This window comes from Bos indicus, chromosome 3 (assembly GCF_029378745.1).
Source record: "Bos indicus isolate NIAB-ARS_2022 breed Sahiwal x Tharparkar chromosome 3, NIAB-ARS_B.indTharparkar_mat_pri_1.0, whole genome shotgun sequence".
NCBI classification, from domain to species: Eukaryota; Metazoa; Chordata; class Mammalia; order Artiodactyla; family Bovidae; genus Bos; species Bos indicus.
This window is the reverse complement of record NC_091762.1, coordinates 32,526,094-32,587,041: the sequence shown is the minus strand read 5'-3', so window position 1 is coordinate 32,587,041 and position 60,948 is coordinate 32,526,094. Positions and strand designations below refer to the sequence as shown.

Below are 60,948 nucleotides of genomic sequence, written 5' to 3'. Positions count from 1 at the left end.
GGGTGTTAGAATATTTGCATTATACATGAAGAAACAAGTTCAGAGATGTTAAGAAACTTGCCCAAGGTCACACAGTGAGGTAGAGTGAAATTTTCATTCACTCTGAGATGGGATGGGATGATGGGAACATTACCTCCAGGTTCTTGAGACATTGTGGGTGAGTACACCAGCAGTTTCTGTGGAGGCTTCTATGGAACTGACAAGTAAGTGGTCTGGTCCTCAAAGCCTTCCCTCACGTCCTCAGATAGATATCCTGTATGATTACAGTCAGGCCAGTCTGACAGGTGCTCCTAAAATGCCCTACCTTCCACATGAAGGAATTCCTCAAAGTCTATGTGGGTTTTGTTGTTGTTGCTTTTCTCCATATGGGACAGAGGCTTCCCATGATCAGTGTCCCAGCTACTAAAAGTCCTCAGAGATACAAATGACCCCCTAGATCAGTTCTACTGAAATGGTAAAAAAAAAAAAAAAAAAACTCCACCATTCACCATTGTAGAGGTAAAGAAGGTGCTCTGAAGATCATGTGAAAGTGAAAGTGAAGCTGCTCAGTCGTGTCCGACTCTTTGGGATTTTCCAGGCAAGAGTACTGGAGTGGGGTGCCATGTATGGCCCTGTAATTCCTCAAAGATCCTTAGACATTTTTACATTAAAAAATTTTTAATGACCAGTTGTCCAACACTTCAGACTTCTGGCAGGGAAGATACATTAATCTAACAAGCGAATCTTCTAAACATGTAAACGAGTCTTGCAAATCAGACAAATCCACCTGCTAAATTTGGCAACAGATATAACAAAACCAGAGCAGTGTGTGTGCGCTCAGTCGTGTCTGACTCTTTGTGACTCCATGGACTGTAGCCCACCATGCTCCTCTGCCCATGGGATTTTCCAGGCAAGAATACTGGACTGTGTCTCCTGCATTTCAGGAGGATTCTTTACTGCTGAGCCACTGGGGAAGTCCAACCAGAGCAGCACCATGAAGATAAATCACTTTACCTCAATGAACACAATTTACCAAAAGTACTGACCCCACCATTATCTGTTTATTGTCTCCTTGTTTATTTGTACATTTTCTTAGAACTACATATTTTTCTCATCCAACCAAGGAAAAAAAAACCAAAAAACCCTTAGTCCCATGACTGGAGTAACTAACATTTCAGAATCAGAGTTTGGTCTGAGACTCTGGATGACTAAACAAAGCTTACCTAATAATTCTAAGATCATTCTAGATGAGCCACAAATGAATAAACTGAACTATTCTTATGAAGTCTTCTCAATTCTATAGCTTTTCTTACAACATAGTACATCTTCTATCACCTTTTTGCTATTTTGGACAGTAATCTTTTGTAACACTTTTACTGAGATGTTTTCATCTCAGTCAACTTTCTTTCAGGCACACTATGTGGCATGCACAATCTTAGCTCCATGACGAGGGGTGGGAATCTGGGGCCCCTACCTGGAAACACAGAGTCTTAACCACTGGACCACCAGGGAAGCCCTTTCATCTCAGTACATTTTAATTCACTGATTTTAACTTCTCTTCTCCTTGTCAAAATTGCAATGAAATACCTTTATTGCCTGCAGTAAAATCTCTTTGTTTCTCTTTCTCATTTGTCTCATTCACCATATTCTGGCCATTTATTGATAGAAAGAACCCAGGCTTGTAGAATGTTCAGTCAGAAGGAACAGGTTCAGAGGCATTCCTATGGCCTCTCAAGGGCTGCCACCTCTGCAAGTACAGTCTCAGCAGTAGGAAAATCCCTGCTAGTCTGTGGCCTCCCAGACTGTGTGTGTGTGTGTGTGTGTGTGTGTGTGTGTGTGTGTGTGTGCACAGCCTTTTCATCACACAGCTAGTTAGTGGTTTTCAGGAGCCCTTGTCTTTAACCCAATGAAGGGGTCTGATAGATAACTGTCTTCAATTTTTTCCCTTTTTTCCCTTAATGAGCAGATACTACAGAAAGCAGTGAGCACTCAGCACAGCCCTAGAACACAGAGATCAATAAATACTTGTTCACTGATTAATGACATTGACCTCCAGTTGTCCACGTTCACCCTAACATCAGAGCCCCCAGCACACACCCACGAGTCTCTTCTTCTCCCCTCACCCCAGCCCAGCTCAGAAAGGAGCTGTGCTGAACAACCTTGACCATGGCCGCTGTGTAGGGGAAGCTAAGGAAATGATGAAAGACTTTGAAAGACAAGTAAGCGAAAAAAGGCAGAAGGTCACAAGGGGCAGGGAAGAGAGAAAGGAGGCTGGGTAGAGAGGCTGGGGGCAGGACAGCATCTCCTCACAGTTGAGGCTGCCCACTTGGTTCTCCGAGACTGCTCTCCTGCCCCACCCTTGGACTCCTGCAGATAATATTATTTTGTCTTATGTCTTGGTCATATTTAAAGAGATGGATACACAAAGGTGTGTGTATGTACGCATATACAGGCTCACATAGGTGCCTCATGGCTATTTAGCTATACATACCAAAAGGGGAGATCCAACCAGTCCATTCTGGAGGAGATCAGTCCTGGGTGTTCTTTGGAAGCAATGATGCTAAAACTGAAACTCCAGTACTTTGGCCACCTCATGCGAAGAGTTGACTCATTGGAAAAGACTCTGATGCTGGGACGGATTGGGGGCAGGAGGAGAAGGGGACGACAGAGGATGAGATGGCTGGATGGCATCACTGACTCGATGGATGTGAGTCTTAGTGAACTCCGGGAGTTGGTGATGGACAGGGAGGCCTGGCGTGCTGCGATTCATCGGGTCGCGAAGAGTCGGACACGGCTGAGCAACTGAACTGACTGAACTGAACTGAACCAAACTAACATGTGTCCCAAACTGCACTCTGCTGAATGGAGCCACACACATCCTGTGCCCTCAGGGAGCTGGCACTCTTGGGATGACATACAGATGCAAGGATAGGGACGGGCCTCCTATCCTCCTAGTGGATGCCTATATCACACTTTTCTAAGAGTTGAAAAAAGTTGCAGCCTACGTCCTCATTTCTCCCCTTCTCTCCTCACTTCATATCTCACTCTAACACTTTGTCATGCAGCTGTCATTTCCTGAGCATCTCCTGTGTCCCAGGCGCGCTGCTGAGTGTTGTGGATTGAACCCCACAAAACTGAACCTGGCTCCGAGGAGATCCCCTCTCAAGTGTTCAGAGGAGTTCCCACCGATGTAAATTGCAGGCTTCTTGCGAGGACCAATGGAAATTTTAGTTATGAACACGCTTTGAGTAACTGGATTATCCAAGCTGATATTACTGCCATATACAGAGTTCATGAGTGTCCTTGTAGCTGAGAGGAAGCAGAAGGTAACAGTACTGAGCACCGTCATGGACCGCACGAAGGCTGTGAGGTCTGAGCAGCAATCAAGTTTCGAGTAGGTGAGAAACCGTGAGCAGAGTCCCATAGTGAATGCTCTTTTTGTTATTGCTTTCTGCCCCCTCCCCACGTCTTGTGTAATATACAAAGGAAACCAAATGCAAATTGTTACTTATTCTATAGGGGCCCAGAGTCCCTGGCTGATCAGGAAATGGAAAGTATCGGTTGCCCTAACAACAGAGTCCAGGTTGCAAGAGACCTGTGTGTGGGGGGGGAGCAGGGGGGGCGGTAAGGAGGGGGGATGGTTGTTTACCAGCTTGTTCTGGGGAAGTAGGTGGAACCCTCACCCACAACACTAACCAGAGGAAACTGTTCCCCAAGGTTGTTATGCGCTTCCTGCCAGAGCACCTGACATTTTAGTTCAGGGCTGAGGTGTGCCTTCACCTCAAAATCTTTCCATAGATGGAGATGGGAGGGTTTGTGAATGACCAACCAACTGCCTCCCAGCTCAGACTTGAACTCTTCTTTCCTGCTGGCTGGAGGTAGAAGGAGCACCAGGCTTTTGGATTCCTGACTCTGCCATTTGAAAGCTGTGTTGAGGAGAGGGTGTAAAGCCCACTGGCTAGGAGGGTTACATAACCGTCTCCCATTCATTTTAATTTTCCCCCTTTCCTTCCCAGTTCCCAGGTTCCCTTTATCTCTTTTCCTGTTCAGCCAGCCAGAACTTAACATGTTTCGTACTTTATTTTGCAAAGAAGTTCTGTTTTCTTTGTTTCATGTTTTGCTCTCTAAACCAGATTCTGAGACCTAACTTTGCAAAATTGAGTGACTCTGCAAGTGTTTTGCTAGCAACAATAAAAGTCTTCTCCAGAAGGAATTCTGCCTCCAGTTTTAATATAAAATCCATTTTCCCCCCTCACGGCTACTATATTGGCTCTTCACTCTACACTTCCCTACCTCCCCTATTCCTCAAGGTAACCTAAAATGAATGAGAGGGCCAGCCTATCCTGCCGTCTCTACAGACTCTGCTCTGAGGATCACGTATAGTTTTGAAATTCACTGAAGCTCTTTAGACATCTCTACATTTAGAAATTTAAAATGACAAATCTTCAATGCTTCAAACATCTGGCAGGGGAGATATATTTATCCAAGTCCCCAGAGCATTGCTCCCATCACACGTCATTTTTTTTTTTGAACAAACTGAAACCAATCATGCCAACCCTTCTCCCCTCCATCTCCCTCCTCTGTCTTTCAGTCAGCTTGTTTATGAAGTCTTCCAAAATCACCACCGTCATGCCAGCGTCACAGCAGTACATGTTTATTATGTACCTCTGCCGAACACTGGGCAGGGTTTGTAACCAAATTGCAAAAAGCAATCTATGATAGAAATTGTCTATCACCAACCTAACACTCTTCCTACAGCTTGCCCCTTCTACTCTGCTAAAAAACCTCCATGTGTTTAGCTATCAGAAGTCTTCTGAATTTGGGGAGAGAAGATGTCTTACTCCGACCACAAGGACTGAATTTTCCTAGACCGTACATAGCGATCTATTCTCCTAAGTTTGGCTACTTGACCCAATGAGATACTAGGGGAAGTTTGCTGGATGGGGGTTCCAAGAAAGTTTTTGCTTTCGTGAGTTAAAAGGGACAGATTCAACTGCCAGAGCCCCTTTTGCCTTCTGCCATTGCTTCTTTCCTGAAATACCAACATCATGCCTGGAAGTACAATAGCTATCTTGGGACCATGGGACACAAGAAAAAGGACAAAGATACAGTCTGTTAAGTATGGTTTAAGGGAAAGACAGCAAAAGGCTGGTATACTAATGGTTACCTTGAGTAGTTGAACATCCTTGGTCTAACCAGTTATGTGAAACAAATAAGCCTCTATTTGTTTAGGTACTTAGGTTTCCTGTCATATATATCATACTGATGTATAGTTCTTGTTCTCCAGAAGAAATTAATGGCTCAGTGTATATTATACACCTTGACATCAATCTTGATTCCAAATTCAGTGCATGAAAAAAATGCCATCTGTGATGGACATGGGTTTGGGTGGACTCCGGGAGTTGGTGATGGACAGGGAGGCCTGGCGTGCTGAGGTTCATGGGGTCACAAAGAGTTGGACACAACTGAGTGACTGAACTTAACTGAACTGATTGTCCCTGCTGCTACTAACCTGGTTTAAGCCACCATTCTCTCTCACTCAGAATAATGTTGTGTTCCCTTGACAGACCACCTGCATCTACCCTTTTGCCTCTAGTCTATTTTTAACACAGCAACCAAAATGATCCCATAAATGTAAGTTAGATGGTATCACTCCCCTCATCAAAACTATCCAATGGTGTCCACGTTGCTCAGTGTAGAAGTCAATGTCCTTAGAGTGACCTGCAGGGCACCTGTCTGATTTCACTCCTGGTTTTAGACAGTTTCTGTCATGTCACCTTCAAATTTACTTTTTCTTTTAATTTTACTTTAATTTGAAACATAATTGACTTACAAATGTGTATCAATCTCTGCTATACAGTAAAGTATCAAGTTTACTTTCTACTTTAGGATCTAATCTACTTTTATGCCCATCCAGTTCATCATTTTGAATATTATATTTTTTAGCTCTTGAGGTTCCTTTTTTTTTTTATGGTTTCTATTTCTCTCTTCATTATTTCAACTGGTATACAAACACAGTGTGAAAGATATGGGTTACAGTTTTTTCTGGGGACTTACTGAGGACTCTAACCATAGAGACAGTCTCTCAGAGAGCTCTGAGGGCCTGCTTGGAAGAAGAAGGGGGAGACAGCATACATGTGATTTTGCAGAAGGGGGTACATTCAGTCAAGCATGCTGTTAGTCACACGGCAGGAATATCTTAGCTAATGATTTTAGTGCTTTCTAAGTATGGGAAGATGCAATAAATTGGGTTCATAAAATTATCTCCTGAAAATATCTGTCTGAAGGCCTGTTCTGCCAATTTTCACAGAGCACAAAGTGCCTCATTCCTGATTTCTGCCCTAAACTGCTTTCAGGGCATGTTGAAGGTCAGTGACTTTAGTGGCTAATGACTCAATCATTGTAAGGCCAGATGGTGAACAGCATTCTTTAGTTGCCAGTTGTATTTCTGTTTTTCTTTAAGTTCCTGGACGTGCTAATTATAGCTGCTTTAAGGACTTTGTGTGTCAATCTCCATTTTCTATGTCTATATACATATAACATTCTCATCCTGGTTGTTAGTCATATTTCCTGTATTTTGGCATATCTAGTAATTTTTTTATTGGATGCTGAACACGGGAACTGTTATGTCATTGAGTGTGTAGATTTTGTTGGCAGGCAGTCAATTTACTGGCAGATTGGCTTCAGTGTTTTGAAGCTTGTGTTCAGGCTTTGTTAGAGAAGGTCTCCAGCGTCTTTGGGCCAGCATGTCCTTTACTAAGGATTGAACCTTCTGAGGTCCCAGTTTAATTTACCAACTGCTCAACCAAGACTTTCTGCTCTGGTCAGTCTTACTTAATGTCTCCCAGCCCTGTGCAGGCTCTAGTGGGTGTTTAGTTTTCGGCTCTCTAGCGGTTTTTTTTTTTTTTTTCCCCTCTGTGATACATCTTCACCCATTCTTCTAGAGTTTAACACTTTGTGCATACACTTTGCGTTCAGTGAGGATCCAGAGGAAACACAGATTCCTGAAGCTCTTTTTCTGTACTGCTCCCTTGTCTCTGGGACTCTGTTGCACAATTTCTGTATCTCCCAGCCTCTTCCAACTCTAATCTTTGTCCTCTCAGCTCAGCGAGATCACGATTCTCTTAACAGGTTACCCTTCCTTGTGCTGCAGTCAGGAAATGGTCCCAAGGCGGAAATCCAGGAGAGCAGCTGGGCTCACCTCACTTGTTTTCCTTCTCTCTGATGTCATAGTCCTGCACTGCCTGCCGCCTACTGTTTGCCTGCATTTAAATATGTGAAATAATGGTTTCACAGTTTGATCTAGTTCTCTAGTTTATGGCATGAGGGTTACTCAGTCATCACTGGAAGTGGTGACAAACCCTTTTTAAACGTACAGTGCATTTCAGCCTCTGCACTAGCTACTAGGATATGGAGCTGAGTGTAAACATACTGGCACGTGGTGGAGGAACTGAAACTCAGAGTGGGGAAATAATTTGCCTAAGATAAAGCTGTTGCTGGTAACAGAAGGTGTGTCCAGGTGTTTTTCATTCTCAGGCTGGTCTTTATGTTCAGCCATATCATTTTTTCCCCCAACTTAGCGCCTCTGAGCACTTTTCCCTACTTGGTCCCTGTCTTCTAATGCTTGGAATACTGACTCTTCTTCAGCCAGCTCCCTTCCAATGCTTCCCCAACCCTGCTTTCAGACTATCTGGGAAAGGTCTTTCAGGTCCACATGTAACAGACCATTTATTTATTTATTTTGGTTTGAAACATAAGAAATCTGTTCTCCAGAAAGTTCTGGAGGCCAGAAGTCCAAAATCCAGATATTGGCTGGGCCACACTTCCTCCAGAGCCCCTGAGGAAGGACCCTTCCTTGTCTCCTCCAGCTCTGGCAGCCCCAGGTAATCCCTAACTTGGGGCAGTGTGACTTAATCTCTGCTTCTGTCTTCATATGGTCATCTACCCCCTGTGTCTGTGTCTAAGTCGTAACAGACAATTTAGAAGCACTGAGACACTCCAGCGGCAGCCAGTGGGATGAGCTTTGTGATTCTCCCCACTTGGACATCTGCTTCAAGTCTGTCCCAAAGGCCCTTCACGCCAACATGCAACAAGATGAGCCCAGGTCTAGGAAACTGTAAACAGTAACATGTTAGCAAACAGCATGCATCAAAAAACGAGTAATAAAGACCTGCCTCTGTGTGTCAGGCCTGGAGGGGCTGAGAGTCACAAATAAAAGGCCTCTTTTCTCCAGGAGCACGGAGTTCGAGGGACTTGTGTTTGGAAGCACATCTTGCTGCTGGTGCTTCAGGGCCTGCATCAGGTATAGATGTCTCCCTTTGCCAAGGTCATGCCCTTACCAGGGCAGCCCATATATGGGGGCTAATTTAGGTGGGAGGAGAAAGGCCTAGGCATTTCAGTCTGAAGGAGGACAACTCAGCTGGACACCACTTGTTCTAGAGCTCCTGGCCAGGTTGGCCAAAGCTTTGTCAGGGCTGCATCATGAGGCAGCTTCTCCCTCTGCCCCGTCCTGCCCCCATCCCTTCCTTTCACAGGTGATGACTCCTGATAAATGACTTGTGCTGTGATTCCACACCTGTTACTGGAGAACCTAACCTGTGTCATAGGGAACCACAGCTGGGCTTGGGCAGCTATGTGGAGTCCAGGTTCTCTGCAGCCAGGGTCTCGAGGTCAGGCAGTGGGTGATGACCTCACAGGAAGGTCACCCTACTACACAGGTTCTGTCTCCTCACGGCTCTCTACCTCCCTTCTTCATCAGTGTGACAGAAAATGGAAATAAACATCCAGAAGGTGTTGGAAAATAACAGATTTATTGAGTGTACATTCTCATACAGGTACTATACTAAATGCTTCACGTGTATGATCAGATTTAATCCCTCAGACAACCCCACAGGGGAGGTCATCTTATTATACCTATTGTGTAAAGAACTTTGTCTTCTCTGACCTGCATCTGCAAGAATTGGAGCAGGTCCATGGGCAATGATGTACGCTTATCTCAGGCCCCTCCAGGACTCTGACTCCAACTTCTATGGCACGAACCCCCTCACAACAGCTTGCTTTTCATCTCTGGCTGGTGCTTACATCCTTCTTTTCCTCCTTCCTCCCTCGACTTTCAATTCTGCAGATCTAGCAGCCCCTGCACGGGGCCCACTAACAAATCAGAGGCTCTTTCAGTGCTCAACCCCCACCCTCAAAAATAGAAAGGCAAGACGCACTCAGCCCACATCCTGTATTTGAGCCAAGTTCCCACCAGTGGTTCAACCTAGGCAAGCCTTTATGCAACATCTTTCAGCTTCCCACCAGCTTAGCAACCACCAACTTGGGGTCTCAAGAGTTCACTTGCTCATTCATCTGTTCAACAACGATGCACTACTGATAATGGGCCTACTGTGGACAGCAGCCAACTGGAAGAACACAGATGAATGGCTTATTCATTTATTCTCACCCCTGTTTATTTAATAAAGACTTAACTGAGATCTTATTCTGTTTGAAGCAAAGCCTTGAAGTTATGGAGGAGGAGGGAGAGAAAGAAACAGTATTTTAAATTGAAGTATAGTTAATTTGCCATGTTGTGTTAGTTTCTGCTATCCAGCAAAGTGATTCAGTTATACATATGTATGCATGAGCACGTGCGTCTACTCAGTCATGTCTGACTCTTTGCGACGCCATGGACTATAGTTGCCAGGCTCCTCTGTCCATGAAATTCTCCAGGCAAGAATACTGGAGCGGGTTGCCATTTTCTGCTCTAGGGGATATTCCTGTCCCAGGGATCAAACCCACGTCTCTTGCATCTTCTGCATTGGCAGGTGGATTCTTTACCATGAAGCCATCAGGGAAGCCCCTATACATATCTATACGTTCTTTTTTATATTCTTTGTTTAAAAAAGATTTATTTATTTACTTTGGGCTGTAGTGGGTGTTTTTTTGCTGCCTGCAGGCTTTCTGTAGTTGCGGTGAGCAGGGTCTACTCCCTTGTGGTGGAGCACAGGCTCTAGGTGACCAGGCTTCGGCGGTTGCAGCAGGTGAGCTCAGTAGTTGCAGCCCCTGGACTCTAGAGCACTGGCTCAGTAGATGTGGCACACGGGCTTAGCTGGTCCTCAGCATGTGAGATCTTCCTGGACCAGGGATCAAACCTGTACCTCTGGCTTTGTGAGGCAGATTCTTAACCACCGGACCACCAGGGAAGTCCTTATATCTTTTCCATTATGATTTATCACAGGATATTGAATATAATTCCCTGTGCTACACAGTAGGACCTTGTTTTACACACACACACATCCATTCTATATATAGTAGTTTGCATATGCTAACCCCAACCTCCCACTCCATCCCTCCCCCTTCCCCCTTGGCAACCACAGACCTGTTCTCTACGTCTGAGAGTCTGTTTCTGTAAGAAACAGTCCTGACCTCACACTCCACTTAGCAGAAAGGAGAAGGGCTGTTGTTGTTATCGTTTAGTCACTAAGTCATGTCTGACTCTTGGTGACCCCATGGACTATAGCCCATCACATTTCTCTGTCCATGGGACTTTCCAGGCAAGAATACCAGAGTGGGTTGCCATTTCCTTCTCCAGGGAGAAGGGCTGCTGCTGCTGCTGCTAAGTCGCTTCAGTCGTGTCCAACTCTGTGTGACCCCATAGCCGGCAGCCCACCAGGCTCCCCCGTCCCTGGGATTCTCCAGGCAAGAACACTGGAATGGGTTGCTATTTCCTTCTCCAATGCATGAAAGTGAAAAGTGAAAGTGAAGTCGTTCAGTCGTGTCCGACCCTTAGCGACCCCATCGACTGCAGCCTACCAGGCTCCTCCGTCCCTGGGATTGTCCAGGCAAGAGTACTGGAGTGGGGTGCCATTGCCTTCTCTGAGGGAGAAGGGCTAGAGTCCATTATTAAACTACATTACTGTTGTCCTGTCTCATACACAAAGTCCAGAAGACATTTTTAGTTCAGGTTTAACAGCAAAAAGGGTTCTCAGACAGATGGGTACTTCTTTTGAGAGGTATGGGTCTTTCTGTTTAGGTCCTCTGGGTGTGTCACAGGCCAGTTCCTCTCACCAGGGAGGAAATACCTCTTTCTGAACCTGCTCTCGCTCCTCCCCGTCATGGGCCCGAGGCCTGGCCTCATTTAGCCTCCCTGCCCTGTAGTGGGGCCTCTCTCAGCACACATCCCATTTGTCCCCAGGCTGACATGTGCTGAAAGAGCCTGTGTCTTCCTCTGCCTTGAGACACATTAACAAAAGCCCCCTTTCTGTTGCACCAAGCCTAGGCCTGAATCGGGTCCCAGATAGCAAAGTGGGAAGGTGCCAAGCCTCAGGAATGTGTGCAAGTTGGGGCAAACAAGAAAAACCCACTTGCCATATTTAAAACAGAACATTTCTTCATCCTTTTTCCCTCTGACTTTCCCTGGTGTTCTACCTGTTTCTCCCCACCACCCCCCCTTTTTTGGTTTGTACCTATTTCCACATTGAGCGGTGTCATTGACTCACTCCTATCTCCCTATTCCCTTCCCTATTAATCCTCCCAACTTTTCAGACATTTTTTATCCCAGGAAGAAACCGAGGGCGAGGGGGGAGACAGTGCCCAGGAGTTGAGCCTCCCACAAACTACCACCAGAGGGCGCTACTCCCCCTGGCCTCCTGCTGCCCGCGCACTCTCCCAGTCCAGGCTGGTGATGGTTCAGCCGCAGGGCAGGGGCCTGGACCCAGAATTCTACCTAAACCAATGCCAGTGCCTCACTTTCCTCACTGACTCATAAAAAGTCATCCTTCACGTGTATTTCCTCTTCTGGCAGAACTGGGTTCTGAATTTCCTCCTCAAGCAAATCCCTAAAAAGTGTATTTTTGACCAAACCTTGACTTAGTAAATAAAATTTTTTTCCCCACCTTTAGAAATTTGAGTCTTTCCTGGGGCTTGAAACAGAGCTGAACTTTGCCTTCCTCAGTTCAGTCTCTCAGTCGTGTCCGACTCTTTGTGACCCAATGGACTGCAGCATGCCGGGTTTCCCTGTCCATCACCAAATCCTGGAGCTTACTCAAACTCATGCCATCGAAACATCTCATCCTCTGTCATCCCCTTCTCCTCTTGCCATCAATCTTTCCCAGGATCAGGGGCTTTTCCAAGGAGTCAATTCTTTGCATCAGGTAGCCAAGGTATTGGAGTTTCAGCCAAAGTATTGGAGTTTAGTTTTGCCTTCCTGGCCCCTGTAAATCAAGGTGACCCAGAGTTGGCATTGAAATCTGGCTGTATAACCAAAATGGACATCCTCACACTCCCACTCCCCCGCCCCCATCTGGTGATTCTCGGTTCCTGTGATGCTGGTGAAAGCTCTCAGTGACTCTTGTTTCCACCTGAGACTTGCCTGAGGTCTGGCTGCAGTGCATGTTTCTGACTCTTCTTCTGCATCCTACCTAGCAAAGCCCACACCCTCTCTCTCTCGACCTATCTGAAGGTTTGCTGTTGGCAGGAAACCAGTCCTGTTCCTTTCAGGGCACTGCAGCCATTCTCCGGTTAGTCTTCATTTCAATTTGCACTACTCTGCTGGGTGCATTTTATTCTCTCTTCCTTCATCCTGCGTCTGACATAGCCCTCACCTATGTCCTCTTTCCTGGCTTAAATGCGTAAGACATAAATGAAGATCAACAGATAAGATTTCAAAACAAATTTTTTTAACTGCACAAAGAAGATATAAACAAAATATAGAGTAAACAAAATGATAACAATTGAAATAAATATGAGAAAGAAAAGGTTAATATGTGTAATATAGAGAAAACTCCTAAAAAACAATACCAAAAAAAAAAAAAAAAAGGACGATCCAGTAGAATGGTCAGGCAATAGTACTGGCCAATAAATAAATTAAATAGTTACCCAATATTTAATTTTAATATAAATTAAAATAAGGCATCATTGTTTAATTGAAAAGATATAAAAAACTGATAATAACTATTATTTGTTAGAAAGGGGATGATGGACACATTCTACATACTGTTAGAAGGAATATAATCGAGTAGCATTTTGAAGAGTAATATAGAAGTAGCAAATGCATGTTTTCTTGGTACAAACTCATCTCATTGAAGTATTTACTGTAATTGTGAAGTTTAGGAACTAAAACATCCGTCAGTGAGGAATTGTAGCTGTTGAAAAAGGCATAGAAATTGATATATCCTGATTGACCATTGTGAGGATGCTTTATCATAAATGGTTGAATGCATGTGTGTGAATGTGGAGAGAGAGAAACAGGGAGAGAGAAAGAAGAGAGTTAGGTGTGATATGTATTAAACAGTCACAGTGGTTTCTTTAGAGGATGATGAGCTACTTTAATTTTCTGCTTGGTATACTTTCTTACATATTGAATACTTGCATATACTATGCCAAAGCCTTTGACTGTGTGGATCACAATAAACTGTGGAAAATTCTTCAAGAGACGGGAATACCAGACCACCTGACCGGCCTCTTGAGAAATTTGTATGCAGGTCAGGAAGCAACAGTTAGAACTGGACATGGAACAACAGACTGGTTCCAAATAGGAAAAGGAGTACGTCAAGGCTGTATATTGTCACCCTGTTTATTTAACTTATATGCAGAGTACATCATGAGAAACGCTGGACTGGAAGAAACACAAGCTGGAATCAAGATTGCCAGGAGAAATATCAATAACCTCAGATATGCAAATGACACCACCCTTATGGCAGAAAGTGAAGAGGAACTCAAAAGCCTCTTGATGAAAGTGAAAGTGGAGAGTGAAAAAGTTGGCTTAAAGCTCAACATTCAGAAAACGAAGATCACGGCATCTGGTCCCACCACTTCATGGGAAATAGATGGAGAAACAGTGGAAACAGTGTCAGACTTTATTTTGGGGGGCTCCAAAATCACTACAGATGGTGACTGCAGCCATGAAATTAAAAGACACTTACTCCTTGGAAGGAAGGTTATGACCAACCTAGATAGCATATTCAAAATTAGAGACATTACTTTGCCAACAAAGGTTTGTCTAGTCAAGGCTATGGTTTTTCCTGTGGTCATGTATGGATGTGAAAGTTGGACTGTGAAGAAGGCTGAGCGCTGAAGAATTGATGCTTTTGAACTGTGGTGTTGGAGAAGACTCTTGAGAGTCCCTTGGACTGCAAGGAGATCCAACCAGTCCATTCTGAAGGAGATCAGCCCTGGGATTTCTTTGGAAGGAATGATGCTAAAGCTGAAACTCCAGTACTTAGGCCACCTCATGTGAAGAATTGACTCATTGGAAAAGTCTCTGATGCTGGGAGGGATTGGGGGCAGGAGGAGAAGGGGACGACAGAGGATGAGATGGCTGGATGGCATCACTGACTCGATGGACGTGAGTCTGAGTGAACTCCGGGAGTTGGTGATGGACAGGGAGGCCTGGCGTGCTGCGATTCATGGGGTCACAAAGAGTCGGACATGACTGAGCGACTGATCTGATCTGATATACTTTAGGGTTTTGTTGCAATGTACATTTGCTACAATTATCTCTTTTTTCCCCCCAAATTTTCAGTTTTGAATGAAAAGAACAATTTGTTTATGCATTTGTCTCCACCACTAAGAACATAAGTTATTGGAAAGCTGGAACCATATCATATTAATATTTATAAAGTAGATGACATAAATTAAACATTCTGTTAATCTATTTTGAATTGATTTTCTTTTACACAATTTAAAAGTTGCTGTTCAGTTTAGCATTCCTCCCTTGCCTATGGAGTATAATTTCTAAGACCACCAGTGAATGCCTGAAACAGTATATAGCACTCAACCTGATATATACTTTTTTTTTCTATACGGACATACCTATTGTAAAGTTTAGTTTATGAGTTAGGCACAGTAGGATAGTGTCCTAATGGCCTGCATGTCTACTCTTTCACTTTGGGCTATTATAAAGTAAAACAAGGGTTATGTGAACACAAGTGCTGCAGTGCTCAGACAGATGTGATATCCAAGGCTCCTAAGCGACTAAGCGAGTGCAGTGGGTAGAGGACATTTACACTCTGAATAAAGTAATGATTCACATACCAGGTGTGCTGGAGAGGGATGGACCAAGGTTTTATCATGCTGCTCAGAACAGCTCTCAATTTTAAACTTACGAGTTGTTCATTTCTGGAATTTTTCACGTAATATTTTCAGATCCTGGTTGACCACAAGTAACTGAAACCGTGGAAAATGAAACCAAGGAAAGCAAAACCATGGAGGAGAAGGGACCACTATACTTCATTTCCTGTAACATTAGTATTATACTTAGATGTAGAATTGATTCTTGAATAATGTGGGAGTTTGGGATGGCAGCCCTCTGCATAGTCAAAAGTCCACATAAAACCTTTACAGTTGGCCCATGGGTTCACGTCTGCGAATTCAACCACAGATTGTATAGCACTGTAGAATGAGCTTATTTTTTAAAATCCACATATAAGTGGACGCATGCAGTTCAAACCTGTGTTGTTCAGGGGTCAACTATATTTATAAATTTGTCTCCATAAGTACAAGTTTGTTGAGGCAGACCACATGCATCCTTTATAAAGCCTCTAGCAATTCATTGCAAAGTATAGACTTTGCATAAAGTTTGCTGAACTTGTTGAATGCTAAATAATTGCAAACCTTACTCACTGCTCAGACCTCATTTTTTTTCACTCATATTCTTCTTTTCCGCAGCGGAGCTTTGAGTCTAGAACATACTAATGCCTGTTGTAAAAGCATGAATCTAGTAAAGAATGTCTGTAATATAAGCTTTTTGAACAATGTAACAACAGAGCAGAAGTCCCTCTATTGTGGGACTTCTGTGAATAAAATCCACAACTTGAATCTGGAAGACTTGTTTAAGAAGAAAGTCTGCAAACAACTGCCATGACCTTGATAGAGAAAAGCAAAATATTATTGACTAAGTTTCCTTTTTTAGTCTGTGCTGTGTGCTAAGCTGCTTTAGTCATGTTCGACTGTGGGACCCTATGAACTTCAGCCCACCAGGCTCCTCTGCTCATGGGATTCTCCAGGCAAGAATATTGGAGTGGGTTGCTATGCCCTCCTCCAGGGGATCTTCTCAACCCAGGGATCAAACCCGCATCTCTCACGTCTCCTGCATTGGCAGGTGGGTTCTTTACCACTAGTGCCACCTGGGAAGCCCTTTTTCAGTCTTGGGGACAAATTTATTATTTTCCAGAATTAAGATAAAGGGAGAAAGAAAAGATACATCTCTTCTGCTGCTGCTGCTGCTGCTAAGTTGCTTCAGCTATGTCTGACTCTGTGTAACCCCATAGACGGCAGCCCACCAGGCTCCCCGGTCCCTGGGATTCTCCAGGCAAGGACACTGGAGTGGGTTGCCATTTCCTTCTCCAAAGCATGAAAGTGAAAAGTGAAAGTGAAGTCACTCAGTCGTGTCCGACTCTTAGCGACCCCATGGACCGCAGCCTACCAGGCTCCTCCATCCATGGGGTTTTCCAGGCAAGAGTACTGGAGTGGGTTGCCATTGCTTTCTCCATCTCTTCTTCTACCAACATATTAATAATAAAGTATATTAACTTTATTATTATATTATTATTATATTATTAATATTATTATATTATTATCTCCTCTTTCCTGGAAAGAGGAGATAAATCCTGAATTACTTTGTTTAACATACTGTCTGTGGACCTGGCCATCTGATTAAAAAACTGAGATGAACACGATCAAAGAAATACAAGCCAGTGTATAATTCACAGAGACACTCATGAAATACTAAGGTTAATTTTCTAGAAAGGCAGGAAATACCTGCTACAGGATGGGAAGACCTCCATTCAAACCATATAAATTATTGGTCAAATAAATTAGATTAAATGATGAGATCTTGTGGAAATATCAAAAACAACCAAATTGATGTTAAGAAGTCAAGGGTTTAATTTCAGGTTCTGTCTTTAATTAGAGGTATAATCTTGGACCTGTAATTAAACATTTATAGGCCATGATTTTCTCTTCTTCCAAATGAGGAAATTAAAACTGATAGGTTGTTTACAAAAAAAATGTGTTGTTGTTTTGAATAATCCAGCACGCTGTCTTAAAATATAAGTTTAGAGAAGCTGCATGTATACAAACATAAAAATGAAACTGTTCTGATTGAAGCTGGCATGAGTGCCTGGAACCATCTGTTCGCACAGGCTGCCTTTGAGGGAATCCAAGGAATTCCAGACTCCATGAAGCTCAGTGTCAAAGTTGCTGGACAGCATAATCCTTGGAGTCACCTCCATTTCTGACTGACTACAATTCAAGGGCCCTCATAAAATTAACTGCTCAAAGTAAAAAATTCAGGTGATATGTTGGGTGTAGATTTCAGCCTGGGAAACACGGAAGCACCACCATCCAGTGATGACATAGTTATTTTTCACACCTTGGTTGCCCTGTGACAGAAAATCTTTCATAAGTACTAGAAAATTTCTATAAGATCTTGACAGGAATCGAGTAAAGGGACAAAGCATGTAGTTAAATAGTTAATCCCACTAGGAGATTGTAAGTAGAAAAATATAGGAGACCCCTGTAAGTTAATGATCACTCAGGAAAACAAGTTTGCTTAACCTCAAAACCAAGCAAGCTTGCTTAGCAATGAAACTATGCTGCAGAAGCACAGGACATGACCCCAAACAATAAACGAGTAGTGGCATGAGCCTCACCTCCTGCCCAGCGAGCTCCATAAGTTAATGACCCCTAGGACATGCTCTCTACACACAGTAAAAAACAATTTGTGAACCTAACTTGACCATTCAGGAATAAGAAAACTCCCCTGCTTAACCTGGAAAAGGAGCTGATGATGAAAGTATGACATCTGCTCAAGAAAGGCAAACAAATTCTTCTTCCCCTCCCCACTTTTCCTTTGCTTATAAAACTGTAGCCCAGTAAGTTCTCAGGGCACGGTATCCACCTGTAAGCCTAACAAGCATCCTATTCTAATGTTGTCATTCAGTTGCCCGGTCATGTCTGACTCTTTGAGACCCCAGGGACCGCAGCATGCCAGGCCTCTCTGTCCCTTACCATCTCCTGAAGTTTGCCCAAGTTCATGTTCATTGCATCGGTGATGCCCTCCAGCCATTCTAATAAATCACTTACCTATCACTTTGGCTCACACTCAATTCTTTCTGTATTAAGACATAAAAGGCTATGGTACTGGAGTTCTTTGGAGCCCCAAAAATGACACCAAAACAGTTTCAATCTTATCACCTATTCTAGTTTACTTGACTAAGTATAAGCCACTGGAAAGATCCTAGGTGATCTTTGTCTACTGAAACTACTGAAATCTAATTCTGATTTTTATAGTAAGTCCCCTACTTTTCCAAGTTCTAACTAAACAAATGTGATTGTATTAGGATAAACTTAACTTTTCCCAGGCTACCTAACTCTGACTGTAGCTAGTTCATCACTGGCCAATGACAACTATTTGGGAACCATTGATCTAGTCCAGTTTCAAAAAGTACAAAGCTCTATATTCACCCAAAACACAAACACACTGGTTTTCTATATAAATTCTCAGATCTCCATACTGCTTTCTCCTAAACAATAGATGAACAAACAAACAAAAATGCTTTCCAAAGTCTCACTTTAATTTGCAAGGAGAATGAACACTTTTGTATGCATAATGCCAATACTATACACAATATTAATATTTTTCTCTGCTATATTTTGTAAAACTCACTGAAGAAACTAGAAGAAAATTAAGGCTTTCTACACCATTTTCTTGACTCCCTCTTAGTGGACTGAGCTGAGTGATTTTCAAATTGAACCAGGTTCTGCTGGCTTCTGGGGCCATGAAGAATCAGCATAGGTAGGAATGGATTCCAGAATTAAAACTGTTGCTTTTCGTGTACACGTCCCTCCTCTACAATATGGCTTGATGAATATCAGCTTTTTAATATTCTATGATTTGGTATCCACACAAAATGACTCCATTTAATATTTTATTTTATTATCTTGGGTCTATGTTTCATATCTAACTCATTTGGAGAGCTCCTTTAGATATGCACGCATGTAAGAGAAAATGTTCTCAAGAAATGTACATGGCATAATATAATGTTACATATTTTAAAAAGCAGAAATAAAGTGTAATGAGATAAGCTACATGTTAAAATGCACAGATTCATCAATGAACAGAATATAGGGGCAAAGAATAAGGAAACTTACCTAGTCAGTTTGCCACCTGAAAGTGACATTTCAAGTCAATGAAGAAAAAAAGAATTTTCAATAAATAATATTGAAGCATGTAGTTAACTTTCTGGGGGAAAAAAGCTGGATCTACATACATTAAAAAAAAATTAACTCCACATAGATCAAAAATGTAAAAAGTAAGTCACAGATGTTAGAAGAAAACATAAAGTAACTTTTAAAAATATAATCTTGGGTTAAAAAGGCCTGTTTGCTTAAGCAAGATACCAAAGCTAAAACTCACTAAAAAAAAAAAAAAAAGATTAGTTTTCATTACATAAATATAAAAAATACTATGTGCAAAAGCACCACAAACGAACAAAAAACTGAGAAAATACATTTACAACATATTGACAAAGCTCTAATACACTTTATATATAAGTCAGGGTTAATTCATTCATTGCATAGAGGTCTTTCAAATAAACAAGTATCCAATAGAAAAATGGACAAAAAATATTCAGGCAGTGCTCTGAAAATGAAATGTAAATGATTGCTAATATAAAATACTTATTTAAAATAATGCAAATTAAAATAATGAGGTAACATTGTCAACTATGAAATTGGCAGACATAACAAGTTGAGAGATATGAAACTCTTTGGAAGGCAGTTTTACAATAGTTCTCAAAATTTAAAAATTCAAATGCCCTTTGACCTATCAATTCTACTGCTAAGGATTTCTCCTATAGTAGACTCCTGCACATATAAAGAGTAGATATTTTCAAGGATGCTCATTTTAGCTTTATTTTAAATAACAAAAATATCTAGAGATAAGTTAAATGTTTATCAATGGGAAATGGGAAGTAAATAAAGGTATAGCCATACAAAGGAATGCAATGAAGTTGATAAAAAAAATTTAAAAAAAAGACTGAGTTAGACAGGGGCTGATTTGGAGGGGTATCTAAGTGTATTGCTGTTATTGTTTAGTTGCTCAGTTGTGTCCGACTCTGCAACATGGACTGCAGCATGCCAGGCTTCCCTGTCCATCACCAACTCTGGGAAGTTGCTCAAACTCATGTCCATCAAGTCAGTAATGCCATCCAATCATCTCATTCTCTGTCATCCCCTTCTCCTCCTGCCTTCAGTGTTTCCCAGCATCAGGGTCTTTTCCAACAAGTCAGCTCTTCACATCAGGTGGCCAAAGTATTGGAGCTTCAGCTTCAGCATCAGTCCTTCCAATGAACATTCAGGGTTGATTTCCTTTAAGATTGACTGGTTTGATCTTGCAGACCAAGGGACTCTCAAGAGTCTTCTCCAACACCACAGTTCAAAAGCATCAATTCTTCGGCGCTCAACCTTCTTTATGGACAACTCTCACATTCATACATGACCACTGGAAAAACCAGTCCATATAGCTTTGACTATGTGGACTTCTGTCGCAAAGTAATGTCTCTGCTTCTTAATATGCTGCTTAGGTTGGTCATAGCTTTTCTTCCAAGAAGCAAGCATCTTTTAATTTCATGGCTGTAGTCATCATTTGCAGTGATTTTGGAGCCCAAGAAAATAGTCTCTCACTGTTTCCATTTTTTCCCCATCTATTTGCCAGAAGTGATGGACCAGATGCCATGATCTTAGTTTTCTGAATGTTGAATTTTAAGCCAGCTTTTTCACTCTCCTCTTTCAATTTTATTAAGAGGCTCTTAGGTTCCTCTTCACTTTCTGTCCCAAGTGTGGTGTCATCTGCATATCTGAGGCTATTGATATTTCTCCTGGCAATCTTGGTTCCAGCTTGTGCTTCATCCAGCCCTGCATTTCGCATGATATACACTGCATATAAGTTAAATAAGCAGGGTGACAATATATAGTCTTGATGTACTCCTTTCCCAATTTTGAACTAGCCCACTTTTCCATGTCCAGTTCTAACTATTGCTTCTTGAGCTGCATGCAGGTTTTTCAGGAGGCATGTGAGGTAGTCTGGTATTCCTATCTCTTTAAGAATTTTCCACAGTTTGTTGTGATCCACACAGTCAAAGGCTTTAGCGTAGTCAATGAAGCAGAAGTAGATGTTTTTCTGGAATTCTCTAGCTTTTTCTATGATCCAGTGGATGCTGACAATTTGATCTCTGGTTCCTCTCCCTTTTCTAAATCCAGCTCATATATCTGAAAGTTCATGGTTCACATATTGTTGAAGCCTTGCTTGGAGGGTTTTGAGCATTACCTTGCTGAATGTGAAATAACTGCAATTGTGTAGTAGTTTGAATACTCTTTGGCATTAGAATGAAAACTGATCTTCTCCAGTCCTGTGGCCACTGCTGAGTTTTCCAAATTTGCAGGCATATTGAGTGCAGCACTTTAACAGTATCATCTTTTAGGATTTGCAATAGCTCAACTGGAATTCCATCACCTCCACTAGCTTTGTTTGTAGTGATGCTTCCTAAGGTCCACTTGACTTTCATCTCCAGGATGTCTGGCTGTAGGTGAGTGATCACACCATTGTGGTTATCTGGGTCATCAAGATCTTTTTTTTGTATAGTTCTTCTGTGTATTCTTGCCACCTCTTCTTAACATCTTCTGCTTCTGTTAGGTCTAGACTGTTTCCATCCATTTTTGCATGAAATGTTCCCTCAGTATCTAATTTTCTTGAAGAGATCTGTAGTCTTTCCCATCCTATTGTTTTCCTCTATTTCTTTGCATTGTTCATGTAGGAAGATAAGAAATTATCTCTCCTTGCTATATCTAAATATATTAAGTGGGAAAAAAGTAAAGAAAATGAGTATTTTATTTTATGCTTCTATTTAGATATAACTCTAGATTTCTTGGCTCAGTGGTAAAAAAAAAAAAAAATCTGCCTACCAATTCAGAAGATGCTGGAGATGTGAGTTCAAGGATCCCTTGGTCAGGAAGATTCCCCTGGAGGAGTAAATAGCAACCTACTCCAATATTCTTGCCTGGGAAACCCCAGGAACAGAGGAGCCTGCTGAGCTACAGTCTATGTGGTCTCAGTCTCGTGTCTCTTGTCAGACACGACTGAGCACTTATGCACCCACACAGTAGATTTCTTAAGATGTGAACCAGTACGGCTGATACATTAAACTAGCAGGACTTACTAGAATCATCAAAACAACTTTATTTTTTGTTCTGGTCCCTTTAAGCTTATTTCTCAGTGGGGATAGTTCTGCCCTCTTCCTGGATTTTTCTCCTGACTTGTAGGTAATAAAAGTTCTGTAGTCACTAAGTTCCAAACCCAGTTCAGTTTACTAGCCAGTCCAGATGGTAATGTCACCTAAAAAAAGATGCACAACCTGAGAGTTGAGAGTTAAGTTTCATTTGAGGGAAAATGGGGACTTCAGCCTAAGAGACAGAACCTCAGATAGCTCTGAGAGACTGCTCCAAAGATGTAGTGGGGGAAGGTCAATATATATGATTCTAGCGAAGGGGGAGTTCAATGCAATCAAGTGTTTAATTTATAAAAGGTTTTCTGCTAGTCATGAGGAGCTGATATCACCATAAGGAATTTAGTGCTTTTCTAGATATGAGGAGATGCAAGGACTGGGATCACGAAATCAGTTTCTGAAAATAACTATCAAAAGACCTGTTCTACCAGTTTCCCTGGAGCACAGAGTGGCTCATTCTCCACCCTGAGCTTCCTTGAGGCGTGCTGAAGGTCAACAGCTGCAGCAGCACAGGGTTCATTCTCCACAGAGGCAGACAGCAAACATCCTTGTTTTTGTTCAGTCACTGGCAAATGCCCTTGGCAAGCACCAATTTGTAATGGACAATAACCAAGACTCCAAGCTTGATTGAATGTTGAGTTGGATCCTGTTCCCCAGCCCAACCTGCTATGGGATGCTGCTTAAACTCACCTTCCTTTTCTTTTTTCTTGGTCTACTCTTCTGCCCTGTCTTTTTGCAACTTGCTGTTATGATTTCTAAACCAGCACTAGTCAGAGGTAGGGGAGGGAGAGGAGTGGAAAGAGGAATAGGATAGTTGTCACTTAAGTGGAGTGGGCTTAAGAGGGCATCATGCCTCCAGGACCTAGCCGATGTTTGAAGCTGACATTTATCCCTCCTGAGAGTCGAACATGACAGAGAGACTGAACTGAACTCAGAGAATTTGTGCATTTCCCTCCAGGTGCTGCTTCCCATCTGCCCCAGCTTTTCAGGTGTGTCCCTTCAAACAGCAGACTTTCTCTGTTGGAGTCCCGTTGCTCTTCCTTGGGCAGGAATTTAAATGGATCTAGCCCATTTTTCTTTTCCATGTGACCCACATCTGATATGTGAAAAACAACAGGCTCAAGGCTGGAGAGAAGCCTCCTGGGACTAATACAGAGCGAGAGAACAGGGATAGGAAAAGGGAGAGACACACCCATAGAGAAAACCAGGAGATGAGAGAGGAATGCAGGGAGCAGACGGCATAGGGCCTTGAGAGTCTGCACCTTAGAATCTGGGGTACTATTCAATTCTAACAAGTTAATGGAGGTTCCTCAATAAGTACTTGTCGAGGTTTTTGTTTTTCTTGTTTCACTTAATTCTTGTACTTAAGAACTACACAGTCAAATTGGGGAGATAGACATGTACACCAGTGCATTACAGTATAGTATGGAGACATGAGAAGAAATTCATTGCACTGTGAGCAGAAGAGCCAGCTTCCCTGGGCTCAGGGAAGAGCAAGAAGGGCTCCACAGAGAAGGCATCACTGGGTGGTATCATGTGAAGAAGAGCTGCTAGGGTAGAACCAACTGGGATGATGACCAAGCATAAGTAGGCCACTGGTGATGTGAGTGTGGAGGGAGGTGAGGGAAAGAAGAAGGAGACAGATCCTGGATGAAGGGGTAGCAAGATTTGGGAGCCAGAAAGCAGTACAAGGAGGCAAACCAAAGTACCATCTCCTTCCCTTCCCAGGGACCATATACCTTCGGGTGAGACTGGAGGAAAAGGACCTCTCAGTGGTTTTCCCCACTGCAGCATATTTTTTTGGACAGTTGGCATTGCTCAAACCTGAGTCTCATTGCCAGGAAGTTTCACAAGGCAGCTTTGCCAGGGGAAGTCCCTGGAATGTCCTGGACTTCTTGCTTCCTTCCCATAAAAACTCAGAGGCATAAAAGGCCCAGAGAATGAGCATCCCAGAGAAACTGACCAGGGATATGGGAGTGATCGCCATGGATCAGAAGTCTTTCTGGGAAAGTGAGCTCTGGGCTGATAATTCAGCAGAAGGTTGGAGAGGAGAGAAGGTATAACCTAGATAACTTGGACCAATAGAAGAAGTGGTCGTCTTCTTCTGGGACTCCAATCTCTCTGTTTACCTCCTTATCAATACCTATTGAGCCAAGACAACTGCATCAGGGACCATTGGATCTTTCCCAGATGGGCAAGGGAGCAGCAGAGGCCAAAGCCCTTCAGCCCATCAAGGGTATCGTCAGTCTGTATGCATTTGCACAGAGGTGTCTCTTGTCCAGATGGTGATGTATGAACACTGTCTTGGGAGTCCCATGATTCATGGACTATACTTTCTGCACATTTTAAAACTTTGGAGACCTCATATTTCTTGTCTGCAGAATGATTCATTGGTAGATGCTTTCTAAAACCATCTCTCAGTTCTAAAGTTCTGATCCAAAACTCTGACTTTCATGGTGGCTGGGAAATTGGATAAAGGTGAGGATGAGACTAAATACACAGGGCTATGGGTGAAGAAGAGAAGTGTGCCAGGAGGAGAAAGAGTGTGCCTTATGGAGGAAAAGGACCCATTTCATCATGTCCTTACCTCTTCCTGCTTGTCCATGCTCCTGAGCCATGCCTACCCACTTGGAAATGGCAAGAGCATTTTGAGTTTCCTGTTGAGGTTCTCAGCCTTGAGTCCTTGGGGGAGCAGCCCACAGGGAGCCTGCATTTTGAAAAGGGCCTGGAGGCCAACCTGACAGCAGATGAGGCAATGAGCATTCTCCTACCTGCTTAGCTGGTGTGCGGAGGACCAGATCCCTACCTGCTCTGCCTAAAAGTGACATGAATCAGCAGGACAGAACCCTCGAGTTCAGTTCCCCAGCCCCAAGCTCTGTGAGGAAGGCACCCACTTCAGCAGCTGTCACCCAAGTTTCATCTCATTTTTTTCCAAGGTTTATTTATTTATTTTTGGCTGTTCTAGGTCTTCATTGCTGTGCGTGGGCTTTCTCTAGTTGCGATAACCAGGGGTTACTCTGTAGTTGTGGGGCACAGGCTTCTCATCATGGTGGTTTCTCCTGTTGCAGAGCACAGGCTTTAGCGCATGGACTTAGGGGTTGTGGCACATGGGCTTTGTTGTTCAGTGGCATGTGGGATCTTCCCAGACCAGGGATTGAACCCTTGTCCCCTGCATTGGCAGGCAGTTTCTTAACCACTGGACCACCAGGGAAGCCCTGTCTATGAATGTTTTATGTTCTTTAAGACCTACCCCAAGACTATAATATGCCAAGCAGCATTCAGCATATTATATGCCAAATGTCATATGTCACTGCCAAATATCTCTTCCATTGCTGTTCTTGCCACCATTCATTTCATTTTTAAGTGCCTTTTCCTTCATTTTCAAACCCTTCAAATGTCCTAGTGTGGGTAATTCTAGACAATGTCCCCAGGGAAGGGGTCATAGTTCAAGGTCTCTTGCCTTTTGGGTGAGGTTTCCAGGACAAAAGTCCTGCCTTAGCAGAATAAATGAAGTCCTTCCAGGGGAGGTGTCCTGTGGAGAAGAGGCTGGACAGGACCTCAAACAGGAAGGCTTAGAGCACTACCAGAGCCAGCTCACACTCCTCAATTCACCTTAAGAGTTAGCTGTCTGTACACAGGGTGACTATTCATCTCAGTTCACCCAGGAGACTTCTGGTCCCCACTGTTGCCCACAGGGAAATGATTAATAATGCTCCTTTTCACTCTCCAAAGAGTCCGATTGGACAATAAACTATTTGGTCACCTTAACTTTATTCAGTTCTAGACTAGGCTGTGAGCCCCTTGAATACAGGGACGGCATTGACTTCATCCTTGTTTCTCTAGTATCCAGGGCAACACTTGGCATAGAGCAGGTGGTTCGATAAATTTTTGTTGGATTAATGAATGAGCGAATGAATTCCCAGCTTGGAAAATGTTTTTCTGTAGGGCTGTAGACTCTGCAAGACACCCAAGGGCTAGGTACCTCAAAGCCTATAGAGGGACCTCAGCAGCTGTGGTTGGATCGCTCAGAGGAAGCACAGCTATATGTTTCACGTAGGCACACCCACACACTCACTACCACAGTCTGAGGCAAGAACCACGTTGGGCTCAACAAATGTCCTTCCTGTCCACCTCTTACAGGTTTAGTGGTCTTGCTGCTTCTTCAGGAAGGTAAGTAATCTGTGAGTTTACATCTTCCTGGGTCCCTTGGGCTGTGTCCTTTCTGCTGTTGGGTTTATGTCTCTTCTTACGACTCTCCTAAGTTCTGACATTAACATATTGATGACTCTGAGTTTTCATTCTGTGTATCTCTTTGTGCATCCATGGCTCTGTTCTGTCCTTTGAGCCTCTCTCTATGTCTCTCACCAACCTCAGTATTGTGTATCATCTCTCTATCCACTTATATCACTGTGACATCCATCTATCCATCCACACTAAATCTCAGTGCTCTGGGAATGTTTGCCACGTGAATGATATATATGTCTCTCAATATGTCTCTTAACTGCAGTCTGGATGCTCAAGAGACTCCAGCACAGAGGGCCCAGGCTGAATGACCCTCAGAGGCTCTGACTGAATAAGTAAAGGAGGCAATGGCTTTGGGGAAGAAACTTGTGGCAGTCTGGGCTCTGAGGTCATCACACTGGGTTCCCCATTGTCCCTCTTCCCTCTCCTCCAGGATGTGCCTACAAACTGGTTTGCTACTTTACCAACTGGTCACAAGACAGGCAGGAGCCAGGGAAGTTCACCCTTGAGAACACTGATCCCTTCCTATGTTCTCACCTCATTTACTCATTCGCCAGCATCAGTAACAACAAGGTCATCATCAAGGACAAGAATGAGGCGAAGCTTTACCAGACCATCAACAGTCTCAAAACCAAGTCAGTAGGAGAGGAGTGGGGAGCACCCAGGGTGGGTTTTGGGGGAGAGAAGATAGCTCTAAACTGGGCCTAAGGCCTTCTGTCTCCATTCACTCATTTGTGCATTTATTCATGTGTATTTCCTTGGGTATAACCCCAGTCCTTCCTGTTCTTCTTCCCTCTGCCTCGTCCTTTCACTAAACTTAGCTGCTAAGCAGACAGGGCCCATTTATCCATACTCTAGCCCTAACTCTCTAGGCAAAGTTTTCCCTGGCAGCCAGCAAAGAAATGATCAGCTTATTTATTCTTCTATTCCAGGAATCCCAAACTGAAAATTCTGTTGTCTATTGGAGGGTATCTGTTTGGTTCCAAAGGGTAAGTTCACAGTCTCTTTATTTTTTGTTCATTCCGCCATGTTCATTCTTCTCTGTTTTCCTTTTCTGGGGGTGGTGTCCTGGGTCTTTGTTGCTATGCACAGGCTTTCTCTAACTGTGGTGAATGGGGCTGCTCTTTGTTGTGGAGCTTAGGCTTCTCATCGTGGTGGCTTCTCTCTTTGTGGAGCACGGGCTAGAGCACACAGGCTTCAGTAGTTGCGGCATGTGGACTCAGCAGTTGTGGTGCACGGGCTTAGTTGCCCCATGGCATGTGGCGTCTTAGTTCCTTAGACCAAGGATCGAACCAGCATCCCTTGCCTTGGCAGGCAGATTCTTAACCACTGGAGCACCAGGAAAGTCATGGTACGGGCAGTTTCTAATTGTCACTGCTTTTCCTACTCTTCAAAAGAGACACTGAATTGGGCTTTAGAAAGGTCCTTCCTTGGCTTAGATGGCAAAACCGATCTGAGTTTTGTCACAGGTTGGGAGGCATCGCCCTGTGTTTTCTGACATCTTGGAAGGAGCTCTGCAGGAGCTTAGGAAACTGAGCCGGGAGCGGCGTTCAGTAAACTCAATTATTCACATGAAGGTTGCTCACCTGATGGACTATGGGGAGACAGCTTTAGTTGGGAAATTTAATTTTTTAAGGGTTTAAGGGATTTGAAGGCTTGCCTTTCACCTTGAGTGGGGGTCAGGCGAGTGCTTTCCTAAAACCAAGTCCTTGACTAGCAGCTGTCAGGAAACCATAGTTTCCTGGGCCATGGTTGTGTAGCTGGATGGCCTGAAAGTGCAGAGCGTAGGAACAGTTGGGTCGGTCTTGCTTAAAAGCAGAACAGCTATTAATTTGAAACATATATTACAAATTATACTTCTATTCACAAGCAAATGATACTCCATTGGCATCAAGAGCTAAATAAACACAAATCTGTAAAGAAGAAAGGCATCTTTTTGCAATTTTCAAATGCAGTTAATCTAACTTTGAATTTCTTCTGCTTTAATTTTTTTTTAAGTGCCAGGATTTTTAAAAAGCTGAGAGAGCTTAATCTTAGCCAGCAGAGGTTTTCAGCTTTCACAAGAAATCTGATAAGACTTTTTTGTGCAGCTGGTCAGTATTCTCTATAGCTGGAGTAAGCAGGGGAAAGAAGTAACATCAGAAGACCTATGTAGATGAGTTACCTAGGGGAAGTTAACATACCTCTCTGAGCTCAGTTTACCCATCTGTAAAATGTACATCACAACATCTATTTCATAAGGTGTGGGCAAAGATTTTGAATGAGGTAACGTATATCGTGTGCCTGCCTTGGTTATCATTCAATTAACTAATGCCAACTTTTCCTTCCTTTCTCTTCTTCTTTTATCCTGAATACATTCACCTATGAAATAATAGGATTGACCTAATTAATTTTTAAAGTCTTTACCAGTTCAAAACTTATAAAATACTTAGCAACACAATTTCTACACACAGACAGAAAAAAGATCAACCTATCTAACTTATTTGGTTCTACATTAACTTCATAATGATCTCCTGTCAGTTTTTAATGGGTTTTCATGGTAACTATCCTTCTGATTCCCAAATTCTCTCTCATTCGTAATACTTGGTTATCCTTGATTCAATTAAAAATATCTTCATTCATTCATTCTTACGTGCGTGCATTCATCTTTCAATAAGTAATTTGCTAAGTACTCCTTGTATATTAGTTTAGTGGTTGAAACCAGGACTCTGGAGATTAAAAAATTTGGTTTGGATTTCTCTTTAGCTATATGCAAACTGTGTGCAAGTTGTTCGACTTTAGGCGATTTCTTCTCTTATTTTTTAAAGGCAATTTTATAATGTCACTATGCTTCATTTTCTAAAAAAATCCACAATGAAGAAAATAACAGAATCAACTTAAAGATGAAGTTGTGAGGGCAGGCAATACAAACAAACTGTTTATGCTGTGCTGGTGTGCAATAAGATCCCAGTGGTTGCAATAATTATTGTTATTCATTAACTTTGTCACTATTATTAGATAAATGGCAGCCTTTGTGTCAGGTGCGTGCAGCAGTGCTTCAAAATGTGTACCACACAGACTTGCTTCTCTGTTGAATGGTTGTCTTTCCTTAAACTGGAGGTTTCTGCCCAAAGCATCAGAACACCTCTAATCGAGCATCAGATGCAACTGCTCTCTAAAAGGGGTATCCCTTGCTTTTCTTCTAAGCACTGGGAACACGTTTGAAATACAAGAGAAAAGTTACAAACCTACTTCTACCATTGGTTTTCAGCTAATAGGCCTGGTTTTACTATTTCCTCCACTGTGCTGCTGAGTTATATTCAGGAACAAAATTCTCATTTTTAAAAAAAAATTTATGGAAGTATAGTTACAATATTATATTAGCTTCAGGCATACAACATAGTGAATCAATATTTCTACAGGTTATACTCCATTTAAATAATGCCTATATTGTCTTATACTGTATAATAATATCTTTATTTATTTTATACATAGTAGTTTATGTCTCTTAATCCCATACCTTTATCTAACCTCTCTACCATTCCCTTTCCCCACCGGTAACCACTATTTTGTTCTCTACATCTGTGAGTCTCTTTCTCTTTTGTTGCATACACTTGATTGTTTCATTTTTTAGATCCCATGTATAAGCTATAACATAGAGGCAAATCCTCTATTTAATATTTATTGAAACAAATGAATTCAAGACTCTGAATCTTTCTGGGATGGGGGGTATTGCGAGAGGTGGGAGGTGATTCAAGTCAAAGGATATATCCTCTGGAAAATACTGATATCTTGTCTACAGATTTGGATTTTAAATCTTGTTGTGGAGCACAGGCCCTCTGCATGGGCAGCTCAGAGTCAACTTCCTGGTTTAAGAATTCTAGTTCAGATGAAAGCCCTGGAGGGTTGCTGTGGCTCAGGGTCCTCCTGGTTTTTCACGAGAAGGGACTGCAGAGACCTGGGTTGCTTATTCAGGACTGGGTTGCTTGTGGGGGGAAAGAGAAGTTCCTATGAAGTCCAGCTTTATTTTTAGGAAGCTTTCCAAAATAAGGTCACTTTGAGATAGATGAGGCAGGATCAGTGTCTTCAGTCCCATTTTAAAGATGGGCCAGACTGAACCCAGAGAGCTACTTGGTGACAAAGAGGTCACTAGAAAGGACTCTGACCTGGAACTCAAATCTAGATCTCTTGACCCTCAGCCCATCACATTGCAAATTGCTTTTTCAAGGGTGTAAGGTGTTAAAGAAAGTCAGAGGTGGATAGTAATTAAAGAGAGAAAAACAGATTTTATTCAGGAAGTATTGTAATAGGGGAAAGGAGACCTCAGGATAGTACTGGACTCAATGCTGGATATAGCAGAGACAAAAGTGGATTTATAGCCAAGAAGCAGGTTGTTTGTGGGTGTTGGTGGATGGAAAATTCCTAAGAGGAAACATTAGGGCTAGGGAGATTCTTGCTAAACTGACTCAACAGAACTCTTGCTAAAGGCAGGCCAGGATGATAAGATATCACCTGGGGGATGGTGGGGGATGAGGATGATACTGAGGGTGATCTGATATCAAGGGTAGGGGATTTTCATTAAGCTGATTTAGGATTCTGCAAAGATAGGGACAGAAGCCCAAGGTCAAGGCCAAGTTGAGAAGAGAATTCAGAGGACTTGGACTAAAGTTTGGGCTTCCCCAGAGGCTGTGGTCAAGAATCCATCTGCCAATGCAGGAGATACCGGTTTGATCCCTAGGTCAGAAAGATCCCCTGGAAAAGGAAATGGCAACCCACTCCAGTATTCTTGCTGGGAAATCCTATGGACAGAAGATCCTGGCGGGCTATAGTCCACGGAGTTGCAAAGAGTCGGACATGACTTAGTGACCAAATGACTTAAGTTTGGTCAAGGAGAGTCTCTGCCATAGGCAGCTCCATTATCCTGCAGAAAGGGCTGCACAGAACCCAGTCCTCCTCTACCCAACTCCATTGATTTTCTGGCCTAGCAATCCTTTCTCTCCCCATTTGTTCCAAAAGAGGCAGGGGTTGGGATAGAAAAATGGTGAGAAAATATTGGGGAAAGGAAGACTATATCAGGATTTCTGTAAAAAAAAATGTGTTGTGTTATGTCTACTTCTTCCCAAGAAACAACTGTCTTGCTTCTACCAGGTTCCATCCTGTGGTTGAATCTTCTTCATCAACCTTGAAATTTGTCAACTCTGTAATCCTATTTCTGAGGAATCATAACTTTGATGGACTGGACATAAGTTGGATCTACCCAAATGTAAAAGACAACACTCATTTCACTGTGCTGATTCATGTAAGGCAAACTCCACATTACCCTTATGTGAAACCCACAGCCATATCAGGAGAAAAAAAGGAAGAGACTGGCTCTTGTTGGAAGATAGTCCCTTCCTTCCAGAAGCCCCAACTCATGAAGGAAAAGCCCTTGGACCTAGTTTAGTGCAAGGACAACATCAAAGAACAGAGTCTCCTTATAGAACAAACAACACCGAAACAACGCAACATCCATGTAAGAGAGTATAGGGCCATAGACTCTCCTGAGCGCCGGGATAGTCTCATAAAGTTCTATCACATGGATCAGAGAATCTACTAGGAGGAAACCCAGATAGTTCTTCTTGAGTACAGTGAGACTGGTGGTCCCCCTGCGTAATGTGGACATTCCTGAGCTTGAGGCAGGAGGCATCCCCATATGGGAATGGGGAGAAAAGTTTCTATCTTTCCATCTAATGTGGTTCTAGAAATTTCAAATCAGGTAAGAATCTTAGGTCTGTGCTCTGGGAGGGAGCACTGACTTGTGGGCTTTTTGTTTTTCACAGAAGTTAGCAGAAGCTTTTCAGCAGGACTTTGTAAAATCCACCAAAGAAAGGCTTCTCTTGACTGCAGGAGTTTCTGCAGGGAGGCAGATGATTGACAACAGCTATCAGATCAAGGAATTGGCAAAGTAAGTGCACTGGATCACCCCCTCCATCTCTTTGCCGCCAGCCTGGCCGACGCAAGTGATGCGTGTCAATATGTCTGAGGGATGAAGGGAGAAGGGAAAGCATGAAGTCACTATCCTAACCACATCATCCAGCCAGGAACTTCCCCTTTATGGCTAATTTCAATCCTTCTAACAGCATCCAAAGCTCTACATAAATATGTGTACAGTTTACCCTCGAACAAAGCGAGGGCTAATCCATGTGTAATTTACAGTCAGCCCTTTGTATCCATGGTTCCTCCTCATCTGTGGATTCAGCCAACCCCAGACCATGTGGTTCCATAGTATTTACAGTTCTGTAGTATAAAAGTGAACTGTGCAGCTCAAATGTGCAGTGTTCAAGGGTCGACTGTAGTTGCTTCTACCTCTGCTCATCGCAGAATCTCTTCTTTTGCTTTTGGCAATCTAGAGACCTGGATTTCATCAACCTCCTGTCTTTTGACTTCCATGGGTCTTGGGAAAAGCCCCTTGTCACTGGCCACAACAGCCCCCTGAGAAAGGGACAGCTGGACAGAGGGACAAGCTCCTACTACAATGTGGTGAGTCTTAGGGAGAAACAGTGCTGGGTACACTGGCTGTGAGAGGAGCTGAGGCCAGTGCAGGTCATCTAGAGTTAATTCTGCCTCGAACTGAGGAAGACATGCATTGCCCAAGAGGGACTCAGATAACCCTGTAAGCTGGGTTTCCCTGAGAACAGGGAAAATGCATGGACCAGGCATAGTAAAATGTCACCTAGAAAATGTCAGAGGACTTTGCAATTAAAATGTCCTAAACTTTTCTCTGACTCGAGGCATCAGTCACCCCAGTCTTCTCTTAATTCTCCATCCTCAATACATTTCCTGAAACCCACCTGGATGCACAGAACTTAGTACTCTCCTGTATGTGCCCACATTCCCTATTTAATTTGATCTTCAAAATAATCTGAGGGTGGCTGGTCAGGAAGCATTAGTTTCACTTCACAGATAATGAAATGGAAACCTGGCAGATTAATTGGCTCTTCAAGTTCTTGCTGATGTGAATATCCTGAAAAGGTAGAAAATGGAAAATCAAGGGGAAAAAGTCATTAACAAAACAGTTTTGTTGTCATGGTACATGTGGATGTATTCCTAAAATTGGGCAGGAAGAAATGTCTGGGTTGTATATTTCCAAGCCTTCATATTTAAAATTACAAAACGGATCAGTCCAAGCTGGGTATACTGATTTCTAGTCTGGGGTTTTGTAGAACACCATATGATCAAGTCACATCAAACCAAGCCCCCTTCATTCTTTCCTCTCTCTCGACGATTTTTAAGGATGAGGAGACGTACCCTTACCTTCTGTAACCCCTTTTTCTTTTCTGGAAGCCAGTAAGACCCAAACTAGCCTCTAACCTCTTATCTTGCCTCTTGGACCTGATATTATTGTAAGGCCCCACAGGCTAGTGTCTGATGGCCACAACCCCCATCACCTTCATCAGTAATACAACCCATCATAGTGTAGAAAAATTCCACAGGCTGTTGACTCAAAGGGGAAAGATAGATGGTGACAACCTTGATTTCATGTTTTCTAGGTCACTTGCCTGATTTCTTTTCTGATTCATTGTTCAGTTTTATTTCATGATTAGAAAAAGCTGACTTGGTTACTTAGTGCTGAAGAGCATTAAGAGCATTAGAGTAAACACTCTGGTTCCAATGGGATCCTCCATAGTTACTGATGTAGAGAAGGAATCATGGAGTCCCTTCTGTGAATTTGGGTTGGAGGCTTAGTAAGGCCTAACACGTTTCTTTGCCATACATGCTGTGCCTCAGTCTATCTTCTCTTTCTAGGAATATGCTGTGGGATACTGGATAAACAAGGGGATGCCTGCAGAGAAGGTGGTCATGGGCATCCCCACGTATGGACGTTCCTTTACACTGGCCTCTGCAGAAACTGCCGTGGGGGCCCCTGCCTCTGGTCCTGGAGCCGCTGGCCCCATCACCAAGTCTTCAGGCTTCCTCGCTTATTATGAGGTATCTGGAGCTTCCCTGTGCCCTTAGCTGCCCCCTGTGTCTAGATAGGCATTCCAGCTTCAATCTGACAATAATAGAGTAACACATCCTGAGTGCTGGGAAGGAAAGTATGGAGTGCTATTGGAACATGTAAGAGGAGCTCTGCACCTGACTTGAGAGGGAGTCAGGGAATGCTTCCTGGAGGAAGTAACGTTAGCTGAAATCTGGAGAGGAGGTGGCACTAGTGAGGAATGGGGATAGGTGAAACAGGTATGGGAGATTGAAAAAAGGAGACTGTTTCACGTTTTTGACTTGGGCAACTAAGTAGAGGGTAATGCCATTTTTACTGAGTTGGGGAAGATATGAAGGAGCAGAGTGGGCATTGGTCCCAATCATGAGATCAGTTTTGGACATTCTGAGTTTGAGGAGCAAGTGGGACATCCAAATGCCTGTGGGATGTATAAATAAAAGGTGAGTAGTTTGGTATGTGGGTTTGGACCACAAGAGGCCAGCCTGTGCTAGAGATGTAGCTTCTAAAGCTATCAGCATAAAGATGGTACGTGAAGCCAAAGTGCAAGAAACAGCAAAACCCAAGGACCTCTTGTACTTAAGTGTTAGGCAGAGGAAGAGGAGAACTTTAATGAAACTGACAAGATCTACAAGAAGGTAGGCAGAATCCAGAGTGTTCTGTGCCAAAGAACAGAGTGAGAGGTGGGTGTTTCAAGAAGAGAGGAGCCAAAAACCAACACAATACTGTAAAGCAATTAACTTTCAATTAAAAATAAATAAATAAAAAGAAGCAAGGAGCAGTCAAATATGTCAGATTCTGTCCCACAGTCAGACAGACTTAACATCATAGAGATAACTATCAAAGGTGTTTGGCTGTTTTTTTTTTTTTTTTTAATTTATTTATTTTAATTGGAGGCTAATTACTTTACAATATTGTATTGGTTTTGCCATACATCAACATTAATCTGCCATGGGTGTACATGTGTTCCCAATCCTGAACCTCCCTCCCACCTCCCTCCCCATACCATCCCTCTGGGTCATCCCAGTGCACCAGCCCCAAGCATCCTGTATCCTGCATCGAACCTGGACTGGTGATTCGTTTCTTATATGATATTATACATGTTTCAATGCCATTCTTCCAAATCATCCCACCCTCTCCCTCCCCCACAGAGTCCAAAAGACTGTTCTATACATCTATGTCTTTTTTGCTGTCTCGCATACAGGGTTATTGTTACCATCTTTCTAAATTCCATATATATGTGTTAGTATAGTGTATTGGTGCTTTTCTTTCTGGCTTACTTCACTCTGTATAATAGGCTCCAGTTTCATCCACCTCATTAGAACTGATTCAAATGTATTCTTTTTAATGGCTGAATAATACTTCATTGTGTATATGTACCACAGCTTTCTTATCCATTCATCTGCTGATGGACATCCCTGGCTATTATAAACAGTGCTGTGACGAATGTTGGGGTACACATGTCTCTTTCAATTCTAGTTTCCTCGGCGTGTATGCCCAGCAGTGGGACTGCTGGGTCATAAGGCAGTTCTATTTCCAGTTTTTTAAGGAATCTCCACACTGTTCTCCATAGTGGCTGTACTAGTTTGCATTCCCACCAACAGTGTAAGAGGGTTCCCTTTTCTCCACACCCTCTACAGCATTTATTGCTTGTAGACTTTTGGATCACAGCCATTCTCACTGGCGTGAAATGGTACCTCATTGTGGTTTTGATTTGCATTTCTCTGATAATGAGTGATGTTGAGCATCTTTTCATGTGTTTGTTAGCCATCTGTATGTCTTCTTTGTTTTTTTTTTTTTATGTCTTCTTTGGAGAAATGTCTATTTAGTTCTTTGGCCCATTTTTCGATTGGGTCATTTATTTTTCTGGAATTGAGCTGCAGGAGTTGCTTGTATATTTTTGAGATTAGTTGTCAGTTGCTTCATTTGCTATTATTTTCTCCCATTCTGAAGGCTGTCTTTTCACCTTGCTTAGAGTTTCTTTTGTTGTGCAGAAGCTTTTAATTTTAATTAGGTCCCATTTGTTTATTTTTGCTTTTATTTCCAATATTCTGGGAGGTGGGTCATAGAGGATCCTGCTGTGATTTAAGTCGGAGAGTGTTTTGCCTATGTTCTCCTCTACGTTTGACTATTTAGACCATCATTCCTTTCTGCTCCTCAATCTTGAGAAAAAAATTTTTTAATGTATAGGAAGCTCTAAGATTCAAACAGTAATTCAACCAACAGAAACTCTTGGGTTGCTCCCATATCGCAAAGACGGTCCTGTGAGAGCTAGAACTCATTCTTCATCCTTATCTCAAAGGGCTTACAGTCTAGGTGGAAAGAATGTAGAATACAAATGAAACTAGTTAAATAAGAGTTTTAAAACTATCAGAGTTAATAACATTACGTAGGTACTGCAAACTAGATATGATTAAGTGGCCAATGTGGAGGGCCACAAGTTCAGAAATGAGTGATGGGGAAGGCTCCATAGAAGAGGAGAGATGTATTCTGGATCTTGAAGGATAGGAAAGAGTTTGATCAGGTAAGGAAAGAATAACACCCTACATCTTGGTTTCCGCTTGGAGTCCTAGTATATTCCCTCATCACTGGCATGGGCATGCTATGAACTGCTACTGATGGTCTTGGCATCCACTGAGATATTCTGAGTGTAATGCTCAATTTTTTGTCTCACCTCACACGGGAGAATGACTGAAGAACCATCAGTTGAGTTGACAAGGGGAAAAGGGAATGAGTCACCATCAGAGTCCTCACTGAATCACTTAATATAATGAATAAGAGAGGTCAGAGCTCAGAGTCTGCTGGAAGGATTTAAGTGTAGACCACTGGATACACACTCCCCTATTGCATGGAAAATTTAAACTGATTGTTCAGTGTATCACCCTACATCATTATAACTTTGACAAATTTGTATTTCCTTAAATATTAAACTTTCCATTTATCACCCTCATTGAGGCAATAGAGAAGGAAATGGCAACCCACCCCAGTATTCTTGCCTGGAGAAACCCATGGACAGAGAAACCTGGTGGGTTATAGTCCATGGGGTCTCATCGAGGCAAACATGAGTGTAAATAATCTAAAGAGTAAGCAAAACAAAATGAGTTTTCTGTGTGGCTTTAAAATGCATTTTTCAATGAAGATTTATCTTTTTTAGTAGCTCTTACTTCTGCTAACAAGAAGAGAAAAATAGCTGATGATAGAAGGGGAATCCCAGCACAGGCACATTGGGAGGGGGAAGGGACAGAGGGAGAGTAGTGGAGTTGAAGTGGGGATAAGCTACAAGGTGGGGAATGATGGTGATGGGCATTGTGACGCTACGTGTCTGTAAAGCACTTTATTGTTTTCAAAGTTGTCTTTTTTTCCTAACATGTATTAGTTCCGTTGATCCTAACAATATGGTAAGGTAGGTATATAAGATGCATAATTATAATTGCTTCTGTTTTGCAAATGAAGACATGGGAAGATTTACTGATCAATACTGAGGCCTGATGTGGAATTCAAGTACTCTCTGCCCTCTATCTGTTTGTGGTTCCTCCTGATGAGGCCTTAGCATCAACAGTTTCCAAAGATTGACCTTGAACCATCCATTCTGCGTGTTGTATCTGATAATTTCTCTCATTGATTCCTGGAGTAAAGATTCTGATATTGTCCCCAAGACCCTTACCTTCCCCTTTTATCTCAATAAACTTAAAGAAGAGCCCATTAGTGAACCTCTTGCTCCTCCTTTCCTTACCAGATCTGTCAGTTCCTACAAGGAGCCAAGATCACAAGACTTCAGGATCAGCAAGTTCCCTATGCGGTCAAGGGGAACCAGTGGGTGGGCTATGATGATGTGGAGAGCGTGGAGACCAAGGTACGTCTGGGTTCTGGGGGAGCAAGAGGCTCTGGGACAGTTGTCCCCAAGCGAGAGGCTCTTGCTTAAGCAGCTCTAGGACAGCAGAACACTCTGGTGCTTGGGGGATAGGGTGTGTGATCAAATGCCTCAGTACTCTGTGCGGAAGGAGAGAAGCCTCTGTGGTGCAAAGCTAGTCATGATTCTAAGTCATACCTGTGAGCACCTGATAGAACGTGCAGGAGAGGTGGAAAAGGTGCAAGAAAGAATTAGGAATAAGGGAAGAAGCAAGGAGTGGAGAGAAGGGAGGAGGGAGAAGAAGGGGAAAAGAGCAAAGGAGACATTGGTGCCTATACAGAATGGTCACCCATCTGGTTGACCAGGACAGACCCTTCAGTCTTTCTCATGGATTACGAGGCTCCAGATTTCTGAGACTACCAGTTCTTTGGAGAAGGAAATGGCAACCCACTCAAGTTTCCTTACCTGGAAAGTCCCATGGACAGAGGAGCCTGGCGGGCTACAGTCCACAGGGTTGTTCTTAGACCTTGCTAAGATGTTTGCTTTCCAGGTGCAAAGTGGGACAAAGGCATCAGTGTAATTGACAACCCAATTGTAATTGAAATCTTGCTAGTGATTTCCTAGTTTCTACTCCTCATCCTAGAGGCCTAGGTTTTGGACCTGGGATGTGATTATTCCATGACAGGTGGTTAATAGTGGGTGGCTCTGTCTTCATTTTATAAGCCTTCCCAAGTAACCCTTTCCTTCAGAGAATCCATGACTCCATAGGGTGCAAATCTACTGCTACATTCTAAGCTCAAACCCTCCTGCAAACCTGACTTGGGTCTTGGGCCTTTAAGGACCCCTTCTAACCTCAGTATACCCTCCTGTGCTCCACTCAGGTTCAGTTTCTAAAGAATCTAAACCTGGGAGGCGCCATGATCTGGTCTATTGACATGGATGACTTCACTGGAAAACTCTGCAGCCAGGGCCCCTACCCTCTTGTTCAAGCTGTCAAGAGGAGCCTTGGCTCTCTAGAAAGGTAACAGAATTTAGGACAGACTGAGAGTGGGCAGAGAGCTGGGCAGAGCGGGACACAGGAGACTGGGGGAGGTAGTCTTCATGTATTTGGACTGATGAATTCTCAAATTCCTTTGGACCTTCTGTTCTCCTTTTTCTTATTGATTAGTCTGATTCTGTTCTTTTGGTGAGCTTCCAAAGACTTCCAATATATAACAATAGTAATTTGGCTACCATTTATTGAGCACAGTCTAAGCTAAGGGTTTTCTTTTCATGTAGAGTGGGCATTAAATATTTACTCCACTGCAATTCTTCACTACAAAATCATCAGCCTGTTTTAATTTTCTAAATCAGAATAAATCTGACTTTATGCTCCCAATTGACTGCTGAGAGATCCAATCTCAGTTGTTATTAATGGTCTATTCATCTCTCCCCATCCACAGTTTTTTTTTTTTTTTTTTAATTGGAGGAAATTTGCTTAAAAATGTTGTGATAGTTTCTGCTATACAACAATGCAAATCAGCCATAATTATACATACATCACCTCCCTCTTGGGTCTCCCTCCCCTCACCCCAGCCCACTCCTCTAGGTTGTCACAGAGTGCCTGGCTGGGCTTCCTGTGTTATACCGCAACGTCTCATCAGTTATCTATTTTACACATGATGATGTATATATGTCTATGTTACTTTCTCCATTTGTTCCACTCTCTCCTTCCTCCGCTGTGTCCACAGGTCCATTCTCCAGATCTTGCTTTAGTGTGGACAGTCAGGAGGTCTCATGGTCATTATTGATGACCATGCCCATTATTGCCTTAACAGCAGGTGGTTTGGCTGCTGCTCCATCCCTGGGTCCTGGGTTCTGTAAGCAAATCCTATATCTTCTTGTGCAGGTGAGGGTGCTGCTGACCAACCAGGTGTGCTGACATCATCTCAGTGGAGGAGCAGGACACTGGAAATCACTGCAGACAGACAACTGGAGAGGACTGGCCATATTGTCCTGGAGAAGGGCCCAGAGCAGTGCAGAATCTCCTAAACTATATGATTGGGCAGCAGCCTTTCAACTCTGAACATCTATGTCTTAGTAACTTGACTGAGGCCTTATGTTACTGATTGGATTTGAAATACTTTCTTTTTCTTTCCAGGCTTAATTCATAGCTAAGTAGGAAAGGTGACCTTGCTGCGTACTCCTGCTACAGGAATTCATGTGTGGGATTCTTGGAGGTTAGATGAGGCCCTCAGGATGTCTCTTCTCCAAGTCTCCCCTTGACTTTCTCTCAGACCTCAGACTGGGTCTGGCTTTGTTCTCCTGCAGCGCTGACTGCTTCCCTTGAGGCACAATAAAGAAAAAGCATGTTGTTCCAGCCAGCGTGGCCTCCTCTGTGCAATCTTGGACCTTGTGGTATAAGGCTGTCCTCTCCCACCATTTATGGGTACAAGTGTAGGCCTGCGTATCATATGTCTAAATATTTAAGAGCCAAGGGTTAAAATATGATTTATACTCTTAACGAACATGATTTTGCAATGACCCAAAAGACCAGGTTTGAAGTTAGAATTCCCAGACTCCTGGGAATTCTGTGCCAGAATGCAGCAGCTTGTGCCCTTGGTTCCCAGCCCACTGGTAGCCCCTTTCCCTTCACATCTAAAGCCCTGACTCAGAGAGCAAGGACCTCACATACACACTGGCAGATGTTGGAAAGGGGAAGTTGTTAGGGGAAACAATGACTGAAACTGCCCACCCTCTCAGGCACTACAGTAACTATTTGCATGAGTTATTTTACAACAGGAGGTCCTGGTAAGGAACATAGAACTAACAAGCCATCACCAACTGGAAGAATTCAGGAGAACTCAAAAGGAGACTCCATGTGTCCTACCACCTCCCAGAATCCTCACTGAAATCCATCTCGGCTGAGCAATGCATGTGCCACCAAGAAGCACCCTGATTCAGAGTGAGTGGCTGGAAACAACCCAGAAACTAACCCCATCGCCATAAAATCCGAGACTGAGGGCCATGTGGTAGAGCAGCCCTGCTGGGTTCCCCTTACCTTCCTGCTCTCTGCCTGGGTGCCTTTTTTCCAATAAAATCGCATGCTTTGTCAGAACATGTGTCTCCTCGGATGATTCATTTCTGAGTGTTAGACAAGAGTATACTCTTGGGTCCTGGAAGGGGTCCCCCTTCCTGCAACACAGACATCTCGGCTTTTGCATCCAAAGTTTGTCTTCACTCCACCCCAGTGCGCGGGCACACACACACGCGTGCGCATACACAGATCCTCTGGCAAGGGTGTTCACACCAGCCTTGTGGTCCACACTCAGGATAGGTGAACAGGGAAAAGGGCTGCACAGGATCTGAAAGTGGGAACAGGCTGTTTGGCTACTTGTGCAGGAACCCTGGGTATTCGGATTAGAGTTAAAAAGAGCACAGGTGTGGGCTTCAGGGCTAAGGATGTGCCCTTAGCCCTGCCATCTACTCAGCTCATAGTGAAGGCTGCAGCTGGAGGAGGACCAAAGTGGAAACACCAAAAGCAGGGAGGAACAAACTGTGGCAGATGGGTCAAATCTAATTCACTGCTTGCTTCTGTGAATAAACTTGTATGGGAACACAGCTGCACCTAATTTGTTTACATATTGTCTATGGCTGCTTTCTCTCCACAATGGCAGGGTTGAGAAGCTGCAACAGATTCTGTGTCCGTGCATACTAAGTCACTTCAGTCATGTCTGACTCTTTGCAACCCTATGGACTGTAATCCACCAGTTTCCTCTGTCCATGGGTTTCTCCAGGCAAGAATACTGGAGTGGATTGTCATGCCCTCCTCCAGGAGATTTTCCCAACCCAGGGATCGAACACACATCTCTTCTGCTGCTGGCATTGGCAGGTGGGTTCTTTCCCACTAGCGCCACATGGGAAGCCCTCAGAATGGCCTGCTGCTGCTGCTAAGTCACTTCAGTCGTGTCCAACTCTGTGCGACCCCATAGACGGCAGCCCACCAGGCTCCCCCGTCCCTGGGATTCTCCAGGCAAGAACACTGGAGTGGGTTGCCTTTTCCTTCTCCAATGCATGAAAGTGAAAGTGAAGTCGCTCAGTCGTGTCCGAATCTTAGCGACCCCTTGGACTGCAGCCTACCAGGCTCCTCCGTCCATGGGATTTTCCAGGCAAGAGTACTGGAGTGGGTTGCCATTGCCTTCTCCCAGAATGGCCTACAAAGCCTAAAATATTACTATGCAATTCTTCATCTAAAGCATGGTACCCAAAGCAGGGTCTAATGCTGCTTGAAGTCTAAGGCTGTTTTTTAATTCAGACACCCTAATTCCAGGATAAATTGTGTTTCCCCTCTTTTCCCCTTTCTTTATTGAAAATGATTTTTACCCTAAACTTTCTTTTATCTGTCTATCTATTTACTTTTGGCTGTGTAGCATATGGCATCTTAGTTCCTCAACCAGGGATCCAACACATGCCCCCTGCAGAGGAAGTGTGGAGTCTTAACCACTGGACTGCCAGGGAAGTCCCTTATTAAACTTAAGCAACACTTTGCTGTGCACATTTAATTCACTTGGCTGATAAAGGTGGTATATAAGCCCAATTTGCAGATGAGCTGAGTGGGGCTCGGGGAATGTAAGGTCATATATTTAAGTGGTGGCAGGACCAGAATTTCTGCAGAGGAGGTGCTTAGAGATGGCTATAGGATCTGAAGGAGAGTGAGAGTGGAACTACTTGGGTGTCAACTCTAAATTGGCACTTGACATGGACACTTGCCATCTACCTCTAGAGGATTAAATCATGTGCTGCTGCAGTTGCTGATTTTCAATACCCCCTGAAAGGAGCTCAAGATGGAGAGCAGAAATGAGGCACTCCATGCTCTGAAAACAGACAGAGCAGGTCTTCAGATAGTTAGACATTTTGAGGAGCCAATTTTATGAGCCCAATCCTTGTATCTGCTCATGTCTAAAAAAGCACTAAAAATCCTTCATGGTGATGACTGCTCCTCGTGACTAACAAAAACCTTCATTAAAATAAATATGTGCTCGATTGCATGTATTCCTCTTTCACCAAAATCACATGTATACTGTCCTTCCCCCTACTCCTTTGGAGCAGTTTTGAGAGGAGAATCTGAGTTCTTGTCCATGGAGCCGAAGAATGGAATCCAGGAACATGCAAACACTCACAGAAGCAAGCAAATAGAATTTATTAAAGAGGAGGAAAGTACAAAGCCCTCAGTATAGATACTGAGAGGAGGTAAAAAGTTCCCCCAAGGTGGATCTTACACCAGTTTTTATATCCTTCCTTAAATCACATTATTTCTAACCAATCAATTTAAAGGTCAAGATACTTAATATCTTTATGGCTTCTCTTGATCCTTGGATTAAGTCACCACCCTTTTTCATGCCCTTTGGCCATTTTACCATGGACCAGATGTATGGTTTAAGATTAATGATCCTCAGTTGTTTTACCCTCAAGCATATGGAACAGAATTTGTTTACTGCCCTTCCCTGGATCTGAGTGCTGATGATTTATTAGACTAAACACACATTCCAGGAATTCAGGACAATGGAGTTGGATGTTTACTGAAAACAAGACCGAGGTCTCAGAGTTCTACACTGACTGCCTAGTAATCTCTACTTCAGTTTCTCAGAGGTATCTGAAGTGCTATCTCCTAGGCTATAGTCCTCATTTTGCCCCAAATAAAACTTAACTTGAAACTCTCATATTGTGCATTTTTTTAAGTTGAAAAGGGGATTTATTCCTTTATGATTGAGAAAATGTCAGATGCACTTGCGAAAGAACAGAGGTGGCAAGCGGTGCTGGAGACTAGGGGAACTTTGTCCGCAGGGCCCCCTAAATGCTGCCCAAGATCTGCAATCTTTTTACTATAAATTAAACATTGCTTGAGGGCACTTCTCTGATTTTCTAACACTGGCTCAGTCCTTTGCTTCCTCTGATTATTGCATTCTCCAGAAGCAGAGGAGTGAAATAATTGAGTCAGGCTGCCTGAGTGCACATCCTGGCCTTGCTCTAACTTGCTGACCATGTGACTTTGGTCAAGTTCTTTACCCTCTCAGTGCCCTGCCCCTGCTGTTTTCTCTGTACAATGGGAATAATAAGCATGCTTGCTGCCAGAGGTATGAGGGGTAAGGAATGCTGGTACTTGTGTTTGTTGTTACTTTGGTTTTCATGGACAGCTGCCCAACATATTAACCTTGGCCTTTCATGGAGCCCAAGAGTCCATGGAAGGTCTGTGTCTTGAGCTCTAAGCCCTGAACTCTATGCATTCCTTTCTCATACTTGCTGTGAGGAGAGAACCATTTGCTTTGCAAATATCCAGGAGAAGGGTAAGGATATTAGGACCTTTTGTTCAGCTGGGATTGGAGAGAAACCCTGATCAACCTTCTCCTCCTCTCCCCCACCCCTAAAACAACTCCTTTAAGGAGATCTTTTAAGGCTAAGTGTTCTCTACCAAAGAGGAACCATTGATGTTTTAAGAGCATTTGCCACTTGCCTCTGCAGACACTGAAGCCTGTGCTGCTGCAGCTGGTAGAGAATGAGGCCCTCTGTGCTCCAGGGAAACAAACATAAATTCTGCAAAAGTCTCATTTGGAAAATTCTCCTATTAAGTGACCGATCTTATCTCATTAACTCTCAGTTCAGTTCAGTCACTCAGTCGTGTCCGACTCTTTGCAACCCCATGGACTGCAGCACACTGGGCTTCCCTGTCCATCACCAACTTCCGGAGTTTGCTCAAACTCATGTCCATCGAGTTGGTGATGCCATCCAACCATCTCATCCTCTGCCATCCCCTTCTCCTCTTGCCTTCAATCTTTCCCAGCATCAGGATCTTTTCAAATGAGTCAGTTCTTCTCATCAGGTGGCCAAAGCATTGGCCAGCTTCAGCATTAGTCCTTCCAATGAATATTCAGGACTGATTTCTTTTAAGATTGACTGATTTGATCTCCTTGCTGTCCAAGAGACTCTCAAGGGTCTTCTCCAACACCACAGTTCAAAAGCATCAGTTCTTCAGTGCTGAGCTTTCTTTATGACCCAACTCTCACATCCATAAATGAGTGCTGGAAAAACCATAGCTTTAACTATAGCTTTGACATAGCTTTGCTTCATATCTAGGAAAGTACTAAATCCCTTCTTGGTGACATCAACTCCTCATGACTACAGAAAACCTCTTATAAGGTAAGCACTTGATTGCATGGAACTCCCTCTTCACCAAAATCTTATATATTGACCTTTCCCTATTACCCCTTTGGAGCAGTGTCTCAGAGCTAACTGAGGTGCAGTCTCCAGGGCTGCAGTCCTCATTTTGCTCCAAATAAAACTTAACTCATAACTCTCAGGTTGTACATTCCTTTTAGTTGACAGTTGCATGAGATGGTATGGATGAAGGGGAGTGGAGTAAGAGTTTCCAGGTCCCAGGGGCAGGCTATCTCTGCTTGGATCTGAGCTCTGCTTCTCAGTGTGACCTCGGGCATTTTACTTAAGTTCCCTTAAACCTCAGTTTCCCCAATCTGTAAAAGGGATGGCAAGGCAATAATAGTATCTGCCTCAAAGGGGTTTTTGTTTGTTTGTTTGTTTGTTAGCATTAAGTGAATTAATCACCTGGCACATTGCATGTACTGAGTAAATGTTATTACTCATAAAATGTTACTTATTTATAAATAAGCTGTTATTATTTTCAGGACTGGGCCAATTCTAGTTAGTTAATTCATCAAGTTCTTGGCAGTCAATGACCAGAGGCCAAGTGAGTCTAAGGCCTGGGAAAGGTCAGAGGAAACTGGATAATAGCCCTGGGAGTACTTGTATTGAAGTCTGTATGTTCCTTCCCTGTATTCTCTGTGAATCCAGATTGAGTCTGGATTAGAAGCTCCCAACAGTCTGATCAGCATCTTTCTGAAGACCTTGAACACTCACCTGGTAGATCTCTAAGTCAGAGGTGTCACCCGGAGTGCAGCCAGTGATACCACCCACAACTGGGATTTTAGGCAGACTAATTGGATGTCCTGGGGCTGGTGTAAACACCAAAGGTAAAACCACACTTTTGCTCCTCTCATTGCCTTCTGGGGCTGAGTGATCCTGAGACACAGTGTGGACACCTGGGATATGACCTTGTGGTGGGTTTCCTGTAGGTGCATCCCCTTCTGTCTGGGTAGTTAGGCTGGGAGTGGAGTGGAGTGAAGGGAGGCAGATCCTAAAACATTGAGATTCTCAGCCTTGATCTGCAGCCATTTTTACAGCTATGTTTTCTCTGATTTTTATGGCTCTCTGGGGCCTTGTCCCAGCCCTTGCTACTTCTCCCTTCTGAATAAAAGCCTAACTAGAAATGTGTGCCCCACCCCTCCTTGAATTTCTTCCATCCTCTGTAAACCAAGCAACCTTCAATTAAACAGAAGCAAGTTTGGAAAGTGATACTTTCTCACTCCAGACTTGGTGAAACCTCACAAACTTCTAGCCATTACCTGACATATGCTGCTACAAAGAGCAGGAGGCTGGGTAGGACCATCTCCCATTGTCCAGTCAGGGACAAATCCTGGTCAAATGGCAGACTCACTTCGCTTGTCCACACTCCTCCTCTAGAGTCCAGATGGTCCCTTTTGACCTGTGGGGCCCACTCTGACCTGTAGTGACTTTGAACCCAAGGCCTGCTTTATTCCTGTGCCAGGTAAGCCATTTTCCTAAATGTATCTTCAGTCAATAACCTTTTAAGGTTGTTCCTACCAAGTCTCCATTGTGTCTTGGGGTTGATTGTCTAAGAAGGAAAACACAGATAAGATTCAGAGAGTAAATGGGAACCATGTGACCCCTCATGTCCCTTTATTTCTGGGCTGCCACCTTGCCACCTGGGAGCCAGGTATGCGGTGGCAAGGTCTGCAGTGCTACCTATAAAAAGCTGTCAAGTGCCCATTCAGCCTTGGAACTCGCATGGAGCACTTTCCATTAAAATGGCAAATTACTGCTTCTTGGTGGTGAGTCTGTCCCAGGAGGCCCAGCTGAGCTTTCAAAGTACCGGCTTCCTCTCCTCCATTTACTCTGTCTCTACCCTAGCTCTCTTCCAAGGCTTCCTTGTCCCCTTTCTCTCTGGAAGCTTCTTTGGGTTCATAACATAGTGGGGAAGGAAGGGAAGAAGAGGGAAAGAGGGAGGAGGGAAGGACTAAGTGACCACCCAAGAGCTTCAGAGGTAAAAGAAAGTGGATCTTTCTGGTGTAGGAGGACAAGGCCATTTCCTCATGTAGGATGATGAAAAGACTTGGGCTAGCCATTCTGATCCCAATGTTCTGCCAACCACAGAAGGAGCTCAGTGCATAGACTGGACTAAGATTAATTAACAGGAACAATTAGCAGAAAAAAAAAATGGATGAGGCAGAGGTTTTTCTGAATGAACACTCTGGGGACAGGTGTGAGGGTTCTAAGGAGGAAGGCAGACAAGATCTAAAAGAGCTCATGCAATTCCTCCAGTGCTAACTCACCCCCAGAGATGATGCCCAGACTGTGGATAGGAGCCCAGTGAGACTGGCCACTGGGCCAGGCACAACGACTCATCCTGGGTATGACTAGGTATTAATAGCTTGGATGAAAATAAAATTTAAGACCATCATTTTAGTTGAGAAGTAGAGCAAAGCTTGTTCTGGAAAAGGTGAGTTCTAGTTCTCAGTGCTACCAGAAGTGACCTCTGCCTGCCCACCCCTTCTCCACCTTTATTGTCTCTTATGCTCTTCTCCACCACTTTGGATTATCTTTCGAGTCTGTTCATTCAACACAGGTTAATAGAGAGTAGATCATGTTCCAAACACTGGACTGGGTAGTGGAGTTTCAGCAGTGTAAGCACAGTCCTTGCCCTCAGGGAGTTCATAGTCTAGTGGGCAGACCAATAAACTAGTGCCTTCAGTGTAATTCATGCAGAGATAGGGGGGTGTGTGTGTGTGTGTGTGTGTGTTAGTCTCTCAGTTATGTCCAGCTCTTTGGACCTCTATGGACTGTAGCCCACCAGACTCCTCTGTCCATGGAATTCCCAAGGCAAGAATGCTAGAGTGGGTTGCCATTCCCCTCTCCAGGGGATCTTCCCGACCCAGGGATCAAACCCTGGTCTGTTGCATTGCAGACAGATTCTTTATTGTCTGAGCCTCCAGGGAAGCCCTGTCACAGGGAGAAGAAAGCACAAATCCCGAAGAAACCTAGAGGAAACACAGAGAACATTACAAATATTATCTCTCTTGGGGAGGTCTTCCCTGATTTGTTTTCTATAATACTTTGCATATCCCAGTTTTATTGCTTGTGTCATTGCACTGCACTGAGGTTTGATTGTGCTTATAGGTTTGATTTCCCACCAGGTTCTGAGTTCTTTGAAGGCAGGGAGCTTGCCTAATTTTTCTTTTTGTTTACAGTAGCCAATATTTGGGCTTCCCTGGTGGCTCAGGGCTAAAGAATCCGCCTGCCAATGCAGGAGACTCAGGAGATGCCAGGTTAATCCCTGGGTTGGCAAGAACCCCTGGAGAAGGAAATGGCAACCCACTCCAGTATTCTTGCCTGGGAAATTCCATGGATAGAGGAGCCTGGTGGGCTACAGTCCATGGGATCACGAAAGTGTCAGACACAACTTAGAGACTGAACAACAAACCAGTACTTGATATGACTTTGTTGAATAAATAGCAGGTAAATAACAGCTAGTTCCTGAACTGCTCACTATCATCTGAGCTTTCAGGTAGCTCACCGAATGCCTACCTTAGCCACCTTCCTTGAAAGCATCACGCAGGGGTCCATGTTGGGAAAGGACTTACAGCAGGCCCCAACTCCCCTTCTCACTTTACTGCTCTGTGCTGTCCCAGGCCAGCCAGGGAAATAATGACCCTGCTATTTATCTCTTGTCTTCTTTTTAGGGCTGGCCCTCCTGCTGCAGCTGGGTAAGTGCCCCATGGATGCAGAGTATCAGGGGTCCCTGGGTACAAGGGACATTAGTCAGGGCAGGGACCATCTCTTATTTCCCTGCCAATCCAGGCACAGCCACCAAAATTGTCTGTTACTTCACTAACTGGAGCCAGTACTGCTCTGGGGTTGCCTGCTACATGTCCAAGAATGTGGACCCTTGCCTCTGCACACACATCATCTATGCTTTTGCTGGCATGACCAACTACCAGATCACAACCATCGAGTGGAATGATGAGACACTCTATGCCAGCATTAACGGACTCAAGCACTAGTGAGTTCTGTGCTTGGGCTCTGGGCTGAGTTGGAAGCCTTTCAGAAGTCCTTAAAGATACCAGTATCAGAATGCCCAGTCTTTGAGTCCTGTTTGCAATCACCCTCATGCTTCATTGGCAGAGTTGTTAACATCACTCTCCCCAGGGGAGGCAGGTTGCTGTCATTTGCCTAGATTATTTTCTTAGCAGACCCTCTGCATCATATTCTATAGGTCCCACAAGGTACTACCTACAAGGGATTCATTGTGAGTACAGTTCCTGGAGTTTGCTGCATTGCAGTGAAGTCCCACACCACCCTATGAGCTAGCTACCAGTTTAACTTAAGATGGCTCTCATGCCAATTAAATACATGGCATATTTATTGGGTGACTACCTATGAATTGGGTGAGCCAGGCTTTATGCTAAGTGCTTTTCATTTTTTTTTTTAATGTAACCTTCAGAACAGAAGCAAAGTTTTAACAGATATTTTAAATTGAGGACACTGTATCATATAGAGGTTTTCCTTAGACCATACAATTAGTAAGTGGCAGAATCCAGGAATGCTTGGCCAGTTTATCAGATAGGTTAATTGACGCTTTGGTCCAGTTGGGAATCAGTGGGTAGGTTTTAAGATCAAGCTCAAAGGACCTGGTGCCTGCTGGGAGTCACCATGGAATAGAGGAGTTAGGTTTGAATCCTGCTCTGCCAGCCTTGGTAGCTGGGTGATGTGAAACAAATTGCTTAACTTTTCTGAATATTGCTTAGAGGGCAATGTGAGACTAATAGTTCCTGCCTGATTATAAGTGTGACAGGAGCAGTGCGTGTGACATGCCTGGCATTTGGTAAGCATTTAGTAAATTGTAGACACTTCTACTGCCCCTATTCCCTGCTGTTTCCTTTACAAGACTCAGACTTTCAGCTTTCCAGTCTTGTGTGTCCCGACAACTCCAGCCCACCTACCATCTGTGTTAAGGGACTGCTTTTAGAGTCTTTCATCCTCCCTAGGATGGCCTGCCTTGTCTTCCCCTGAAGCTTCCTGTCAAAGCAGAATCCATCAGCCCACTCTCAGGGCCAGAAACAGGAATCTGTTCAATGAGTATTAATTAATACTGTGTCCTGGAGGTACCTATAGTAAGAGAGTGCATGTGTGCTAAGTCACTTTAGTTGTGTCCAACTCTTTGCCATCCTGTGGACTCTAACTCACCAGGCTCCCCTGTCCATAGGAGTCTCCAGGCAAGAATGTGAGGGTGGGTAGCCATGCCTTCTTCCAGGGGATCTTCCCAACCCAGAGATCGAACCCACGACTCCCGTGTCTTCTGCATTGCAGGCGGATTCTTTACTGCTCAGCCACTGGGGAAGCCCCAGTAAGAGAGTACCTTGCTCTTACAGAGAGCTTTGCTCCCAGCACAAGAGCATAGACTGGTAATAGGGCAAACCTGGGGCTGCTCAGGTGTGGGATAAGAGGGTGGTCAGCAGATGACTTCACTCTCCCTGGGGAATTTCATTTACACTGGAATCTTCCTATCTCCAGCAATACAGAACTGAAAACCCTGATATCTGGTGGAGGCTGGAACTTTGGGACCCAGGGGTAAGACTTTGTATTCAAGGCAGAATCACTCCCAGATTACTCAGTCTCATCCAGACGTCAAGTGCTCTAAAATTCTCTGACACAGGTTGTCTCTAGATTTCAGGTATCAGTTTAGGTATCCCTTAACTTTCTCATCAGAGTTCTCTTTGAAGTTTTTCCTTCCTTGATCATAGCTCTTACCAGGCTGTATTTTAACTGACTGTCTACTTATCTATACCTTCCTCCAAAAAAGCTCCTCCAGGGCAGAAACTATTTTATTCATCACTATACCCCAGCACTGCTACTGCTAAGTCACTTCAGTCATGTCCGACTCTGTGTAACCCCATAGACAGCAGCCCACCAGACTCCCCTGTCCCTGGGATTCTCCAGGCAAGAACACTTGAGTGGGTTGCCATTTCCTCCTCCAAAGCATGAAAGTGAAAAGTGAAAGTGAAGTCGCTCAGTTGTGTCCGACTCTTGGCGACCCCATGGACTGCAGCCTACCAGGCCCCTCCATCCATGGGATTTTCCAGGCAAAAGTACTGGAGTAGGATGCCACCAAATGTCAAATGAACGCCTTGTAACTTCAGTCCAGTAAAGCTTGATCTTTCCTCTGTCTCATAGGAAATGTATGAGGCTTTTGGGCACGAAGTCACCCAGAGCAACAAGCCCAGGTTGCTGATTTCTGCGGCTATGTCAGCTGGCAAAGGTACCCTTGAGACTGTCTATCAGATCCCCGAAATTCAAAGTAAGTAACCTCCAGGCCTGTGGGCCCAAGTTCAGAGCTAATTAACCCTGAGACCTCCCCCATAGATTGGCTAATGCTCAGATACCCTGGAGAGAGAAGGCTCTGTCCCAAAAGAATAAGATGATCTCAAAGCCTGAGAGAGACATGGGAAGCCAGTCAAAATTCTTAATGACAAAAGGCTACTTGGAAAAGTTAGTTGAGTTTCAAACTTCTATAAGACCTGAAGGTCTGAGTGCAATGAGTTATTGGTTATAGATTGTGCGTCTTCTATATATCAACTTTTCAAATAAAGGTGAGACAGAATGGAGTAAAGAATACTAAAGCATAATCCTTCATGACATGATTACAAACCATATTCAGTTGGGACTAGGACCTTTAGGGGAAGTAGGATGGAGAGTATTATTTTCCTTGGGTCATTTTTCTTCTCTTGTATCCTACCCCCCACTTCCCAAGGTACATGGACCCCATCAATGTGATGACCTATAACCTTAGGGTCTCCTGGGATGGTTCCACAGGAGAGGACAGCCCCTTGTTTTTAGGACCCTACGACAAGGGAGACAACAAATACTTTAGTGTGGTAAGTGAGGATTTGGGCCAACCAGCTCTGATGGATATTTTCAACCAAGTTGAGATCTCTGGCCAAGGAGTAAAAGGGAGCCTGAGGAAGCTTTATGGACAAGATGAAGATGATAAGCTTTCTTAACTCAGTTCATGTTGCCTACTTCCTTATGCCTATGATTAATTGTACTCATTTATCTTTTACACCAGAGGAAGCAGCACTGTGGTTTGGGATAATCCCAAACATTGGGGAAAAAATATAACTATCATTTTCACTGATGTTAAGAATACATTTCATGATCTATCTTGCCCTTAATCTTCCTCACTTTTCATCCACTTTCTCCCGATTCTATAAGATTGATCTTCCTGACTTGTATGGCATAGGTAGCTATATAATAAACCTTCTTAATGATTAGTAGATGTATAAATTGATTAGATGTGATTTCAGTGCAGAATTCAACCAGAGACTTTAAAATTGGCATGGGAAAGTCTCCCAGGGGAAAACCCTATGCTTAAACATTCTGAGATGCCATATTTTGCCAGTTGTGGAAATGAGAGGATGCATGACTGAACTCCAGTTACATCCCAAATGCCAAGTCTAGTATGAGGGGAAGAAGGATAATGGAACATTTCATTCCTAATTGACACTGAGCCCTGCTACCTACATAATGTACCTCTTAACAAGGGTGCCTATAACACCCAGTTCCAGAAGGGAGGGTACACCTTTCCCTTCTATGAGGCTGGGTTATGGAAGAGTCTATGTCCAAAGTGGCTGGGAAACTGAGTAGAAAGTGTTGACTATTCCACAGGCCTCTGGGCACAAGCTTAGCTGCTTCTTAGTAAACATCTTCCTTACCTTTCCTCTAGGATTATGCAATGAACTACTGGAAAAACCAAAATGCCCTGCTGAGAAACTGATGGTGGGCTTTGGGGCTTATGCCAGTACCTTCACTCTCACCAACCCTGCCAACCGTGGCCTGGATGGTCCCACCTCTGGCCTGGGGGCTGCCAGAGCCTACACTCAGGAGGCAGGGACTCTTGCCTACTTTGAGGTAATGTCCCAGAGGGCTGGGAGGACCAAGGAGATTGACTCTCTGTCCTAAAGGGTAAAAATACTTCCAAAAAAGAGAGAATTTATTCTTTGATTTCTAATCAGGGTACCCCATGTTGCCTGCTCTGAGTGTATGTGGTGGGGAGGGAAGGGTAAACTATTAATAAAATATCTTAAATTTTAATCTTTTAGAGTAAATATGCATGATTAATACTAGTAATGGTTAACATTTACCAAGTCCAAATGGATAGCCAGCTCTGTTGTCAATGATTTTTATATATTATCCTATTTAACACTCACAATGGTGAGATGGATTTAATCATCTTACACAGAAGACAGGGAGGCACAGGGGGATTAAGAAACCTGCTCAAGGTCACAGAACTACTAAGTGGCCAAGCTAAGATTCCAACTAAGGTTGTCTAGCTCCAGCATGTCAGACCCTAACCACTATGCATTAGCATCCCCTTGTTGGCTCTTTTGTGACAAATATTCTTTCAAATAAAGGAACAAATAAGCTAGATTCAAAGGGTAACTGGGGCACAAGGCACAAAGAAGCTGCCCTGTTCCTTATGCACATATGGGTATTGGCACACCCAGGAATGGCAGGAATTCAGGCCTCATCTTCCCAGCCAGCGCCCTTTCCACTGTGCCACCCACAGGAGGAAGAGCAAGGAACCTGGGTGAAATGGGAGCCATGCACTCTTGTTTCCAGTAAAGAGTGGGTGGGGTGGGAGTGTATTCCAGAAAAGAAAGAGAGGGAGAGGGAGACATGAGCCAGGCAGAGCCAGGTCCATCTGAGCCGTGATTGCTCCTCTTGCCCCAGGTTTGCTCCCTCCTGAAAGGAGCCACTGAAGTGTGGAATGCCCCCCAGGAGGTGCCCTATGCCTACAGGGGAATTAGTAGATTGGATATGCCAACCCCAAGAGCTTCATGATCAAGGTAAGTCCCTCCAAACCCTACCTTCTGTACACCTGGGAGAGGCAGGGAACCTCCCCTCCAAGTATATTGGAATTAGTACAAGAAAATACCAAAGAGAGGAAAAGCAAAACCCAAAGTGGCCCCAAGGTCTTGACCCAGCTGCAGAGCCCAGCAGTTGGAACAGCCCCTCTGCCCCTCAGCAATTGCAGCTGTTTCCTCCCTTCCCTCAGCCCCTCCCCCTTCCCATACCCGGCCCCCATGCCCCTTCCTGAACTCTCCCCTTTGACCCCCTGCCCTCCTCAACTCTACAACTCTACTCCTGATCCAGCTCTCTGACACTCTTCTTGCCACAGAACCACGGAGTAGATCTGAGTTCCTTCCTCTCCTCTGCTCCTGCTTACAGTAACTTCATGCAGGAAGAACCCAAAATCTGGAGATGAGAGATCCATGGGGCCATTAGGCATCTGCCCACTGGCCTTTCATGCTCTCATCTGGATGGTTACTGTTTATCAGACCCAAAGCCCTTCACTCTATACCTCATAATCACCAGCTCTGTCTCTCTGCCCAGACACTTGCCATGTGAAGGGCCCTGTGTATTTTTTGCCACTGCAACCCACTCAAGCTCCATTTCAGACAAGGCTTCTCAGAAGGTGGCTGGTAATACAGAGAGCACAGGTAAGACTCATTCTCCCTGACTTGGTAGTCCTAAAATCTCTCCCTGTCCACAGCTATGTTCATGAGTCCTTCAAAGTACCCGGGGAAAGCCATTTTCCATTCCCTCCTCTCCATGGCTGGATCATGGCCTTCCCTGTCATTCTGCTGGAGTCACTCCCTGTGCTTGTGCAAAGGCCACCCTACAGTCCCCCTGATTCTCTCCCACAGGCCCAGTGGCTGCTGAAGAACAGGTTGGGGGGCCATGGTCTGGAACACTGGCTTGGATGACTTCACAGGCACTTTCTGTGGACAAGACAAATACCCTCTCATGCACACCTTCAAGTCTGCACTTGGCGTCTCCACTCCTGGTGAGTAGTGATGCACCTCTCACCATCCACAGGATGACAAACTGGACATGGTTAAGGAGGAAAAAAAGACTATCCAGTGCTCCCCTCAGCCTGGCCTCAAAGGAAGCCTCCTTCAGATCTTCCACCTGTCCTAGCATGTCCATGGGCACTGGCATTTGTGACTCAGAAAGAAAGACTCAGATGGCTGCTATGGGGCAGCCCTTGGGTGGTGAAAGGTCCATCACTGTTCCCAAGAATTCTTCTTGTAGAGCTGTTCTGGGAGCCCCTGGAGAACATCCGGGAGCCTGGGTAGGGAGGGGACCACAAACACCTTGTTTCTGTTCTCATCTGTCCAGCTCCAGCCCTAGGAACTATGTGGAGTAAAGAAGACAAGCCAAGGAAGGGATGCCAAAGTTAGATGATGAGGAAAGGGATGGAAAAAAAGACAACTCTAAAGGGGTCCAACTGGCCCTTTTTCTGAGAGTGGAGCAGAGTTACAATTGGTCTCAGGATACAATTTTGCCCCTAACATAAGGTCCAGGGCACATGCAGAAAGCAGAAGCAAGATTGGGGTGGGGGGCAGGAAACCATGGGGACAGCCAGTGCTGACTGATGGACCATGTCAGGTCTGCCGGTTCTTTCAAATTTCAAGTTATCCTTACAGGTGCTCTTGGAGACCAGGCATAATTAGTCTATTTAAACATAAAAACTAGGGAGGTATTAGTCAAAGGGTGTGTTTCAGTTGTACAATATGGATAAATCCTGGAGATCTATTGTAGAAACAGTAACTATAGTTAACAATGCTTTATTGTATACTTTACAGTTTGCTAAAAGAGTAGATCTTATGATACGTGCTCTTATTGCAAAAGTTAATAATAAAGAAGGTGAGAGGAGACTTTTGGAGGGGATGAACATGTTTATGGCATTGATTGTGGTAACCATGATGCGTACTTATCTCCATCTCATCAAGTTGTGTGCATTAACAGTTTTTTATATGTCAGTTCAGTTCAGTTCAGGCACTCAGTCATGTCCGACTCTTTGTGACCCCATGAACCGCAGTACGCCAGGCCTCCCTGTCCATCACCAACTCCTGGAGTTCACTCAAACTCACGTCCATTGAGTCGGTGATGCCATCCAGCCATCTTATCCTCTGTCGTCCCCTTATCCTCCTGCCCCCAATCCCTCCCAGCATCAGTCTTTTCCAATGAGTCAATGTCAGTCATACCTAATAAAGTGGTTTAAAAAGAAAGGTATTAGTGTAGTTGGCATTGCACAGGCTCTGTGCTCAAGACAGAACTGGTTTTGAATCTCAGTTCTCACCTTAGCTGACATGAATAAAATGATTTTTAAAATTCCTCCACTCTGTAGGATTTTGGTGGGGAGGTATGGACTTTCCAGCTGGTGCTAGTGGTAAAAAACATACCTGCCAATGCAGGAGATATAAGAGACCCACGTTAGATCCCTGGGTCAGGAAGATCCCCTGGAGTATTCTTGCCTGGAGAATCCCCATGAACAGAGGAGCCAGGCAGACTACAGTCCACAGGGTCGTAAAAGAGTCAGACATGACTGAAGCAACTTAGTACACATGGAACATAGTATTTGGGCAAGCATTTAAGTGATGGAGGTAATAAATAAGCATATTCTCTCCTTAAACTAAAAACAAAACTAATAATTGTGCTGCACTTACTATTTTATATACCATACACACTGGAAAGTGCTTCACAGAGTAATTCTAAGATTAGTGTCTCTAATACAAGTAAAGGGAGGAAATTGAGGCTCAGAGAAGTTAATGATTTGTTTGTGGTCACTGAGCTCATGCCAGAGCCCGGCTATGAACTTGCATATCACTGATTCAGGCCCGGAGCATGTAACCACTGGTTCAGATAACAGAACCCCCAGTGACACTACAGACATGACACTTGTGCTGGGAAAGACCACTCTAGCACCTATGGGTTCCTTTACTTACTCTCTCAGGTTGCACAGTGCCCACCTCTACTGTGGGCTCCTCCACAAACACTGAAGCTCCCAAGACTGGCAGTGCTGATGATAGTGGATTCTGTGCCAAAAAGTCTGATGGTCTCTATCCCAGCCCCACCAGCAAGCATGCCTTCTACAACTGCATGGATGGACATACCTATGAGGAGGCTTGTCAGACAGGCCTGGTCTTTGACACAAGCTGCTCTTGCGGTAACTGGGCTTAAGCTATCCCCTTGTGGGGTCCACCGAGGACTCTAGGAACCGAATGATGATTAAATGGAAGTTTTGCCTCAGAATGCCAAGTGTCTGCTTTGATTTATGTCTGTGTGATACTCTCCTGCATGTAAAAGAGAAGTCCTGCCTTTCTGCTCCCTAGATGGCTGGAGAGGTTGGGACTGGGAGAGGAGGGGTAGTGACTGGGACCTCTCTGAACATCTCTGTGGGAAGTTCTGGAGCTCTGGGCTCCTCCTGAGGCAGAAGGGGAGTGGAATTGGGAAGGTCTAGGAGGAAAGAGAGATCAGATCCATGTTCTTTCTCATAAGTATGCCTCCAGATGGTCTTGCAAAAGGACCTAGAAAAGTGGCTGAACTCAGAACACTTAATTTACTATATCTTCTCCTTCAGGAAACTCTTCTTTCACCAGGTTTACTCATCTCCAGACTCCAGGGCTATACAACCCAAGCAAACCATACTTGTTTGAGGACAGAGCGTGATAGCCAACTGCAGGACAGTCCACAGACTCCACTTCCACACCTGTGAGCCTAGGAATAAAGTTCATCAGCATGATTTCTAAATTAGCTCACTTAAAAAAAATTAGTTCATCATCTTCATTTCCACAACACACCTAAATGTACCTTCAGTTCCCTAAGGGAAAGCACAAAGAAAATGAAAATGCACATTATAACAGGGGTGGGAGATCTCGCTCCTGACATCTCCAGGGTGGCATGGCCCCTGCTCCAAGGAGCTGAGGAACACAGCAGCTCACCAAGCCAGGAAGAGCTTCCACACTAACCAGCTCGTTTTTGGGGCCAGGGAAGGGTGGTTCTGTGCATCGTGCTCTTTGGACAAAACCAGTGTAAACAACAAGCAGAACCCCTGGAAGTTAATTTCTTTCCTTCCCATCTCATCAGCTGAAAATTAGCAGGGTTTCTATCCATCTCAGTTTGTCTGGGATAGTCCTGGTTGCTAACTATTGTCCTTGCCTCCTGTTGATTTAATAAGTTCTACTGGTTTCAAAATTTTACTTAAAAAAATTTTTTTACTAGCCATAGCAAAGTTATCTGGAATGGATTGGACACACCTCCACTTTATATTACTTCCAATTTCTGCCGTCGTCTGTACACACGGTTAAATCTAAATGTTCATTGGTGATAACCCATCTCTCTTTTCCTGGTTCTTTTCCAGGTGGTGCTGTGCTTAGTTGCTCTATTGTATCCAACTCTTTGCGAGCCCATGGACAGTAGCCTTTCAGGCTCCTCTGTCCATGGGGATTCTCCAGGCAAAAATACTGGAGTGGGTTGCCATGCCCTCTTCCAGGGGATCTTCCCAACCCAGGGATTGAACCCAGGTCTCCCACATTGCAGGCGGATTCTTTACCATCTGAGCCACCAGGGAAGCCCTGTTCTTTTCTGACAAAGATTAAATTATTGCCTCTTACAATGACCACTTGCAGATGCTCACTGACAAATGAGCATGTGCTTAGATGGAAGTGGCTAAGGACAGCTATTTCCTCTGGTCTGCCCAGCTAGAGTGGAGAAGGCAATGGCACCCCACTCCAGTACTCTTGCCTGGAAAATCCCATGTACAGAGGAGCCTGGTAGGCTGCAGTCCATGGGGTCACGAAGAGTCAGACACGACTGAACGACTTCACTTTCACGCATTGGAGAAGGAAATGGCAACCCACTCCAGTGTTCTTGCCTGGAGAATCCCAGGGGTGGTGGAGCCTGGTGGGCTGCCATCAGTCAGGTCACACAGAGTTGGACACGACTGAAGCAACTTAGCAGCAGCAGCAGCAGCCCAACTAGAGGGGGAGGTCTTGATACTGTGGCTCCTTGGTGGGCCAACTACTGTGCTGTGCCCACCATGGCCTGCAAGATGCATAAAATTATCAGGTCACCAACATGGGATCAGTGGGAAGTTTGGGAAAATACAGGTTAGAATTATGTGAAATACGAACAGGAGAAATCAAGCAGTCACACCATTGAACTTGTAGAGAGTAATCTGAATGCTCTTGCTACAGGGTTTGTTATTTGTTGTGTGGAATAAATCTACAACCACTTATTTTATTCTCTGACAACACTTTCTATTTTTGAAGTAACTGCTTTTGTTAGCAATAAGCTATATACAATTAAAGTGACTATATAATGAAAAATTAAGTACTGAATTTTCATACTCCAAGAAAGTTGAGATGAATGTATGACTTGTGTAAGATGTTAGTTGACATTAACTGTCTACCATAGGGTTGTTGAGTATTGCATGAAAACCAGAAGACACAAATCTGCTGAATAAGCATCACCATCTATTTCTAAATTACTAATTAGTTTAAGAAGATTTTACTTAAATTTGATTACTTAACAGAGGTAGTTACTAAAGGTATTTTATATCACTTGGTGAAGCATAATATGTCAGTTTAGGTAAATATAAGAACACTTTTCTTATAAGAACAGAAGTACCAAATTCATTTCTTTTTCTACTGTGTATGTATGTGTGTGTGTGTGTGCACACAATTATTAAAGTCAAACTCTGTTTGCAGAATAAATTCACAAGCTTTTACACAATACCAAATTTATATTGATGTAATCCGATGCATTATATAGAAAATCACATAAGTTAATTCTAATAATAGTTGAATTTTTTCACCTAGTTCATGAAATCAAAGTAAAGCTTTTTGTGGTTTATTTCATCAAAAGTGAAACATCTGACATTATTGTAAATGCTATTGTAAATTCACTTTAAAAGTTAAACATTAAAAATTATTTTTGTGGTGATGAATTTAAATATCAGTGGAAAACAACATTATGTAAAAAAAAAATATTCTTTTTAAATTTAAAAAACCCTACAGAGCAGAAATGTCCTGGGATTTAGCTGAAGTCACAAATCACTCACTAATGTGTTTTAAAATGTGACATTCTATCATTCAAGATAAAAGTTATAAAATTTTCAAATATTTTTATATGTAAAGAGTAACTGATCTATAACTTTTTAGACAATGCTGATGTTGAATCAAGAAAATATACATCAATGTGACAGTACAAACTTCTCTTTGCTGCCTATTTTCTGTTTGATTTTAGAAATGTTTGAACCATTAAAGAATTATTTCTTAATTAACTCAAAGTGTTCCACAGTGGTACTGAACTTAAAAAAAAATCTGTATGTCTTCTGCATTTTGGTTGCATTTTTCCCCCAACTGGTTATAAATGTTTTAACAAAGTATTTAATGGAGAAGCTCTAAAACATTTTAATGTTTGAAGTTTTCATAAGTTAATATTATCAAAAAAGAATTTTGCAAATAAGAAGACTCTGAAAGAGGCACTGAACAAATTAAACAAGAAGTGCGCAAATGTATATAACATACAATTTTGAAATTTTAAAATTTTGAAATATTTCAAAGAAATATTTCAATTTGTAAGAAATATTTCAATTTGTAAATATTTCAAATTGTACAATATTG

The 60,948-nt window shown here is 43.5% G+C and overlaps 1 protein-coding gene and 1 pseudogene across 1 annotated transcript; both read left to right on the top strand.

Moving 5' to 3' along the window:
* The first annotated feature begins 23,655 nt into the window (after positions 1–23,655).
* Positions 23,656–41,387, top strand: CHI3L2 (chitinase 3 like 2). Its single transcript, XM_019956860.2, has 11 exons — positions 23,656–24,254; positions 26,385–26,414; positions 26,920–27,121; positions 27,419–27,475; positions 31,614–31,764; positions 32,285–32,409; positions 32,855–32,984; positions 34,251–34,433; positions 38,177–38,293; positions 39,172–39,311; positions 40,179–41,387. The coding sequence occupies exons 1-11, from the start codon at positions 24,185–24,187 to the stop codon at positions 40,180–40,182; spliced, it is 1,209 nt and encodes a 402-aa protein (XP_019812419.2). The 5' UTR covers positions 23,656–24,184; the 3' UTR covers positions 40,183–41,387.
* Positions 41,388–51,652: 10,265 nt separating this feature from the next.
* Positions 51,653–55,482, top strand: LOC109555947 (acidic mammalian chitinase-like; annotated as a pseudogene).
* The last annotated feature ends 5,466 nt before the right edge of the window (positions 55,483–60,948 follow it).

What these genes read in the sequence shown, in the direction of transcription:
- CHI3L2 (XM_019956860.2), top strand. Translation starts at nt 24,185, where the DNA reads ATGAGCATCCCAGAGAAACTGACCAGGGATATGGGAGTGATCGCCATG. An exon ending in ATCAACAGTCTCAAAACCAA is followed by an intron (nt 27,122 to 27,418) that starts GTCAGTAGGAGA and finishes CTTCTATTCCAG; the next exon opens with GAATCCCAAACTGAAAATTC. An exon ending in TATCTGTTTGGTTCCAAAGG is followed by an intron (nt 27,476 to 31,613) that starts GTAAGTTCACAG and finishes TGCTTCTACCAG; the next exon opens with GTTCCATCCTGTGGTTGAAT.